The following is a 72,089-nucleotide window of genomic DNA, read 5'->3' on the forward strand; positions in this document are numbered from 1 at the left end:
AAGTCTGGATAGGTGCTAAGAGATTTAGTCAAAAAATTCTGTATTTAACTCTAAATTTTTTTGGGGGTACTGTCTTTTGCGAGAAGGGCTGACTTTCACAATTAACGGCTGACTTGGACATTTAACCCTGTCTATGGTATGGAAGCATAATATCGTTAAATATATGTAATATCGACTTGTTAGCATTTATACAGGGGACCTCTACTGCCTCGCTTTTGAGCTAGCCTTTTATTTTTTTGGTGATTTCTCTTGATCACGCAAAAGCAAAGGCGAGCGTGTTCAAACCACTACACATTACAAAATTGTGGCAGGGTAGTGACTGATGTTTGGTGGGAGACATTATCACCTGCATATGATGTTTATATATCTCAACTGATTCGAAATGCAAGACCTTGTTCTGCGTATAGTCAGTTTTTAAATCGAGGTAAGCTACTGACAAACAAGTTGATGACACAGGGATTTCAACAGTCTCGATTGAAGTCAGCATTTCGCAAATTCTATAGTCGTTATAACGATCTACTTCGTCAGTACAACCTCGCATTGGGTCAAATGCTGTCTGACGTGTTTCATACCGATTGTTAAGCCGTTCTTGGCACACTGATTTCGACTGCGAATAACTCCGTTTACCTGATCAGGATATAGGGCTCACGGCGGGTGTGACCGGTCAACAGAGGATGCTTACTCTTCCTAGGCACCTGATCCCACCTCTGGTGTGTCCAGGGGTCCGTGTTTGCCCAACTATCTATTTTGTATTGCTTATAGGAGTTATGCGATCGATCACTGTTCGTTATCTTCACGTTGCATGCTTCAGATAGAGTATCACTGGGATTTTCTGTCCATGTACGGACGAGGTTTCGTCCGGGGACGACGGTGGTTGTTGTCGTGAAGGGCGGATGCCTTTGCCGAAGAGGTGACAAACAATCAGAGAAGATCCATGCTAAGCTTCGGAACGAAGCTTTCCTGAGCGTAGGGAGTATAGCGAACAGTTTGTAAGGAATTTCTACTGCTTCGCTAGAGAGCTACATGTAGCGTTTCTAGTGATATGGTAGTATTTCTCTAAGCAACGGTGAGCGTGTTCAGATCACTGTACGTTACAATATTATTATTAATCATTAAAGCCTGTTAGGTTTTAAACCATCTGAACTTCTTTCATTTATCTGACAATTGTCAAACAATAAAAACATTTCATTTCATTTTTGCATGCATGCATACATTGTAGATGTAAAATCCTAACTCGCCAAGATAAATTGATTCATGTTCAAACTTTACAAAAAGTCATCGCAACATGATCAATTGAATGTAATTTTATTATGCAAGAGGTTTGCGTTTTCTTTTATCATAAAAATGTATGAAGTCGTTATACAGGATTATATAACACACACAGATATAAGACAGTGCATGCTAAGCGTACCGACAATTCGGAATTACATGTACATCTGCACTAATGCAGACCTGTAGCTCTCTTGGAAAATATTTCGTCATACAAGAGAGCTACAGATTCACTCCTTATAAGAATCTTCGATTTAAGGTACAGGCCGCTGTATTCTTGCATCATAATATCAAAACATTCCTAGCATATTTCCCCAGTATATTTTTGTTCAAACATTTATCAAATTCCCATGTGAACCGAAAACTCGCAACTTCAGATGATTTCGTTTTTAAAGATAGCCATGCTACGTATCAGTCAATTCGAACCCCGTCGATTTTTATATCCATTTATTCTATCCAATATAAAGTACGTATTCGGTTTCATTGATAATAAACACGAATATTGGACGTTGATATTGAAAAGTAATCCTAGTACGTTATGAAAGTCATCACTCTGGTCCACGTCCCCGATTAATATTTTCAATACTGACATATACAAACAGAACTTAGCGGGGATGGAACTGGAATTATTTCATCTAAAAAATATCTATCTAATAAGGGGCCCACAGTAAAGCATTATAGAAGATCTATGTTATCAATAACATTCAAAAATGGTTTACACATAAACATTATATATACTAAGTTTGGCCCCGCCTTGGAATCAGTACGCCTACCCCCGAGATCATAAAATTTACAATTTCGGTAGAGGCCTAGATATATGCATTTTTTTCTTACAGATGAAAGGTGAAGATAAAGAACAGTGATCAATCTCATAACTCCTATAAGCAATACAAAATAGATAGTTGGGCAAACCCGGACCCCTGGAAACACCAGAGGTGGGATCAGGTGTCTAGGAGGAGTAAGTATCCCTGTCGAACGGTGACACCCGCCGTGAGCCCTGTGAGATTATAGGGAAGATGCTTTAACTTTGATAAATTTTTACTGCATCCTTAAGACTCCGGGGGTCCAGGATTGATTGAATAGTGTTTAACGTTCCTCTCGAGAATGTTTCACTCATATAGAGATGTCAGCTCTGCCGGTGAAGGGCTGCAAAATTTAGGCCTACCCTCAGCGCTTATGACCTTTCAGCAGGAGGGATCTTTATGATATCACATCTGCTGTGACACGGAACCTCGGTTTTTGCGGTCTCATCTGAAGGACCGCCCAATTTAATCGCCTTCTACGGCAAGCAAGGGGTACTGAGGACCTATTCTAACCCGGATCCGCACGGGAGTGGAGGAGGAAGATATGGCGATATTAGGTCGCATAGTCGTTACTGTTCCAGAAACAGTACGAGTATGGAAATGAACCAGGACAACGCGGTACTCTTTGGACAACTAACATTTCTATACAATGCATAGGTTCATCACTTGTCCGTGTATGTAAACATGTCACGAAAAGGTTTCCGTAATTTATGTTTGTGTCAAAGTCAGCCGTTGACTATAAAAGTTAGCCCTTCTCGCAAAAGTCAACTAGTTGATTTACTTTACTCTGAATTCCCTTCGATATTGACTTGCAAACGATTCCAAAAATAAATCATGAAACAAAGTTGTTGCAGATGAAAACAATTATCAGCCAGTGGAGCAAAATATATCTTACACCAATAGGAAGGATAACTGTACTTAAAACTGCAGTGCTACCTCTTCTAAATCATATTCTGATGTTTATTCCTAATCCGTCTGAAGCGTTTTGTAAAGAATTAGAAAAACTCTTTTACTCCTTTGCATGAAATGGTACTAGACACCGCATTAAGAAAGATGGCATTACAACAACATATGAAAATGGTGGTTTACAAATGATTAAGATTGCATCTTTAAATTTTTTTTGGATGAGACAATTAATCTGTAACGTGTCAAGGGGGTTCGTACCCGGTTGATTCCAGGATCTGGGGTTTTGAATTAATTCAACAAGTAAATAATTTTCCTCTGTAAAAAGGATTGAACAAAATGATACAGTTTTCCTCTCTAAAGTGATTTAAATATATAACTACTGGTCTGCAAATATATACAAATAAGACCCTTCCCTTACTTAGGGGAAAATCACACTTGGTCGGCCTATATTACTACTTTATGAGTTTATACACCTCTAGATAGAGATATGCCTTATTCAGGCAGTAACAACTATCTAAGAGGTAAGCCCTAGCCGAATAAAGGTGGTCCAACTCCAGAAGCAGCAGTTACTGTGTTAATGCCTTATTCAGGACGGACAGTGAACTGCTAACCTCTGAAGCCTTACACCTTCCCTAACCGAGGAAGAATGACAAATAAATAGGCGAACCTCCAGGAGGTCAACCTCTAAAATGCTAGCCACTACTGTGGTCAGACTCCAAACAAATGGTCCTATATAACAAAGAAGTGTGGCAAGCCTCCAATATTTATATAAGGCAATCCACCTGTGGCAAGCCTCCAATATTAGGCAATCCACCTGACCAAACTAACCGTTATAATGCTTCTTCTTCCTCCGCTTGACTTAAAAAGAACCTTACTGACTGGCTGCAGCTGTATATATATCCTCTGGGGGTCACATGATCAGCAACAGTTTCTAGATCACCTGCTGCTAGCTAATTGTGTATCAACCATAGTTAAGTTTCTAGATCACCGTTTCTGTAGGCCTCTTGCAACATTGAAAAACATGAAATCATTACATAATCATTACAGATAAAGGCTTTGAACTCTTCATTCCCAAGCTTGATTTGACAAAATTAACTACATGTGGAATATATTATATACATGAGATTAAAAAACTCTCAAAAAATGTCTTTTGGATGCAAGGTGAAGATAACGAACAGATGTCTTTAATGCTTGGATAGATTTAGTTCAGAAAGACAGCATTCTTATAGACCAGGGAAAAGGTGATGAACCACTTTTTTAAAAATCCAAACATTATGGTAGGTGAAAAGAAATATTTCAATAAAAATCTGTTTGAATATAACATAATTTGCAAATGATATTATACATGAAGATGGTACTTTTTATACATTTGAAAAATTTCAGCCGTTCATCCTCATGTACATACTAATTTTTTTTAAAAGAATTTATGGGTATGATAAAGGCAGTAAAAGCATGGATAAAAACAAAAAAATAATGAAAGGGCTATATTTAAGGTACAAAATCCCTTGATTTTACCTAATATCTACAAATTGCCATGTTTAAAGAAATCGAAACATATTTATGATATTTTGAATTATAACGACACTGAACCAATCTGTAAAACAAAATGGAACACTCTACTTGGACTTCAAAAAAGTGAATGGAAAACAATTTATAAGTTACCATTTAAGTTAACAAAATATTCAAAATTTGAATGGTTCCAACATAGACTTGTTAATAGAATTTTTGCAACAAACACTTTCCTACATAGAATTAAGAGGAAGGATGCGAAAAGCTGTACATTTTGTTAATTGGAAGAAGAAACATCACAAAAGCTCTTCTGGGAATGTGTAAATGCTCAATCCTTTTTAGATACTTTGGAAAGATATGTTCAAGAAAATACAAATCTACAATTATCTATTACAAAAAGAAATTTTTATTAGGATTTCTTGATTCAAACATATATTCAAAACACACTTTTTCTATGGTTAAAATATTACATACATACAATTAGGTGTACAGAAAAGAAATTAGACATAGTAGTAGCGATATCTCATTTGAAAAAGAACTATGATATCTTGATATGCAAATTCTATAAAGTTTGTGAAAAAAATTGACAAAACCTGCAATGCGTGGAACCTTTTATTCAATTGAAACATCCCTTTGATATATAATCTCTCTCTCTCTCTCTCTCTCTCTCTCTCTCTCTCTCTCTCTCTCTCTCTCTCTCTCTCTCTCTCTCATAATCCACTATCATAATGTACAAGTGTCCGTGTGATATGAGACATCTAACAAGCAAGTTAATCCACGTAGATTTCGTTAGAAAAAAAAACCCACAGAAAATTACATCATATAGAAACATGAATATCATTCTTGGTGCATTTTCTAATTGAAAATTCATTTCTGTATATTAGTATTTTACAGAACCGTCACAACCGGTAGCAGGTTTTTTAAATCGTGCGTCCTCTGCAGAGTTTGCGTAGATACGAATTGTTGAGGAAGTAGAGAAGGAAAAAGGAAACAATCCATTTGTAAGGTAGGAGTCATAACGACAAAAGACAACAATACCTGTACGTCCACATTGTGTCCACTTGAGCATTTAGAGAAAGGTGGATGTAAGGATAGCGTTCGGTTGACGCACTTTCACTGACCGTTCCTTACTACTCGTGGGTCGCAAGACTGCCACATTTCTCTTTTTCTATCTTTAGGATACACTCACGTATCAAATCTCAAACTTGTTGCTACGAAACTCTTTGGGTTTCACAGTTTAGTCTCTTTTTCTCTGTCCTTCCTCCTGCTATTTTTTTTTCCTTTTTCTTTTGGTTACCTTTTCGTTCTGCGAGATCTAATTTCAAATGGCGTGCTGTACATGCAGGGGTTGTTTACGACTTTTAAACATGAAGACGTTTCAATATGAAGACTTACTTCGTAATGTCGATTTCATCCGTACGATCCCAATGCATCCGTCGTGCTCCACACTCTAAAACAAACTTATAGCTAATTAGTGGACGCTCTGATTTCTTCCCAAGTACTGGCTGTACGCATGCTTAAATTTTGTTCGAGAAGACCACGCGAGACCCGTAAATTCCTTGACATATTTTACCGTTAACACCCAATATAGTGGAAGTACATCAACTGTCACTGGAGCTTAATGCAATTAATCCTGTACCTCTTAGATATGTCGAAGAATGCATTCCACTATCCCCGTACTGTCATTTTGCTGAAGATGTTCGCTGATGAGACAACTAACGCACGGTATTTGGAGGACATTGGAAGGAAATAAATCGTACAACCTTTACACAGGAGACAAGCAGGTCCCAAACAATTTCCGTGGGAGACTTGCGCACGGAGATGGTGCACAATAGCACAAGACTCAAATAATCTCCACACAGCTACCGTAGATCTCCCCGAAAGCGCGTGCGAGAAACAGCACGATGACCATATAGTATCTTATGCAATACTTGTACTTGATTGACGCATATGACCTAGATTTTTATACACTTTCAATGTTTGTCGATGTTTATCATTTCAATAGAAATATGACGTAACACTGATTATATGACTGTGTTTTTTGACTTTGTCTTTCATGAATGTTTCGGATACTTCATTTTTAGCAGAAATACACTGTGAATATAATGATACGATAATTGTCCTCTAGGAGACAATCACTTTAACCTCCTCTCAACCGTATCGGTCAATTTGACCTGTGCGAGTAAACACAGGGCAAGTCTTTGAAACTATGGTCATAAGATATATGATCTATAAATCATATTTTTGTCTCTATGCTTTAACTATGTAAAAATCAGTCAAGTAAATACAGCCGTTAAGTTAATAAAGGCATTTGAGTGAAAGATGGCTTTGTCTAAATATGACGCAACGCTTTGTTGCAAGGCCATTTCCCCCCATCGATACGACTTTTTTAATTACCCGTATGAATGTACTATTTTTTTTATATATATTTTTGAAAAGCATATATCCCCTGCTTTTTCAGAACATATAAAAATTATTTTAATGCCTGGCAAAGTTATAAGAAAATAGCTATCATCTGCACATGTACTGTTTCTTACGATATTATTTATCAATGTTTAAACAGATCGGCGTTTTACCAATATTCATTAATGGAAATAGGGAAAAGTTAATACAGTCTGGAAAAGTACAGGATTTTTTTTTTCTTTTTGATGGGCCCTTATTCAAGTTATAATTCTTGGTAGTTTTTATATTACGATAACATGAAATTAAGACATGCTGCGCGGTTTTCCTTAAAATCGACGACAAAACGTCGTCGCTGAAAGCGATCGACGCGCGTCGCACAATAAAGTAGTGAAAACTATTTGTATTGTCCTCTATTGGTAATTGAATACTTCTTGATACACTAAAACAATATACACATACACTGTATGCATGAAATAATCAGTCAGGTATTCTCTACTTTTTAAGTATAAAACCATTATTGGTAAATAACAGTTACACCACCTACTAGTAACTTCATAAAACACTTCATGAGAATGTTACATCGGTAGAGTGAATTAAGAAAAAAAATTAAATACTTCAGATTCAGATATAAACGTAATGTGATATTTGTTCGGAAAAGAAATAATTCTTTCTGCCAAGCAAAGAAAACAAAATGACCAGTCTGCATATTGTTAAGATAATCAACAGTTTTGAATTATACCTTCTTTATGTCACAGGAAAAAGAACCCTTAGCATGTTTTTTTCTACAAATTTGTTTCTCCCCAATATCAATTATATACAGGATTTCTCTGGGGAAAGGGTTCTGTAGAAAACTTTTGTTCCGTATTTATTTGGAAAATTATTGAAAACAGTGCGGAGTTCTGCAAACTAGACATGTGTAAAGGGTTTAGAAGAGAAACATATGATAATGGATAATGTCATGGTGCTTTTCGGAACATCAAACTTCTAACCAATATTTGACAATAAAGTGTGAAGAAACTACAACCGAACTGCTTAATATATATATATATATATATATATATATATATATATATATATATATATATATACGTAAAAAAGCTTCACTAAACGTCTTCGTGTATCTTTTTTATTTTTTACCTATACTCTTACCGATCATTGCGAAAAGTAATTATTATCTCTCTCTCTATATATATATATAGAGAGAGAGAGAGAGAGAGAGAGAGAGAGAGAGAGAGAGAGAGAGAGAGATTATATATCATAAGGCTGTTTCAGTTGAATAAAATGTTCCACGCATTGCAGGTTTTGTCAATTTTTTCCAGCAATTTTATAGAATTTGCATATCAAGATCTCATAGTTCTTTTTCAAATGAGATATCGCTACTACTATGTCTAATGTCTTCTTCAGTCCTGTTTATCTCTCATAGTATAGTCATATTTTAGGATGTGTCCACGAGGTTGGGTGAGTATTGTTCATTTTATTATTAGACTCTTACCTTTCTCAAAAGTTTTTGGCGCAATATCAACTTTGACGTTGATAATACTTACTGTGACGTCATAGTACTTTCGTGTATGTAGTCGTGCGTTACGTTGCTATGAGAGATAAGCACGACTGAAGAAGACCGGTAACACGGTCGAAATATTTCTACAAAGTGTTTAGAGTTTTTTCTAGATTTTACTTCCAAAACAGATACTTTACAGATAGATAGATAGATATACATGTGTGTTTACATTTTGAGTTCCCATTACATTCTTTTTTTCATTTCTCTGTTTTCATTCGGTTTATTATCTATTTGAATAATTACTCTTTATTCACTTGAACTTCCTACATTATCACTGTACTTATCGCGTTATGATCTTTTATATTATAAGTTTCTATGACTTTCAAAGGAAATTGGGAGAGTTCTTGCTTTTGCTCTCTTCTCCGAAAATCCGCAATCTTATTATCCCTTTAATAAAAACTCCAATCTCGATATCCCTATGAAAAAAATCCCCAGTCTCGTTATCCTTCTAATAAAATTCCAATTTTTTATCCCTCTAATAAAATTCCGAATCTTGATATCCCTGTGACAAAATCCCGAATCTTGATATCCCTGTGATAAAATCCCCAATTTCGTTATCCCTCTTATAAAATTCCAAATCTCTTTATCCCTCTCATAATATCCCAAATTTTGTTATCCTTCCAATAAAATCCCAAATCTCGTTATCCTTCTAATAAAATCCCAAATCTCGTTATCCTTCTAATAAAATCCCAAATCTTATTATCATTTTAATAAAATCCCAAATCTCGTTATCCTTCTAATAAAATACCAAATCTCGTTATCCTTCTAATAAAATCCCAAATCTCGTTATCCTTCTAATAAAATCCCAAATCTTGTTATCCTTCTAATAAAATCCCAAATCTCGTTATCTCCCTAGTTAGACCCACTCCTTGATCAGATCGATCATTAAGTTCCTGTGTAAGAAGGTGTTGAGCGGTACTGACAAAATCCGGTTGAGTTCGTGAATTATGATTGCTGAAATTTTACATTTTTTTAATTGAATTCTCGAAATTATCATCTTATTCTCACATTCCAAATCATAATCTTGAAATTGATATCCATGTTTGATCATTTATACCTTACTAGAATTAATGATCTTGATTGCCCAATTAATACCTATCGTGATCTGGTGTATAAACACCCAATTAATAGTGCGGACAGCCCGTGTAGTTTTTTCAGATATAGTCCACAAGGAATTAATCACCCCGTTTGATTGAAAGCTTGTATACACAAAGGACACTGCGAATTTCAAAGAGTAAAACGTGCTGAACAAGGTATAAAGGGACCAAGAGATCGATAGTTTGTGCGATAAAGAGTAAATGCTCAGTTATATGGAAAAAACCCCAGTTCAAACGTTGAGCCATAGAGAGTTACTTGTTATACAATTGAATGCGTTAATGTTTTAGAAGCGTTATTTTACTTGTTACATGATTAAATGCGTTAATGTTTTACAAGATAATGATGCACTCGCCCTACTAGTAGGACGGGAAAAAAACTAATGTACTATAACCTGGTAGATCAAAAGTATCATCAGCTTTTACCAAGTATTCATATAGACAAATTAAATCATATTTATTTACAAGTGCGACAAATTCAGTGTCATTTATTTTCTAACGCAGACCGCGACATACGTTCCAAGAGATAATGGAAACACAACTCTCCGTCCTGTCATTTGCTATCGGCTCGTTATCTGGATCCGCTCCTGGAGGATACACCCTGGGACCATCAACAAACAACTTCTTGGTTATGAGTACTGCTTTTTTATGTTCTGATCGTGCGCGTTTCCAAAGAGGAATTAAAGCATTTCGTCTTTCTTTGATTCCCTTTGGGAACTGTTCTTGTACCGTATTTGGTATCCTTCAGGTGTTTACCGGTTTCTACACACAACACTATACCTTGAAGTACATGTATAAGTGGGATTTACACTTACGATAGTCGATATTCAAAACGACTAGTTATCAATTTGGTGCAATTTACAAAATCATGTACCTATGAAAGAAAGCTATAAAGCAACATTTATGAAAAATGCTTAGTTAGTTGCAATGTTTTGTTGCAATGTTTAAGAAATATTTTGTGTTATATCCGTCTTTTCTTGTTCATTTGTCGAACCACATTCCCTTGTTTTCTTCTGTACTGTTTTTTTTTTAAGTTTCTTATTCGCATTTTGTGTGGATGATTTATTATAGCTCAGCTATATTTAACCTTCCAAAGAAAACACATTTATTGCCATTGTCTCCCAAAGCAAATACAAATATTGTCACATTCTCCCGAAGGAAATAAGTATCGATTAGCGTACAGAACTTTACACTTGTGACTGAACCGTGGCTTATCATTTATATTTGTTAATATGGGACCTGTCTATGGAATATTTTCCTAATATACCACTTAGTTTCGCATTAAAGTTATTGAAAATTTGTCGACAATCAATTCCTTCTTCAACACAGGACTTCGATACGGCGAAATTATTTACAAGATCCAGTCTTTGACTTGTAATTGTTCTTTCCATCTGACAGTAGGAATCGTAAATACATGTAAATGATCACCAAGAGAGCTTAAGAGAGACAAGACCCTGGCTATATGGATTGATGAATTCGTTAAACCTATGTGAACCACGGATCGACCATTTGGACGTCATTGAATGTAATATTTGGTAATCCTACGTACACTCCAAGTTCCTTTTCGAGAGATGAAATTCTTTAAAATCATGCTTCAGTTCTAAACACATTTACTAAATGAATATGAATTCCTATACCTATATTGAATTTCCAAACTCAACACAAACTTTACCGCCTTATTATGCGATACCCAGGGCCACTACATATGCGGTACAGGGAATATTAGATAATTCTGTAATCCAGCGCTTAAAGGGAAGGCCTCCCCCAAAAATTCAGGATAAATGATAGGATTAATTATATGACAGGGGATGCTTACTCCTCCTAGGAACCTGATCCCACCTCTGGTGTGTCCAGGGGTCCCTGTTTGCCCAACTATTTATTTTGTATTGCTTGTACGAGTTATGACATTGATCACTGTTCGTTATCTTCACCTTTCACGATAAAAAAAATTGTCATTCTATTCTGTTGCTAAACAGCCTAGATAAGTCAATTAAAATCTGCATTTCGCAAATTCTATGGTCGTTAAAACGATCTAGTTCGTCAATACAACCTATAATGGGGTGTAATACCAAGTTTGAGGTGTTTCACAACGATTATTAGGTCGTTATTGCATGGCACATTGATTTTGACTACGGGTAACTCCGTTTACCTGATCAGGATATAGGGCTCACGGCGAGTGTGACCGATCGACAGGGGACGCTTACTCCCCCTAGGCACATGATCCCACCTCTGGTGTGTCCAGGAGTCCGTGTTTGCCCAACTGCCTATTTTGTAATGTGTATAGGAGTTATGATATTGATCCCTGTTCGTTATCTTCACCTTTCATCAACTTCAGTACTAATTTGAAAACGCTAGAAATTGAAATTCCTGCCATCTATAGAAGCTGCCATGATCTGGTACTCTTTTGTATTCAAGACCACAGAAATCAACAATTTTGACGTCACACCGTCTGTTCCGGTTTTGATAAGTTTCTAAGATCAACAAAGATGTGCATGGGGTAGATTTTACGAATTAATAGGTTGATGCCTTCCTTTCAAGATGTTAACTGCACTAATGCGAAGGGAAGACGTTAATTTTTTTTCGCAGTTCCTGACCCAACCAAGTCATTTGAAAAGAAAAGACTATGTAAACTGTGGATCCATCATTGGGTAACGACAAGTCGAGGTTCGAGATAGTTGCCTGGTCTGCGACCCGAGTGAATGTCTTTTCTCAATTTCTTCTTGTGAAATAACGGGCTCAAATCTATACGGCTCCAAACTTAACTGTTCGTGACTTGTCATGTTTACAAAGCTGCTGATGAAATAAACCGGAACCGACTGTGTGGCATACTTCAATGGCCGCTCTCTTAGCTGCGGCTAATTTGAAATATATGGTAGATCAATATTGATCTAATCGTTAAGCAAGGATTGTTGTATAATAATAAATTCTTTTATTTAGACAGGATAGCACAATTAGTACAAATGACTAGTTTACATTGTAGTCCTGTATAAAACATATTCACAGACAGATAAATGAGAGAATAGAAAAAAAGATAACACAATATAAAATATATACCTAAAATAAACACACGATTTCACTGGGGGGAAAATAAACATACACACACACACACACACACACACACACACACACACATCAAATCCTACATATATATATATTTATATATACACATGCATACATATATACATACACACACATACACACACATATGCACACACATACATACACATCATATCTATATATCATTTATTTGAGAAATAAAGCTGCAAATATGCTGATTTAAAAGATGTAATAGAACAAAAGCTTCTGCCAGACTTGGGCAACTGATTCCATAAAATTGTGGAGGATACCTTAAAAGACCGTTTATAATATTCAGTGTTCGAACTTTTGGTAAATGTAAAATGCCACTATCGCTACTTCTTGTTGTTCTGGAATTAACTTGGCTGACAAAATTGAAAACGTTTATATATTCTGGTGTCATGTTATTAAGAACCTTAAAAGCAAGCACTAGTTTGCTTTTAAACTTGTTGTTAAAGACTGTCATTTACGATATCAGTAAGTACTATCTTATTAAAGGAACAGTGTGGTTAGGGTTGCCTTTCCCTTTAAGAAAACATATCGTAATTAAACTAATCACACATAGTATCTATAGTTAACATTAATGATGCATCTTCTACTAATCATATATAATTGCATTGGTGGTCAAATTGCTGAATTTTCAAAATTAACCATAATTAACGAACTACCCTATCGTCCATTAATGATACAATTTCAAGAGAAGCTTATCGTCATAATTGCCACCCGATGAAGAAATATTATGTTCAGTAATATAAGATGCAGTACCGATATCCGCATTTCATATACAAACAATTCATTATCAGCCGCTTGAAGGCGACCGTGATTAACTGCGGGCATACAAGAGAGAATTATAAACGTAATCAAAGATATCCAAAGTTGTCATTATTATCTAATTAAATCAAATGAAGGTAGTTGCACATAATTATTCAATCACAATTTTGATAGATAATTGAGATGTCTCTTAGTGTGCTGGACTTAAGACAGATAAAGGGAATTTATTACCATTTACTATTTATTTTTGTAACGAAATAGATGATTAACTTTATGGGTTTTTTTTTCAGGTACTCCGCTGTAGATTCTAGTTTTTATTTTCTCTTTATTATAGATTTTTAACTTGATGGTTTTTCTTCAGGTACTCCGCTGTAGATTCTAGTTTTTATTTTCTCTTTATTATATGCTTTATTTGATTTATGTTTTCAATTTTCATTTGGTACGTTGTTCAACCGCGTCATGTAAATATGATGTCCATATACATGTAAGTGTCGTAGGGCACGTCCTCAACATATTCCAATCAATTTAACTGTTTTTTGTTATATAACCAAAGCCAAAATGATTATTATTTTGATTGTGGATTAACAATTTCTCTTTTGCCTAAGGCTGGATTTGATGTGATCAATTAAAATGGCAATTTCGATTAAATTTAATTAATTCGTAGAAAGACACACTCACGATTGCCACTGGTAATCAGCGTCTCGGTATTTGAGGGCTACACTGTCACTCTATTTTTGGCCTAAAAGACATAAAATGTGTTTTAAATTAACTATTTGGCATAGTTTTTAAGCTTAAAAGCGACAAAATTCAAAAAATCTTGTGATTTTTGCATATTCAATATCTGTATTGTACGCACCGTTATGTATGACGTCATATGGGTCCCTGAGCCACTCATCACGTCAACGGCTTATACACAAGGTTTTTTGAGCCGCTTACGTGTGTATTACTTGTCAAAAGAAGGGTGGTAGACCGAAAAAAAGTCGGGTAATTTTGTGTCGGCGCAAGGACCCCCCTCCAAAAAAAAACAAAAAAAAACAACAACAAAAACAATCGTTTTTGTTTTATGCACTTTTCCAAATAGCAATTGAACAAATACAGAGCTTAACTGCGAAGGAATGACTATGTAGAAGCTAAACAAAGCTCCAATATTTGTATTTTGTTCTTGTCATTTCATAAAATACACACTCGCAAATTGTTGATAGAAATATGACCTTGTAACGGCATTGCCATCTACTTGTGCTGCCAATTCCTTTACAAAACTTTAAAAGATCGAAAATAGTTGAACTTGCATTTATATATAATAGAATATTGTAATTCTTCTTATGAATTGAATTATTATAATGAATTCAAAATACCAATTGCAGTACAACATCGTGCTTGCTAAAGATGTGTATACCACTTTTCTAAAAAGGAAAAAAATACTGCTTGCATTAAATCAAAATATGGCGATTTCTACTTTAAATTTTATTTTATTTTTCGAAACGCATCCATGACAGTAGGCCTGGTTGTCAGTGATAATACATGTGTCATGATTGATAAATATTGATTGCACAATTTATCATAAACACAACACAAAATACAGATGCTGAAAGGAACAACCTTATCAAATAGTGTTTAGATAGCGATCCTCTAAAACATTTACTAGTAGTTGCCGAGTCACACGGAGGTTTCTGCACCATATTCTTGGGTATTTTCATCATTATTTGTATGCACTAGTGACTAAACACATACAGTTTGAACGTTAAGACTTGTGGAATTTGTCAACATGGAAATAAATGCGATCACTGTTTATTATCTTCACTTTTGATGGTAAAGAAAAGTTGTTTAAAAGATATCTTACATTATTTTCACAATAAACAAATCAAAGAGGGTAGCGTGTAACGTCACGTGACTATCTAGTGACTAATAAACGAGATATCTTTTTACAATCAAGACGTACATTTAAATTCTTAATGTGACTAATTATCGCAATATTTCGGCGAACCAATTATTAGAATTAATTTCTATAAGCATAAGAAAGATAAATCGCATGCAGTTTGTGTAATATGAAAGTATGCGATATGTCCTTTAAAGCAGGAACAATAACACCGTTATACCATTGTTCTGACTATAGATTATTGATGTCGAACATACAACTCTCGGATTCATAGTTAACGATGTATAATTTGGATTCACATTCAATAATTTGTTTTAGAGAATCTACGTAGTGAGAACCCGAGTCCTATATAAAGGATCTCCAAATGATCGTTTCTCAACAGAGGGTGCATTGCCATCGGATGATGAGCAACAAATCATCGATAATTTCCTGTTTTTATTTTCATTTTCAAAAAAAGATGATACAGAAAGATTACGAAAATGAGGTGCTGAAAAAAATGTAAGTAGCATTTCAATCCTCTATGCAAATATTTTTTGCATTTATATTTGCTTTCGGATTGTACGTTATTAATGGTTTGAAATATGATATTAATACATCTAGTCTAGAAGAAGAAAATAATTTACAAAATGCATTGTTTTATGAAATGATTTTATATATCACAGTAAAATATTAATTTACAACATTTGGAATTGGATGTTGATTTCATTTCGTTAGAAAGCAGCATATCAAATCCTACATATCAAATAATTGTCATAAATTGTGGTCTTTTTAGAATAAATCACTCTTTTGCATAATTATGTTTCTTCTTTCTATACTTCTGCTTACTAGATTTCTTTTCTATTTCGAACATAAGCACAGAATGTACTGTGCATACATGTAGCACTATATATTAACCATCTACCAACATATAATAACGAATTTAGATTTATTTGTTCTTTTAACCTTGCATGAGGAAGATAATTACAATAGTGTATTTTCTAGTTCCAAGTTCATTTAAGACTAAAATCTTTAATATTACTTATATGCCATTATTCTAATATTGACCATTATAATGAAATTCTCTTCATTTGACATATTTCTGATGTTTTGAATTGACACTCTTATTTTGTTTAGTGCCCTTTAATGTTTTCTATCCTGCTATATTCAGTGTGTCTTCATTTATGTCGCGTTTCTTGTTCAAAAAGAAAATAAAAACATCATGAGCCATATATTCAATACACTCTCTTACTTTTGTTGAAGTTATCTTGTTTGAAAAGTGACCGTTTTCGGTCTGTACCTCATCATATGAAACATTAAGAAAGGTGAAGATAACTAACAGGGTTAACCTAACCCTCCCATAAGCAATACAAAATAGATAATTGGGCAAACACAGACCCCTGGACACACCAATGAAAAGATCAGGTGCCTAGGAGGAGTAAGCATCCCCTGTCGACCGGTCACACCCCCAAAACAGCGAACCTTTGAGGGTCAAAACTGTACGGATTGAGTTTTCTTTTTCATGTTTAATAGAAGAATTAATTAACAATCATTTTCGAAAGTGTTCTCTTTAAGGTTGATCGATCCTCATGTGATGTCATAAGTTTTTGCAAACATCTTAATAATTTCAACTTTGCGCATGATAGATATATATAATTTTCTTAGGAAGTTTATTTACTGGATATAATAAAAATATCTGGTAAACTATTAATACTGAAAAAGTTTATATGTTTCATAGATAATCAATTATTTATGATTTAAAAAATGTTGTCAAGGGCAATAACTCCTATGCTGGAATTTCCTCTACTGGATGTCTATTATACATTATTTACATTGGTTTCCCTAATATCCACAATTAATCTAAACATATTTATGAATTAGCAGTTTTTTAAACTGTTGATAGTTAAATTTTGTCATTTCAACAAGTTTTTATCTATTTTTATTATTCTGTTTAACGCAAATGTGTGATTTTCCGATGATGATGTATACTTCTGTTTTTGTATGTCTGACATCTTTGAAAAGGTGGCAATGTATACATTTTCTTTGGTTATTAATTAAACTATATTGAGTGGAAATTAATAAAGTTTTTCCACTTTTAACCATTAATATCGATAAGTGACATGAGGATGAAGCTACCTTAACATATCAAGAAGAGTTCCCAACTTAATTAAAATGTGCTCATATGTTCTTGGTCAGGGGAAATAGTTATTTAACAACAGTAATTCGTTTTATTTCCATTCGAGATCGATTGTGTGACTTGAGTGGTTTGCTGACTCTTCCGTCTACATGTTCCCCATGTTTGAAGAGAAAACGTGTTGCTATGAAATCCATCCTATGACTCTCAATGGTCATGAAGTTATCAATACCAATAAAGTTAAATCCCGATTTTGAAATAAAAAACGAACAGTGATCAATCTCATACATTTCACAAAAGATACAAAATTAATCAACCGACGTGTTTTATATCAATTGTTAGACCATTCTTTCCATGATTAATTTGACTAAGGACTACTCTGTTTACCTGAACAAGATGTGGGCTCACGGCGTGTGTGATCGGTCTACAGGGAAGTTTCACACCATCTGGACACCTGATCCGACCTCTGGTATTTCCATATGTGCCCTACTCATATGTTTAGGATCTAAGAGATTGATCACTGTTCGTTATCTTCACCTTTTCATTAAAGAGCTCAGGAAAATAAAGAGAGCTAAATGAGAACAAACTAAAAATATCACTGAATAGACAAAAAGAAGTGACTGCATACAAAGCAAGGACGCTCTGTTTGATAATTTATAGCAACAATCGTTTGTATGTTCCCAGTGTATGAAACCTGTATAAGAATAACCATGTGCGTAACACAAGATGAAAACAGGTCTAAATAATAGTTACAAAGTACCATTAGCCCCAATGGCTATAGAATCTAGAAAAATTCCTTTCTTTCTATCTAAGCAAAATTCTACGATTCAAACAAGGTATGAACAAAAAGTATTATTCAACTTAAATGACCCCGAAAGTACCTATACTGATGAAAGACTTTGCATAATATATTATATGTAACATTATCAAGATATGACTAAATTGGACCCGTCTTAGAGTCAATTTTACAAGTTTGGTATGTCATCTTCTGCTTTTTCTAAATATGCATTAGTTTTATACCATATCAGTAGAGTTGAAGAAGTCTTGGAGATGTTCTATTTTTGGTCCCACGCTGGAACCAACTACCTTACACCTGGGATCATGAAATTTACGATTTTGTTAAAGGACTACTGACTACTTCCGTAGATATATTTAATTGCACTCTTAATTTTGTACTCCTTATAGGAGTTATGAGATTGATAACTGGGCCCGGTTTTTCGAAAGCTGGTTAACTTTAACACAGTGGTTAAGTTTAACGCAGATTAGTTAACACTGTGTTAACCGAGTTAACCACTTGCTAATCATTTGATTACCCATAATGCACATGTACTTCCTATGTAAACAATAAGAATGCAGGAGTAAATAAAAGTCTTGTTTGTGGGAGATAGCTGATGAAATGTTCATGTATTGTTTTGTTTCAAAATACATGACAGTGACTGTGAGTCATGCACTTATACTTGTATAAATGCATTTATTAGTCTATTCAATTTGAATAATCATAGAGGTATTGGATATAATGATATATACTAGGCCTTTAGAAGCCTAGTTGAGAAAAACGGTGCTTATGTTGTAGAAAGCAGGCTCAAATGCATAGTTTATCAAAGTGGGGGTTTATAGGGAGTCGAACAAGTTGACTTCACAATTGTCTGAAAGTACTTGACAAGCCAAAACAAAATAATTTATACCCCCCCCTAAAATGAGTTGTTCTGTACAATCCGAACCTAAAATCCTAAGTTGCGTGATGGGGGGGAGGGGGTCGGTTTCATCCTTTATCAGTAAAATATACGGGTTCAGTTCAAGCTTACATTTCAACTACCAATCACTGGTGCTATGATATGAAAAAGTGGGGAAGTGGGGTGTCAAACTTTGCATGTAAAAATAACAGTAAACGTATGTTGTCAGAAATAAGGGGGTGAGGTGCTACATGTTTTGGACTAGGAAATAAAACATATGGTTTTCTATATTGTTTGATTCATAATTGGACAAAATTTATGGGAGGGGTTTAACGACGATGCTAGCCTATAAAAAATTCTAAATTTCTAAGAATATCTAACTTTCTTTTTTTTTTAAATACTCTTTAAAAGTCTTATTTTCCCCAAAACAGTTAAAGATATTCATGAAGAAAATGATAAATAAATTTACCTTATGATAGTCTGTTCACATACATATCTAAAGCATTTTATATCTATGTTCTTTTTATGCATTTATTTATTTTAATATTCTTTTTATTTTAAACATAACACTTGATCCACCACTCCATTTCTACTAAGGGAGATTAATCTGGAATATCAACAATGAAAAACTCTTCTTCCCAAGTTTGTGTTAACAACTATTCTGTATTAGCCTGAATTGAATACTGTTCATATTAGATAGCCTTCAAAAAGAAAATACATGTATGTACGTTTCATGCTTGCAAATCTTCATTTGAATCAGTTGTAAATGATACAAGGGATTTTCAAAAGGTCAAGGCCAGTGCAGACGATAGTGTTTTTAAAGTTGGTGTTTCAATGGAGATTATCATCATGAACTAAGGGCCTGCATACACTTTGACATTTGGAAGCCAAAATTAGGTAAAAGTCTATCTTAAGCATGGGTCCTGTTGCAGGATTTCATGTAAGTGAATATAATGCGAGTTTTATTGACACCCCCTCCCCCCTTATTGAAAGTTTCTGCCAAAAGCATCTATAGATGCGTGCAAGATATTGCCACTGACAGAAAAGTGTAACGCCATCATCCAACTGTACTAGTTTTTTCCATTAGCTGTTCCCCTTATGTAGATTTTATGAGATTTGACGAATATATCAATTTATGACAACATAAACAACACACCGTCATAGTTCAGCATCAATACACACCTCAGAATGTCTAAGCCTTTGAAATTTTCATGATTTTTGGTCTGAGGCGGACAGAAAATGAAGTAGGCGGCCATTTTTAACCACTGTGTTAAGACTCAACACAGGTACTGGAGGTGGATTAAAGTTAACACAACGTTAACTCAGTGTTAACGCAAACTCGCATTTTGAAAAACAGTTAATCACATGGTTAACTTTAACACAGAAGTTAACACCGAGTTAACACTGTGTTAAAGTTAATCAGCTTTCGAAAAACCGGGCCCTGTTCGTTATTTTCACCTTTGAAATTCAGTGTCAATAGTATCAAGAAGATATTACGTAAATGTTCTAAACATATACACTATATATACTAAGTTTGACGAGGGCCTGAAGTCAGAATAAATTTCTACCCAAGGGGATCATGACAACCTTGGTAGAAACCTTCCTGATTTAAATTACTATGCATTTAGTATCCCTTATATATTGTGGTTGTAGGAAGGATGTTTTTTGAAAAACCAATCTTTTTTGGCATTTCGCGTCCCATTACTAAAGTCAAGGCAGTACAGGGGTCATGACATTTACCAATTGTGTCACCCATGTCCTAAGGATCCTTCATACTATATCTAACAAGAATTGGAATGTTAGACATCAATAATTTAGAAATATTCAATTGTTAAAGCATTTAATCACATATCCCACCATCATACCAAAACCCTTCACCGGGGACTTTGGTATTTTTACAATTTTGATAAAGGACTATCTGTTCTTTCTGAATATCTATATAGCTTCAATTTAGTATCAATAACACTAGGGAAAATGTTATTTGATTTTTTACACATAAACACTATATATCTTCATATGGTGGGTATATATCTCAACTGATTCGAGCTTGTTCTGCGTATGATCAATTTTTAAATCGAAGCAGATTATTGACAAACAAGTTCCTGGTGCAGGAGTTTCAATTTTCTCGTTTAAAAGCAGCATTTCCGAGATTATATGGTCGTTATAACGATATAGTTTGCCAATTCAGTCTATCATTGGGTCAAATGCTGTCTGACATGTTTCATACAGATTGTTAGGCCGTTCTTAAAACACTGATTTCAGCTACGGATAACTCCGTTTACCTGACCAAGATATGGGTCTATCAGCGGGTGTGACCGGTCGATAGCGGATTCTTAGTCCATCTAGGCACCTGATCCCACATCTGGTATATCAAGGGTTCGTGTTTCCACAACTCTCTATTTTGTATTATTTATGTGATTGATCACTGTTTTTAATCATCACTTTTCATACCACATTTGGTTCCGCCCCGGAGTCAGAACCTTTATCCCGAGGATTATAGAATTTACAATTTTGATAGAGGCCTTTCTGCTCCATATGATTTTGCATGAAAATATTTGGAATGATAGTTATGAAACAGATCTTATAATGTTAAATTGTTAACACGTGCACTGAACGGGCGACGCTGACCTATTACAAAAGGTCTCATTAGATTACTGAAGTGACCTAATAAAATGAACAAGAAGTTGTAAAAGGATCATACTGACCACCATAGTTACCATCGTCTGATGAAGCACGTCAGCTCTGTTCATCCCTATGTTTATATCGATCGCTCTCACCATCATGTACCCCAAATTAACAACCCCAGTTACATATATGTAACGATTCCATTTCGGAATTCTAAATCTAATAAAGCATAATGAACAACTCACTGATTAGTATATATGTCTGAAGACAATTTTTCATGATCTGACCAAAGCTGATATTTCTAGTCTCAAGATAAAGGGCTCACGGTGGGTGTGGTCGGTTGACAGGTGATATTTACTCCCTCCTAGGTACCTGATCCCCCCTCTGGTATGTGAAAGGCTCCGTGTTGGCCCTTCTCTTAATTTTAGATATTTTATAACATTTATTTGATCGATTAATGTTCATTATCTTCACTTGTTCATTCTTACGTACCTAAACTAATTTTGGCGCATATATTAATTTCCCCACTAATCGTAACAAAATTCAATACGGATCATAGCCCAGCAGATTATGTCTATATATGGAAAAATCTTTCAGTTGGTGATGCAAGCATCAAACTTGGTACATATATTAACCAAACATAGTTGAATAAATAAAGCACGTTAGCCACCCGAAAAATACAATATGGCGGCCATTTTTCAAGATGGCGGCGGCCTACATTAAGATATTGCATATTCCTTCCTCTATTGTTCGTTAAAAGTGATCTGTGTTTTATATTTTCGGAATTCGTGCTTTTTTGTCTTCCAAACATGATGAGAGACATTTGTGAATCGTTACGTAATGAAATGCCGGCCATTTTTTTCAAAATGGCGCCAAAGCATTATGTAAGTGTTCAGTACCCAATAATTTGTTTTGTGCTTTTGTTTTTAATTGAGTAAAACACCGCTTATTCATTATTGAAGGAGTATTTTATACGGTTTTAATCTTCAAGAGATATTTATTTAAAAGAGTGACAGTCGAAGCACAACCAGGGCACTCTGGTGACGTCACTACTGTGGAACTCAGCATGGGGTCCAACATTAGCTTTACTAATTTTGTGATGTAAAGTGTCCCAAATGCTACCTTATGAGCCCCTACTATTACGTATCCTTTTATAAAGGTAGTCAATAGTATTAGTAAGGTAGCCGCACCTGAATAGACAGGATGTGCCAGAGTGGGAGAGCCGAGCCAAGGGTAATGGGGCAATTGTTACCTGGATGGTGTAAAGATCGCACGGGACTTAAATAATGTTGGATGAACGATCGGGCTAGATGTAGGGGTAAATTTACCATGAACCTAGTTGAATCCCATATTTCAATGTGCTTTGGATAATTTAAGGTGGTAAAAGGATATACCCTCGGCCTTAAACATTGTCAGTTTCTAGATTATAAAACATCAATTGCAATATATACGCTGATACATCTATGACCTTTAGTTTGAAAAATGGCAAATGTGAGACCATTGTCATCAAACTTGGAGACAGACTGGAGTAAATGTTGTCTCTGTCAGATTGATAAAGATGAAGATCTTAAATCTCCTCCAACCCGTTACGAAACGGACAGATAATGATGGGTACGTTATGATTGCAAGAAATATTCCTCTCTTCCATGCGATTCATCAGATGCCAATTAAACAAAACCCGAATCGATTAGATCAAGGTGGTGGCATAGAGGAAACACTAAGGGAAAACAATGCTAAATATCATCAAAGCTGTAGACTTTCATTTAGCAATAGTAAGCTTGAAAGGGCACGCAAGCGATCTGCTACAAATATGTCTGATGATGCCCATAGTGTACCTACAAAAAGTAGACGGAGCTCTCTTGAAGATCAAGTATGTTTCTTGTGTGAAAAAGATGCTCCAAAATCTTAACTTCGTCATGCTATGACGATGGATTTAGACAAGCGATTAAATGAATGTGCCAGAAATTTGAACAACGTTATATTGATGACCAGATTAAGTGGTGGGGATATAATTGCACAGGAACTAAAATATCATCGCTCTTGTCTCACAGCCTTTTACAACAGGGAGAGGGCTCATTTTACAAGTCAAAGTAGTGCGGAAAAAATGGCAACAAGAGAGAAGGAGGCCCATCCCATCGTCTTTTCAGAGCTTCTTGTCTACATTGTTGAGTCGAAAATAGGTACTGACGGTCCGATGGTTTTTCGCTTGGCTGACCTTGTGAGCCTCTATAATCAACGTTTGATACAATTGGGAATAGAAGCGCCAAGTATAAATTCCACGAGACTTAAAGACAAGTTGTTGGAAGAGATCCCTGGACTAGAAACTCACAAGAAAGGTAGGGATATGTTATTAGCCTACAAGGAAGACGTCGGCGAAGCATTATCACATGCGATGGACTATTCGGAGGCACTGATAGTAGCGAACGCAGCAAAGATATTGCGTAAACGTATGCTGGAACATAAAATGCCCTTTCAAGGATCTTTCCATGACAGTTGTATTGAAGATTCAATGCCATCTCTTCTTGTACAGTTTGTTTGCATGATTGAGCATGGTGCTGATATAAAATCTCAGCTAAGATTTGGTGCTTCGAAAACGGACTTAACAATGGCACAGCTGCTTCAGTACAACTGTTACGCAAAATACAGAGAAGAGTCAAAAACTGTCAGGCAATCTAAAGACCGTGAGACGCCATTTCCTGTATTTATCGGTATGTCAACTTATTCAAAAACCAGGAAAAAGATATTAGTTGAAATGCTTCATGATCACGGTCTTAGCGTCTCTTATGATAGGGTGCTTGAAATATCTGCTCAACTAGGGGATGCAGCGGTCTCCCAATTCTATACGGAAGGTGTTGTTTGTCCATCAAATCTTAGATAGAATATTTTCACCACTGCTGCTATGGATAATTTTGACCAGAATCCATCTTTAACGTCTGCATCAACATCATTTCATGGAACTAGTATATCCATCTTTCAGCATCCAACATCGGATAACAAAGGTGAGGTGCGGGAGAAATTACCAGTAAATTCGAAAGCTAAAAAGGTTCCAGAACTACCGGACTCATTTACCAACATACAACCAGCTTTGATAGTCCTGTTTCAGTTCCAAGTTTACAGCTTCAGCCAGAATATGAATGGTTACAAAAGGTCAGTCTCATTGAATCCGTAAACGAGCATGAAATCAATGTAACATGGTCATCACATTATGCATCTAAAGGTAGAAGCCCACCTTTTGAAGTTAGTATAACATCTTTGTTACCATTACTCCGGAACCAAGCACACTCAGTTGCCACAATCAGACATGTAATGGATAAAATTAGTGATATTGTTGCTGTTTTGAACCCTGGTCAGATCCCCGTGATTGCTGCTGATCAGCCTATCTATGCAACAGCCAAACAAATTCAATGGCACTGACCAGAACATTATGGTGAAGACAAGTTTATCATGATGTCTGGAGGGTTGCATATTGAGATGGCAGCTTTTAAATCAATCGGTTCACTATTACAGGATAGTGGTTGGACTGGTGCTCTTGTAGAGTCTGGGGTTACCTAACCCTAACCCTAACCCTAACCCTAACAGCTGAATCATTTTTATCTGCTTCCAGTGTTACTCGAACACGCCAAATACACCAGGCAACATCATGCTGTTTATATAAACTTCTAAACGAGGCCCATGAAAATTATGCCACAGAGGGAATATGAGAGCAGTCTTTCCAAAGAAGACTGGGTGAAGAAACGTGAAGCGGAAAGTCCACAGTTTCAGTTTTGGAATTTGATCCTTTGTATGGAGTTGGCTATATTTTTGCTGATTCGTTCTTTTCGAGAGGCAGACTGTTTGCTTTACCTACAATCTCTGCAAGGAGAGTAGGATGTAATTGTACATAGGGTAATTAGTACTGCCTTTTTGTAGTTTTAACTCGTTTTGGTGTCCAATTGTACGCATTTTTATACATCAAATGTGCGATTTTCAGTTGCACCTTCAGTCTTTCCAATTCACGAATACGGTATGGCCGCCATCTTGAAAATATATGGCCGCCATTTCTAGATATTTGGTGGCTAACGTGCTTTTTTGATAAAATAGTGTCTAAGGATGTTTCATACCAAATTTCATGCTTGCATCACCTACTGAAAGATGGTTAGGGTTATCTGCTTAGCTATCAGTGAACCAGATGAAAATGTGATACAGCAAGGAAATTCTTAGTTAAGATGAACCCCTAAAATATAGTTTAGCCCTTTCCATAGCTAACCAGAAATCAGATTACAATATCATTCCATTGAATGCATCTCTGCTCTAGCTATTGGTTCCTTTATAACATGATATCTTAAAATGATAAAACCAAATGATTGTATATTCGTAAATCTTAGATGGTTATTTGTCGAAATGCGCATCTGGTGCATCAAAAGTGGTACCGTATAAGTTTTACATTATTACCCCTGGGTCAAGGCCTCTGCTGGTGGACTGTTAGTCCCCGAGGGTATTTACAGCCCAGTAGCTAAGTACTTCGTTACTAGCTTGAAAATACGGATGTATGTTTAATTGCTGTTACAAATTTTAGAAATTCATTTCAAAATTAAGGATTATCTCCCTCATGCATAGTTCTTATCCTTAGACGAATTTGACTCCACCTTTTTGGCACACTGTTTATCCCTATAATAGCTCTAAAACTTCATTGTTATTTCGGATTTCAAACAGTTAGGTTGAGCATCACCAAAGAGACATTATTGTCGAAATCGCATCTGGTGCATCAAAATAGGTACCGTATAAGTTTTACATGAGTAATATTTAGACAAATATATGCTATTTTCTATATTTCTTTTTCTAAAATGTTTAAAACTAAACGCAATTACATGTGATAAGAAGTTTTCACGAATTGACAATACTGATGCAATTAAAGCTTTCGCGTTCATAAAGTAAAAATAAATTAGCAGAAATCAATAGTGCAATGATTTCATATTCATCGACAAAGTATTATAGGTTTCTGAAAATTACATTGGATATTAGGAAACTATTAATTACAACTATAAATATCAAGTCATTTAGAAGCATGGAGCTTAGATGGAGAGGAATTGGTTTGTTGTCAACGTGCTTCCAATCATTTTGATGTATATGAATAAGAATATCTTCAAAACATTTGATCCTTTTGTACTCAGACATCATCGGATACAGGAAACTGTAAAGTAATATTTTGTCACACCGCCAGGCAGTACATTTATACAAATATTTCATATTCGACTGACTATGGTACCACATACGTAGAATAGCACGCGCTCTTTTGGTCGTTTGTATGTAGTTTATGTCTTTGCATCACTTTGGCATATCGTGTTACATCTTTAGAGTTAAATGACACACGCCTTCTTAACAATTTTTGCCATGAGTTATGATGCAGTGATTGTTAAGGGGTTCTTTACATGGTGGTTTTGGCTACGGATTACTCCTTTGCCTAATCAAAGTATAGGGCTCTCGGCGGATATGACCGATCAAATCCTCGTAGGCACCTGATCTCGCTTTTGGTGTTTATAGGGTTCCGTGTTTGTCCTTCTCCTGATTTTGTGTTATCTATAAGAATCACGAGATGGATAGCACATGACTTTTTTCTTAATTGTTAATCGTCCAAAGATATTTTTAATATTTCAAAATCAAATCAAATCCATTATCAATGAATTATTACTTTATGAGTCTCGGGTACTTAGCAATAATAATGATAATGATAATATCCTTAATCTATCCAAGATGACACAAATCAGCATATAGCTAGTTTCCATTGTGGAAGGATATACTTGTTCATCCCCCCAATGAAAACATGTCAATGCAAGGTGAAGATAACGAACAGTGATCAATCTCATAACTCCTACAAGCAATACAAAATAGATAGTTGGGCAAACACGGACCCCTGGACACACCAGAGGTGGGATCAGGTGCCTAGGAGGAGTAAGCATCCCCTGTTGACCGGTCACACCCACCGTGAGCACCATATCCTGATCAGGTAAACGGAGTTATCCGCAGTCAAAATCAGTGTGCCACGAACGGCTTAACAATCGGTATGAAACACGTCAGACATCATTTGACCCAATGCGAGGTTGTATTGACGAATTAGATCGTTATAACGACCATATAATTTGCGAAATGCTGACTTCAATCGAGACTGTTGAAATCCCTGTACCATCAACTTGTTTGTAACTAGCTTACCTCGATTTAAAAACTGACTATATCCAGAACAAGCTCTTGCATATCGAATCAGTTGAGATATATAAACACCATATGCATGTGATAATGGAATATTGCTACACAAATATGTCATGATTTTCTGCATTTATGAGGGGATGACTGGATATGACCAGTTTAGAAAAAACATAGCAAACTAGGATATCAATAGCAACAACATTTATCAGCACTTCTCATTACTGATAGTGCTTTCCTCAGCACTTATCAATATTTATAAGAACCCACAGTACAAACCACAGCATTTCTTATTACCAAGAGTGATCATCAGTACCAACAGTACAAATATAGGTAGTTAGAGGAACTTATCAGTACCAACAGTACAAATATAGGTAGTTAGAGGAACTTATCAGCACCAACAGTACAAATATAGGTAGTTATGGGAACTTATCAGCACCAACAGTACAAATATAGGTAGTTATAGGAACTTATCAGCACCAACAGTACAAATATAGGTAGTTATAGAAACTTATCAGCACCAACAGTACAAATATAGGTAGTTAGAGGAACTTATCAGCACCAACAATACAAATATAGGTAGTTATAGGAACTTATCAGCACCAACAGTACAAATATAGGTAGTTATAGAAACTTATCAGCACCAACAGTACAAATATAGGTAGTTAGAGGAACTTATCAGCACCAACAATACAAATATAGGTAGTTATAGGAACTTATCAGCACCAACAGTACAAATATAGGTAGTTATGGGAACATATCAGCACCAACAGTACAAATATAGGTAGTTATAGGAACTTATCAGCACCAACAGTACAAATATAGGTAGTTAGAGGAACTTATCAGCACCAACAGTACAAATATAGGTAGTTATGGGAACTTATCAGCACCAACAGTACAAATATAGGTAGTTATGGGAACTTATCAGCACCAACAGTACAAATATAGGTAGTTATGGGAACTTATCAGTACCAACAGTACAAATATAGGTAGTTAGAGGAACTTATCAGCACCAACAGTACAAATATAGGTAATTATGGGAATTTATCAGCACCAACAGTACAAATATAGGTAGTTATGGGAACTTATCAGCACCAACAGTACAAATATAGGTAGTTAGAGGAACTTATCAGTACTAACAGTACAAATATAGGTAGTTATGGGAACTTATCAGCACCAACAGTACAAATATAGGTAGTTAGAGGAACTTATCAGTACCAACAGTACAAATTTAGGTAGTTATGGGAACTTATCAGTCCCAACAGTACAAATATAGGTAGTTATAGGAACTTATCAGCCCCAACAGTACAAATATAGGTAGTTATAGGAACTTATCAGCACCAACAGTACAAATATAGGTAGTTATAGGAACTTATCAGCACCAACAGTACAAATATAGGTAATTATAGGAACTTATCAGCACCAACAGTACAAATATAGGTAGTTAGAGGAACTTATCAGCACCAACAGTACAAATATAGGTAGTTAGAGGAACTTATCAGCACCAACAGTACAAATATAGGTAGTTAGAGGAACTTATCAGCACCAACAGTACAAATATAGGTAGTTATGGAAACTTATCAGCTCCAACAGTACAAATATAGGTAATTATGGGAACTTATCAGCACCAACAGTACAAATATAGGTAGTTATGGGAACTTATCAGCACCAACAGTACAAATATAGGTAGTTAGAGGAACTTATCAGCACCAACAGTACAAATATAGGTAGTTAGAGGAACTTATCAGCACCAACAGTACAAATAATTTCACCAAATAGTAACCATGGGAACGTATCAACAAAACAATGCTACTCTCGGTACATTGTTTCCCCAAGTTGTGAATGTTAAGAGTAATTATGAATTGTGAATGTTAAGGGTATTCATGACTTTTAAATGTTAAGAGTATTCATGACTTGTAAATGTTATGGGTATTCATGACATGTGAATGTTATGGGTATTCATGGCTTGTAAATGTTAAGTGTTTTCATGACTTGTGAATGTTAAGGGTATTCATGACACTTAGGGGTGTAGCAGTGAAGATTCCTTACCATAACAAGGTCTTTTGTGATATTATGCGGAGCACCACGACTTTCATTTCTAAATGCCAACTGTTTGGCGAAAGAACAATCATTAGCTATGTTTACGTTTTATGTTTGAGGCAAAATACAAGAGAGACTCGAACCCAATGCCTCCCTGTCATGAAGCGAAAATTCTCACCACTGTTTTATGGTCATATGTACTGCTTTTAACTACTACTACAACTGGACGTTTGCGAGTAGGCTGAGTTTTACAATCAACGGCTGACTTTAACACGACTAAAATGTACGGAAACCTTTTGATGATATATACGTATACTTCAATTTAACAGTTGTTTGATGATAAACTGATACAATATACAGAAATGTTGAAGTTTTCTAAACACGATAGAGTCATGACTGCACAACTGATACATAGTGTACAGGGTTAGGGTTATGGTTAGGGTTATGAATAAATATTACTTAAAAGATATCGTAATTGACGGTCTTTAACAACAAAAATCCTTGATTAACAATTACATCAATATTAATCTATCATGTATTTTAAATTACCCGCCGCTAAGAGAGTGGCCATTGAAGTTTAATCTGTGACCGTACCGTACCGTACTCCGTCTATTCCGGTTTATTTCATCCGCAGCACTGTAAACACGACAAGTCACGAACAGTTAAATTTGGAGCCGTATAGATTTGAGCCCGTTCTTTCGCAAGAATGAATTGAGAAAAGAAGACGTTCGGTCAAGTCGTAAACAAGGCAGACGGTAAACGTTCTTCATACAAATGTCTTGAACCTCAACTTGTCATTACGTAAATGATTGATCCACGGTTTACGTAGTCTTTTCTTTTCTTTGTCAGAGATTTCGAGGAAAAAAAAACCTTTATTCACATCTCCCCTTCGCATTAGTATAATTAACTGCTTGACAGGAAGGCATCAACCTATTTATTCGTAAAATCTACCACATGCACAACTTTGATGATATCACAGATGCTTGGGTTCAGGACCCCCCCCCCCCTCCGAATAAGCTACATGAGTTGATTTAATGATTTTTTTTGTTGAAAATATTTCTAATGCTTGTCAACGTCTTGCATACCCATAAAGTCCAATATTCATGTAATTCAGAATAAGCCCTTTAAAAAATACCCTCACTGGTTATTATAAGTTCTGTTATTTTTTCAAAGGACTTATTTTGAATTATTTTGGACTTTATGGATATGCAAGACGTTGCTGGCATTCAATAGAAATATTTTCAAGAAAAAAAATAATTAAATCAACTCGTGTAGCTTATTCGGGGGGGGGGGGGGGGGTCCTTAACCCAAGCACCTGTGGATGATCTTAGAATCTCATCAAAACCGGAATAGACGGTGTGACGTCAAACTTAATGATTTTTGTGGTCTTGAATACAAAAGAGTTGCACATCGTGGCAACCTCTATAGATAGTGGGAATTTCAATTTTTAACATGTTCAAATTAGTACTGAAGCTTGTCTAGGCCGTATATCAACAGAATAGTATGGCAAATTTTTATCATAGAATTATCATATCATTTATCCTGTAAAACATTTTTGGGTTGCCTTTCTCTTTAACATTTATTCATATAATCAAATTGATTGTTTTAGAATTTGTGATATTTTCACAAGACACGTTATATATATAACGGACAAACGACTAAAATGAACTCAAAATAATCTTTATTACATGAGATAGTTAGATAAACTGTTAGAGAATATAAAGAGTATCCACTCACTCTAAATACGCAGATGTTCTTCATTTATACGATTATTCTCTGGTTGTATCTGCGCGATCGAAGCATATATCTTCAAATATATTTGTATTTACATTTCATACTGATTTGTTTCTGTGATAACCCTTTGAAGTTTCAGTGTAATGAAAGCTCCATAGACAAAATCTCGTAAATCAGTGCGTGTCGTGAGGTTAATACCTAAAGGTGTGAACATCGCAATTTATAGATAATGTCGTGTGTATTTCAAATCTTAAATAGTGTATACCATATTTTGTTTTATTTCAAATGTGTCAAATATAAGTATTCGGTATCAAACTTGTGGGTTATGTCAGTCATTAACTACTTTGGAAAAGATAATAATTAATGCATAGCGACGAGTATTTCATATTGTTAGAGGTCCCATGTCTTACAAAAAATGGAAAGTGAGGCATATCATGAGACTGTATGATTCATCTTTCAAGTTTAGTTAAATTTTCAAAATATTTTTTTTCCATTTGGTGGAAGGCATGCACATGTACCTTTTGTGTTACACCTTTGATATTTGTTTTCTATCAAGTGTACTAATACAAAGTTTTGATTTTTCGTAATAAATTGAATATAATTCACTATTTTAGAATATACAGATGTAACTGGGGACGTACAGCCCGGTTAGACCAGAGAGCTACATATCCACTCAGGTGACCTATTGTAATTAGTCAGCGTCCGTCATCGTGAGTCGTGCGTGAACATTTGGACATTTTAAACCTTTTTCTTGATAACTACCATTTTAATTCTTTTCTGATGTGGCATGAAGCATCTTTGGGACAAGGGGTTGTTATATTATAAATTTCGGGTAGGGGGATATAATAAATTCCAGGACTCCTAAGTCCCAGGAAGGCCTTTATGGTCGAGCAAACCAACCAAATGTTGCCCAATTTTCAAAAATATTCCTCTCTACAACCTTACATCTTTAAGAAAATGTTAAGGGTATCCATGTAAATACATAGACATCTAGAGCAGAAAGGCCTTTACCCAAATTGTATATTTTGTTATCTCTGTGATAGAGGTTCTGACTCCAGGACGGGGTCAAAATTGGTATATGATATAGTGTTTATGCGTAAAGCATTCTCTAATGCTATGCTATGTTGTTGGCCTCTTGGTAGTTAAATATTTTGATGAAATAATTCCAGTTCGATTAAAAAAAAATTGTTTAAATAAAAAGAATCTTTTAGATAGATGTAAATATTGAATTAAATTCAGGGGTTTCGTTACTCATCCCCTCTTAATTTTTTTTAAATGTCTTTATTAAAAACGGATTGATCGGGGGCAGGGACCAGACGATAGGCTTTGATCGGGGGCAGAGACCAGACTATAGGCTTTCACTCCAGAGCGAATTTTACGTCCAGTAGTCATGTTTATTATAAATGAGGACCGAATACAAACTTTATATTGGATACAATGAATAAATGTAAAAATCAACGGGCTTCGAAATGACTGCTACCCAACATGGCTATAACAACAACAGAAATCATTTGAAGCTATGGGTTTTCGGTTAAAATGGAGATTTAATGAATGTTTGGACAGTCGTAATAGTGGGGAAATGTGTTAGGAAGCTTTTGATATTTTGAGGCGGTATTGCAAGAATACAACGACATGAGGACTCAATCGTGCGCAGAGTTTTCAGCGCCGTAAATCGAAGGTCTTCATACGGGCGGATCTGTAGCTCTCTGGTATATCCCCATATCATTCCGGAGAGCTACAGAAGATGAACATGCAATTCTGAAATGTCGGCACGATAACCTTGCTTTGTGTTGTACCTGTGTGTGTTTGATTGAATAAAGCCGTGTAACAATTTGATAGTTTTATATAAAAAAAAAATAGAAACATAAAGCTCCTGCATAATGAAATTACATTCGATTTATTATAATGCAATGCATTTTTGTAAAGTTTAAATCTGCGCGAGCTAAAATTGTACACCTAGGTTTACATACAAAGACTTTAAACTAGCGTTGTTTTTATTTTTTGACAATTGTCGGATAAATGAAAGAAGTTCAGATGGTTTGAAATGTGACATGCCTACCGTAACACTATACATATATAAAACAAGCATTCGACATTTCATACATTTAACGATATTGTGCTTCCATACAATACGCAGGTTTAAATCGTTGACAGTAAAAGTCAGCCCTTCTCGCAAATATTCACTACTACCACAACAAATTTCAATGGTTGAACTGCAAATCGAATATATCACAATCGTGGCATTATCTTATTATAAATGATGAATGTTCAAGTTTGACATGTATTCTAAAACAGATACTGATCACTTTATACCTGAACTTTCTTCTAAAGTAAAATCAATAAGGTGAATATCGAATATAATCTCTCACATAATTACGAATTGATGTTCTTATCATAAGGGGATAATAACAAATCAACTCTCTTGTTATTCATTAGTGGCTTTAACATGTATGTCATCACGAGACAATTATTGCACTATTGATTTTGCTCATAGTTTCTTTTCGTTTGAAAATTCACGTTTTCAATTTGCAATCACCACACGAACTCCATACAGGAGATAACGTCAGTCGTGAGTGATGTGAAGAAAACGAGATTCGTTTTAAAATTCAAACATCTATAACATCCAGTCTTATTTGCGAACTATAGAATTCCAAATCAACCAAATTGATCGTTTTGTTCCTCGCTTGATACTATTTCCACGAAAATACTTTTTTGAAATGACAATCCCTATTTGTATTCATCGACATCAAATACATTTTCCGTCATCATTGATACACTCTGAAATAGTTAAGGAGGTAGATTGACCGATTTTAGAAAAATCAGTTTAAAAATTAATGCATAATCAATAATTTCCAATTTGTTGTCGTTGAAATGAGGTAGGACTTAAGTCAATGTGATTGCTAATACAACGTCAATAAATCATTATAATATGTATATGTATTAGTTTGATATCTTACATAATGCTTAATTGCAATAAAAAAAAAATTCAGAATTCTCAAGATTTTTATGAAATGATACAAGACTGTCCAGTAAGGTAAGCATCTTATTGTATCGTGACATGATTTAAACTGGAGCATAAATTTCGTTGATTTCTTCATTCTGAAATATCCACAAATTTCCCTTTTTCAGACTTAATAATGACGCTACATTTAAACTTAGAAGTCAAAGTCCTATTCATAAATCTTGTTGAAGTATGCCCGTTTAAGTGGGACATTAATTTCACAGTCATCATTTCACCCAAACTTAATCCCGTAAAATACAATACTAGAAATTGAGTTTAAAAAACGAAAGTAAATTATTTCACTTCAAATTTCTCAAGTGTCAATGTCAAATTAAATATGTTCTAACCGTTTATGCTGATATAATAACCTGTCGTAAATAGATCTTAATATGATAATCTGTCATGATATGTATTATGTAATGTCTTTTACATCGGTTTATTTGAGCAGTGTATGGCAAAAATGAAGAAAGGAAAAGTGAACCCCGAACTTCCAGACATCGACGTCAAATCTGTGATGTCCGATAGGTCCCAGTTCTCCACCGGTAGTGCCCAAGATCTGGTACAGAAGAATATTCAGGACGGGGGGAGCTGTCGGCGTATCCTCGAACATTGGAGAATGATCCTTGTCATCATTGTCCCCATCATTGCCATGATGGTCTTTTCATCCTTCAACCTTAGCGAGGCAATACAGCTGAAGATGGCCACTGATTCCGCCATTACGCAGATTAACTCCGCTCAACTGGTTACCAATCTCATTCAGATGCTTCAGCGAGAGAGAGGACGATCCATCACTTATCTCAGCATTAATGGAAACATGTCAGAAGCGTGGAATTTACTCCAGATAGCACGACAGAACACGGACAAGAGTTTTCAAAATATACCCTTAGGAAGTAAAGTATTCTCTGTGAATAATATAGATTGCATAACAATTGATATACATTCAAATATAAATGAAGTGAGAGACGAAATTTGGAAATTGAATGCCACAGTCTCAGAAGTCTTAGATTTTTATGCATGTATAGATAACGTATTGATGGATGACGTCTTATCCGATCTAGAAGTCCCTGAAGGAAACCGTCTTTACTCCAAACTAGTTGTGCTTATGGCTCTTCTCCATCACGTGGACCTTATTGGTATTCAGAGGGCTAAAATAGCTTATCTTTTCACAACTTGTGAATTTACAGAAATTGAATACCTAGTATACAAATACATTGAAGGGAAAGCAAAGTCATATCTAGAAGTGGTATTTGCCTATGACTCGAGTATAAAGAAATCCTATAAAGAGAGTGGCTTAAACCCGGATGAATATCTCCAGGATGTTAGTCAAAGAGTCTGGTCAAATAGCTATTCTTCAATATGCACAAGCCAGACTGAAGATGAAAGATTTGCGGCGAGCACTGAATGGTTTCAAAACATTACCCAAATTATGGACTTCGATTTTCTTGTACATCATAATTCTTCAACATTGTTAAAGGAGAATCTCTCAGAAATCCGAAGTGAGGCTGAATTTCGTTTCGCACTATATATATCCATACAGGTGTTTGTGACTTTATTGAGTTTCATATTGTTAGCTTGGTACATAACATGCGTTAACAAAATGACATTACGATTGGCTAAGTATGCCAGTAACATCAATTCCAAAACCAAGGAACTGGCCGTGGAAAAGCGTCTCACCGATAAACTTCTATATCGCATGTTACCTATGAAAATTGCAATGCAGCTGAAATCGAATGGATGCGCTCCTGCTGAGGAATTTTCCCAAGCTTCTGTCTATTTCAGTGACATCGTTGGTTTCACTTCCTTGTGTAGCAGATGTTCCCCTCTGCAAGTTATTGACCTGCTGAACGAAATGTATTCGTAAGTTGGATGATATGTTGACGGTGCTACCGTTTGAGCGAGCGCAGCTTCATGTATGCACATATGTTGTAATGTTCATGCTTTGATCAGGTTCAATTTAAACAATATCTATTTGCCAAATACTTATTAAATTAATGAAATTAGGTAGCTGAAACAGATATCCCGTTTTAGTTTTCTCCCAGTTTTTACATTATAAATCATGTGATTGAAATATTTTATGCTATATATACATTTTATTTATGCTACCTTCACTGTGACTTGCTTAACCTTTGATGCACGACTTCTGAAATGCATGATCTCAGCAGTCGACTGTCTCTATTTTCCTTTTTTTACTCTCAATTTTTTCAAATTACTAATTGTATGATAAAAATGTCCAAAACTTTAAAGTTTGTAAAACTGTTTAAATAGCACTGCCTGTGAACATAAAACGCATTTCAATATAATGAAAATTTAAAAATAAATCGATAAATTCAACTATTGAGCATGTATATGCGCGGACCCCCCCCCCCCCCCCCCCCTACTTCCTTTACAAGATCAACAGCATTTCCGCGGCCATGGTAGCTAATGTCGCTTGACTTGATCGTCTCCATGCTATTTTTCAAGGTATTTAAGCCTATGTGTCGCACATGTTGTGATTTTGCACCTTTTTCTTTTTCACATGTCTGCTTCTCGCATACATTTCGACGTGTATCATATCCTTTTTACATTAGTTACAATTTCCGCAGCAGTTTTTCGTAAAGTTAGTAAAAATAATTTGGAATATGAAATAGTTTGAGAGATATTTTTCTTTATTGCTGAAGACATATGTCTTATGGCATACATGTTTACAAAAATAATAAACAAGTTAACAATTGTATTGTATGGCATGACATGACATTATATGGTATGCTACACAATACTGATGTGAATTTATAGACAGAGAATGCTATATAAGTAAATAATTATGTAGATTAAAGGCACAGTAAATATATTTCCGCAAATTACACAACTCTTTGAATTTTTTTACACTTAATAATTGTATAAGTTTAAAAACAGATGGGTTTTTCCAATAACACCTCTTGATATATTTCCTGCGCAATTCAATAAAGTAAGGACATTTTAAAATAAAATGAAATTCATCCTCAATATCTAAATTACAAAGTTTACAATAGCGGTTATATCTTGCTGCATTAAGACGTCCACTCTCAATGGCAAGATTATGCGAAGACATTCTAATTCTACTAATGTGTTTTTATAAGCATGTGGTATGGCCTTCATCAAGTAAAATTGCAATGAAAAATAGTCATAAATGTACATATAAATTTTACATCTTGGTGAGGAGTTGATTTGTTCAACAATACACTGCACAAAAATATCAGAAATTCTTTGCTTAATTATTGGGAAATAAGTATTACAACATACGCCACTATATTCTTGATTACACCAAATATGACCCAAACCTATATCAAATAGTTAGTTTTTTATATGGATAGCCCAATTAATAACACGATTTCCATCCTTGTCAGCTTCTTCACGTAAACCTTTGTAACATGTTTTCAAAATACAATTTTCACTTTGTAATAATTTAAACCAAAATTAAAAAATTCTAAACCAGCGCACAATGTTCATGGGCAGTCTGCCTGTTTCTACATATACCATAGCATTATTTGTATTTTTCCTGACACTCAGTACATACTTCAAATATTCCAAGTGCACTTTTTCAACATCTTTTATACTATGGCTACCCCAAACTTCACAACTGTAATCAAATATCCTTGCAACATATGTATCAAATAAGGATAACATTGTTTCTGTGTTTAAATACATTTGGCTGACTTTAGATTTCAAGGAAAACATTGCTTTTCTGGGCTGACTGGCCAATTGCTTTTGTGTGGTGCTAAACTTTCCATTGTAATTCATTAAAACACGCATGTATGTGAATTTATCAACAATTTCTATAGGCTCCCCATTCAGATACTACCTTTCATCACTGCTAATTTTACTCCCATTTCTGAAAATAACTATTTTTGTTCTTTCTACATTCACTGAAAGATCCCACTTTGGAGTATAAGTAAAAATGTATCCAGCATGCTCTGCAAATCCTTAGCACTTTCGGAAAAAATAACCATGTCGTCTGTATACATCAAGACAAACAGATTTACTTCTTGTATTTGTACAGGGGTCATCCCTTTTGTTAAGAATTCGATCATATAATGAAAAAAGTATGGGTGACAATACTTCCCCCTGTAATAAATCGATATCATTTTTGAACAACTCAGACAACATTCCTGCTGATCTGACACAAGACTTAATATTTTCATACATCACACGAATAATACCGAGTATTTTCCCCTTTATGCCAACAGTGCTACGTTTTTTCCATAATTTTATTCTTTCAATACGCCGGTTTCGAGATACACCCGAGTTATTTCCCTTTGGAGAACTCTCGTATATAGTGAGACGCGAAACAATTTGTTTACACGCGGGAGTGGGACTAATATTCATCACTGCGTAAGTGAATGTACTCAGTAAGTTTCCCATACACTGTTAGATCACCCGAATTCGACTGATACACAAACTAAGTAAGTTCTATTTAGGGAGTAATTAAATATATAGAATTCTTATCATATCACGTTATTTCGTTGGTCATAAGTACCATATCTAAGACATTACTTGCAAACATGACATTGTTTTTATGTTTCCACTTTAGTAAAACATTTCTTTCGATAGTATATTGTATTTCCCACATTTACATATTAAAAGAAAAGCCGCTTTTAATACATTTCATCATCTTACTCACTGACTGTAGGTCCACTTTGTCCCACTTAGTCATTCAAAGTTCCACTAAATGCACATCCTACACAGAAGAGTTCGTATCTCGAAACTGGCGTATTGAATCGAACGCCTTTTTAAAATCTATAAAACAGCAGTACAACTTTTTTTTCTTATGTAATGTCATATCAATAATTGAACTCAGGCTAAATATAACCTCCGCTGTGACCCGCTTTGGCTGAAAACCAAACTGCGCATCGGTAATAACATCATTGGAATTTGACCATAACAATAATCAGAGATAAAGTGTACTTATATTTACATGGAAATGCTTGCGAAAATTAAATATTCCTAGTATGGACGTTAACATTTGACCAAAAGTTACGATTGTCGTCATAAGAGGGGGGGGGGGGTGTTTACGGCCATTGAGCAGTGAGGGTCCTTTAGCGTGCCACACCTACTGTGACACGGGTCATCCGTTTTTAAGGTCATCTCTGAGGACCCGTGACATTCACACCTGATGCTGAGCGTTTAGCGATGGAACTGTCACTACCTGTTTTAACGACTTGCGTGTGTCACGGTCGGGATTCGAACCCCGGGCCTTCTACGTGCGGGGCGAACGCTCTAGCCTCTTGGGCACCTGAATAGTTCGTACGTTTCCCAAGCAAGATTCGGAAAAATGTGTGTCCACTTCTAGTTATACCCCCCGAGCGAAGTTCTGGGGGTAGATAGGAATAACTCTGTCTGTCTGTCTGTCTGTCTGTCTGTCTGTCTGTCTGTCTGTCTGTCTGTCTGTCCGTCCGTCCGTCCGTCCGTCCGTCTGTCCGTCCGTCGGTCTCCATATTCGTGTCCGGGCCATAACTTCTTTGTTCTTTGACAAAGGCATACCATATTTGGCACACAGGTGGGTCACCACGAGACGATGTGTCGGGTACCTTCATGACCTCTATTTGACCTTGACCCTTGACCTTAAGGTCAAAATTAAAGGTTTTTTTACAATGGATTCGTGTCCGGACCATAACTTCTATGTTCTTTAAGATTGGCATACCATGTTTGACACATGAGTGTATCACCATGAGACGATGGGTCATGTACTTTCATGACCTCCATATGACCTTGACCTCAAGGTCAAAATTAAAGGTTTTTACAATGAATTCGTATCAGGGCCATAACTTCTTTGTTCTTTGACATAGGCATACCAAATTTGACACATGAGTGTATCACCATGAAACAATGTGTCAGGTACCTTCATTACCTCTATATGACTTTGAACTTTGACCTCAAGGTCAAAATTTATTATAGGGTTTTGACATAGTCATACCATAAGACATGGGTGTATCACCATGATACTATGTGTCATGTACATTTATGACCTCTTTATGACCTTGACCTTTGTTCTCAAGGTCAAAATTATAGGTTTATACCATGGATTTGTGTTAGGACTATATCTTCCATTTTCCTCTACAAAGGCATACTATATTTTTACACTCAGGAAAGAGGTAATTTATGCCTATTAATAATACCCTTTGGGAGATTGGGGTAACGGGGGTCTTCTTAGTGAGCATTGCTCACAGTACCTCTTGTTTCACACTACTATAGTAAATATCAACAAATAAGCATCATCTTACACTTGTAATGAGTCATTGTTTATAGACGATTGACTTTCTTTTTGTAAATGCCTAACAGATGCATGTGCATGTAGCAGCGATTTCGGTGTCTTATAGGCTATACTATCAAAATCAGTGTGGCACATACTGTATATATGATATATACAATGTATATGAAAAGGAGATAATCACTATGAAATAAAATCAAAATTATCATTTAAAAAGAATTCAATCAACAGCTTTACACATGACACTTGACAGCGGTAGCAAATTACGACAAAATATAATGACATTTTCCCTGCGATACAACGTCGTGACGTGCTTTTTTATTATGACGTCATATATTATGTCTGTACAGCATTGTGATTTTTCTCGGGAAGCTTTAACTACGCTGCGTCCGGTTCTAAATTTATAATAAATTCGCAACCATCACGTGATCATCGTCCCGCATATCCTTAAGCCCCTCTCCACTGTTGTTGTGAGGATACATTCACAAAACTAGAATTATTAATGATTTTTCAGTAGTTAATAGCAAGTGGCATGGTTGGTTATCATGAGGGGGGGGGGGGGGGTCATCGTGGTTTGCATTACCGAACATGTTAAAAGGAAAAGGATTCAAGCACTCATTATTTTTTGTCGCCAAAAAGTTAATTAATTAATAAATAAAACTCAAAACAATAACAAAAAACCCCACATAGAATGATAAATTCCTATTGAAAATTTAGTATTTTAATCAGATTTGTGGTTTGCAGTCGATTATACTCAATTTGTATTCGATGCCATATTACGTATGTCTACTGTTTACGAATATTCAATATTGTCCCGGTAGTATGACTTTTACAAATGGAAATAACAAGTACGTATTTAGATCCGCCACTGTCAGTCTTATGACGTACGTCAAAACGTAAACATGACGTCACACATCATTTTAGCCTGCCTTTCATAAACATTGCACTTCGTTAAACATTTCGCCTAATGGTGCACTGAACGTTGGAGCTAGGAGGCCACAAGATTAGGATGGTAATCCACGTAAGTTCAAATTAATATTCCAAGGTGTGACTTTGCGAGATCTCAACCATTTTTGACAAGGGACTTCTGGGATTGGCGTCAAAAATGTTCCTTGTTAGAGGTTAGAATTAGCTCGGAATATTTCCCGCGCTCTAGTCATTAGAGCTCGAAGTACGAGCCAGCGATCGCTATCACCATTGAAAATGTTTGTCTTCTAGGGGTATGCTATGCTATCTGATACTATAAATTTTAATATGAATTTTTCGTATACATTTATTCGAAACGGTAAGTTTACGAGCCATTTAATGTTTTCCATAGCAACAGGACGACGAAGTGTGCGCCTATTTCTGCTGAATATTTCAATTTAGCTATATAGAATATTCCAGTGTATGTTAATGACATGTCCCAAAATTCAGGCTTGCAAAAATTCCTCGAGGTAATATCATATCATGAGAAATCAAACGTCATTAATGAGACACATACAATTACATGCACATAATAAAAATGTAAATATGGATTGATGTAATATGGAATTTGGACTTCAGGATTAAGGTTAAACATCAAGTGTTCATTGGAAATCGATAGAGATCAAGATGACAAAATAGTGCTAATATTTACAAAATAGGGTTGAATATTGAGAATGATAAGAAATGTATGTTGATATATACTGTAATGTGATGCTCGGTGGGCATTTTCTCTGTCATTTACAATAGTAGTGCAATCGTAGTTACATTGCTCTTTTCTCAAAAGTGAGGTTCCGGGTTGGATTCTCAATCACGCCCACCCTTTCAAATCTTAGGACATTAATGTCTGTAGTCACTATTTCTTCTTAAAGCGCCTAACAGGGGATGCTTACTCCTCCAAGGCACCTGATCCCACCTCTGGTGTGTCCAGGGGTCCGTGTTTCCCCAACTATCTATTTTGTATTGCTTGTAGGAGTTATGAGATTGATCACTGTTCGTTATCTTCACCTTGCATTAGAAGAAAGTCACAGTTCTTTGGGGCATTCTTTAAAACGGAGATATCGTGTTGTGGTAGTCGTTGGCACGTTAAAAACCATAATAACTATGGGGCCACAATCCGCATTCAAAGGTCACAATTTGTCACTTTTTACAGACATCTGATGAAGCCTAAGAACAATTTTGAAAAAGCATATACACAATTTAGAAATCAGCACTGCATAACGTGTAAAAAAGAAATCTTTGAAATAGCAATGTACAGTGCAAAACGTTGAGAATTTTTTTTATGTTTAGTAGACAAATTACATTCGTATCTGTGGAAGAAGTTTGTATAAACCGATAGGGACATTTCAAACCATGGATAGTGTTGTCCTTTGTGACTTTTCATTATGTGATTTTAATGATCTATTTAAAGAACAGCCTCGTGATGGCGTTGCATTGTATCTTTTATCAGAACAAAAAAAAAAACTTTTTTGAGCAAATACTAAAAATAGCCTTAACTCATCCTGTTTCGTTGGCTCTCATTACTCACCAGGGCCGGTTTTTCGAAATCTGGTTAACTTTAACACAGTGGTTAAGTTTAATGCAGTGTTATCTCCTAACCAAGTGATCAGTTAACACAATGGTTAAATTCTGTTTTTCGAAAGCAATTTAACACATTGATTAGTTAACACTGTGTTAACCGAGTTAACCACTTGCTAATCATTTGATTACCCATAATGCACATGCACTTCCTATATAAACAAAATAAGAATTCAGGAGTAAATAAAAGTCTTTTGTGTGGGAAATAGCTGGTGAAATGTTCATGTATGGATTAGTTTCGAAATACATGACAGTGACTGTGGGCCATGCACTTATACGTGTATACATGTATTCATTAGTTTATTCAATTTGAATATTCATAGAGGTATTAAAGCATTATGTAATGATATATACTAGGCCTAAGCCTAGTTGAGAAAAACAGTGCTTATGTTGTAGAAAACAGAAGCATTGCATAGTTTATCAAAGTGGGGGTTTATAGGGAGTCGGACAAGTTGACTTCACGTTGTCTGAAAATACTTGACAAGCCAAAACAAACTGCTTTATACAATCCCCCACCCTAAAATGATTTTTTTGCACCGGCCGAACCTCAAATCCTATATGTTGCGTGATGGGGGGGTGGGTAAGGTTTCATCCTTTATCAGTAAAATATACGGGTTCAGTTCAAGCATAAATTTCAACTACCAATCACTGTTATGATATGAAAGAGCGGGGAAGGGGGCGTTAGACTTTGTATATAAAACTAACAGTAAAAGTATGTTGTCAGAAATAAGGGGTGGGGTGCTACATGTTTTGATCTAGGAAATAAAACATAGGGTTTTCTATATTGTTTAATTCATAATTGGCCATAATTTATGAAAGGGGTTTAACGACGATGCTAGCCTATAAAAATGTCTAAAATTCTAAGAATATCTAACTTTATTTTATTTATATACCCTTAGTCTTATTTTCCCAAAACAGTTAAAAATATTCATGAAGAAAATTTATCTTATCATTGTCTGTTTACAGACATATCTAGAGCATTCTATATTTATATTATTTTTATGCATTTATTTATTTTAAATTCTTTTTGTTTTAAACACAATACTTGATCCACCACTTTACTTCTACTAAGGGAGATTAATCTTAATCTGGAATATCAACAATAAAAAACTCTTCTTCCAAAGTTTGTGTTAACAACTATTCTGTATTAGCCTGAATTGAATAATGTTCATATTAGATAACCTTTTAAAAAATAAATGTATGTACGTTTCATGCATGCAAATCTTCATTCGACGCAGTTTTAAACGATACAAGGGATTTTCAAAAGGTTGAGGCCAGTGCAGACGATAGTGTTTTTAAAGTTGTTGTTTCAATGGACATTATCATCATGACCTAAGGGTCTGCATGCACTTTGACACTTGGAAGCAAAAACAAAGAAGGTAGAATTACATATTAAGCATGGGTCCTGTTGCAGGATTTCATATAAGTGAATATACTACAAGTTTTATTGACCCCCTATTGAAAGTTTATGCCGAAAGTATCTAAAGATACATGCAAGATGCTGCCCAGACTGACAAGGTTAACAACATCATCCAACTGTACTAGTTTTTCCATTACCTGTTCACCTTAGGTAAATTTCATGAGATTTGACGAATATATCAATTTATGACAACATAATCAACACACCGTCATGGGTCAGCATCAGTACCCACCTTAACATATCTGATTTTCATGATTTTTGGTCTGAGGCGGACAGAAAATGAAGTCTTCGGCCATTTTAAACCACTGTGTTAAGACTTAACACAGGTACTGGAGGTGGATTAAAGTTAACACAACGTTAACTCAGTGTTAACGCAAACTCGCATTTTCAAAAACAGTTAATCACATGGTTAACTTTAACTCAGAAGTTAACACCGAGTCAACAGTGTTAAAGTTAACCAGCTTTCGAAAAACCGGGCCCAGAACTAGAAATCCTACAAGCAAGGATGGGTCTTGTGATGAGTCTGAAATCTGGTGCCAAAGTAAAGATTAGAGAAATCTTTTTTTTAAGGAAATGGAAATCATCGTGTTCTCTAGAAAGTACTGACAGTGATTACTATAGCATTCCGAGAATTACCTTTAAATTCTAGGCAAAAATCACAAGTAATCAAAAAACATAGTGCGTGCCATAGAAGCGCTAGTTCTTATCAATAATAAGAAATTCGAAGTGCCATAATTCTGTTAAGACAAAGCTGATAAATCTGAAAATCAATAGGTGTCTTTCCGTTGTCTAATCCAAGTATAGTGTGTGAAATTCATGAAAAATCTCCACAAGAATCACTATAAAAAACGGCGGGCTGGTAATGGTGACGATTCCTGTGCACTTGGTTTCTTTTTACTAATTCATTTTGATTTATCCATGTACGAAAGCCTCTCTAATACGCAAATTCTAACAAATATTCTACACAATGCGAAAACCTTTTTCATTCTATGGACGATTGGATATTTTTTCTCCGTATATCTTCTCTTGGGAATTTGTGATCATTCGATTCATTCAGTTTTACCAGTCTATCTTTGCTATTTAGAAATTATGTTTTAAAATAGTTATTTTATACTATCTGACATCTATATTAGACGATTGGAGTTAAGGATATTTTTATTGTCTGTATATCATATTGAAAGAGCATCAGATATTGTGAAAAAGCAGATGGCATGATATTATTATGACATTACTGGAGCAATGCATCATAATTATAACTGAAAGACACATTAATATGTCGTATTCCGTTACATATTTTCTACTTTTAACTTTAATGTAAATATATTCTTAATATATTTTCCTCCAGTCTGTTTGATGACTGCATTGACAAGTATGACGTCTACAAGGTTGAGACAATCGGAGATGCCTACATGGTCACCAGTGGAATCCCTGTTCCAAATGGCCACTCCCATGCGCTGCATATCTGTAATATGTCACTGGACATTCGAGACAGCATGGCTCACTTCCGGTCTCCTATACACACGAATGATGTTATTAGGATACGTATTGGTATACATTCAGGTGAGTTAACACCAATGGCACTTGTGTTCTTTAGACGTTTTCGTATAGAGGCACGGTCTATTTTAGGTAGCAGCAGTGACCCATCATGCAAAGGGCATTGCGTATTTGACCAAAAGGTCTCTTGGTATTTGTATAATGTTGCATCGTCTTCCAGGGTATAACATATATAAAAAAAATATAGATATTATATTAAGTTTACAAAGAGACAATAATTCACCACCACGTGAAAATATTACTCTTAGTCATGATTAAAAAGGGAATAGGATGGTGACTTTACTAATAATCATTCATTTGTTAATTGAATAATTTTTACACGTCTCGGTAGTTGCGACTCTTCGATTCTCGATCTCAATGTCGCTTTAAAACTAATGAATATTACTTCGCAGAGCTGCCTCTATAAAAAGATGTCCCACGTCACAAGACATTGATACGATAATCAAAACTCACCACCCTGGGTAGCTACAGAAATGTAGCTTTCTGAAAAAATATTGTGACGGAACAGAGAGCTACAGATCCACCCCTTTTAAAAACCTTCGATTTATGGCGCACAAAAAGCTGTGCACGGTTGAGGCCTAATATTGTTGTATTCTTGTGTTGCCGTCTCATAAATTTAATTTTAAAAAATTCTGAACATATTTTCTTTCTATACTTGTGTCCAAACATACCTTCAAATAGTTTTTGAAGCCTCATACGACCCGAAAATTCACAGCTTCAATTGATTTCGTTTGTTGACGTAGCCATGTTAGGTAGCTGGCCAATTCGAACCCTATTGCTATTTATATCTATTCATAAAATTCGTTGTAAGTTATGGATTCGCCTAACCCTAACCCTGAATAATTAATAAAACTTAAACAATATAATTTATCTAAAGGTAACATAAGCTCTTGATAAATGAACATGCTACAAAAGCCCATCATGGTCCTTAACACCCGTGTGGCAGGGTTGGAGACCGGACCAGACTAATGAAAGCGGCATTGCCATGAGTTTAGCTATTTGGATAATTACCATCTAATGGAACTGGGATGTTATATCATTTAAAACATTTATAGCTTAAATATTTGTGGGATATTAGTTCACAAAATACGGATGTATATTTAATTGCTGTTATAAAATTTTGAAATTCATTTCAAAATTAAGGATTATCTCCCCCATGCATAGCTCTTATCCTTGGACGAATTTTGCTCCACTTTTTTGGCATGCTGTTTTTTGGCTATATTTAGCTCTAAAACTTCATAGTTATTTCGGATTTCAAACATTTCGGTTGAGCATCACTGAAGAGACATTATTTGTCGAAATGCGCATCTGGTGCATCAAAATTGGTACCGTATAAGTTTTACATCTAGACGTTATTGTGCAAGTATGGAAATTAGTTCGAATTGACTGGTCACCTAACATGGATAGGTCAACTAACGAAATCATTTGAAGATGTGAGTTTTCGGGTAGTATGGGGCTTTAAAGAATATTTGAGGGTATGTTTTGACACAATTATGCAAGGTGAAGATAACGAACAGTGATCAATCTCATAACTCCTACAAGCAATACAAAATAGATAGTTGGGCAAACACGGACCCCTGGACACACCAGAGGTGGGATCAGGTGCCTAGGAGGAGTAAGCATCCCTTGCTGACCGGTCACACCCGTCGTGAGCCCCATATCCTGATCAGGTAAACGGAGTTATCCGCAGTCAAAATCAGTGTGTCAAGAACGGCTTAACAATCGGTATGAAACACGTCAGACAGCATTTGACCCAATGCGAGGTTGTATTGACGAATTAGATCGTTATAACGACCATAGAATTTGCGAAATGCTGACTTCAATCGAGACTGTTGAAATCCCTGTACCATCAACTTGTTTGTCAGTAGCTTACCTCGATTTAAAAACTGACTATACCCAGAACAAGCTCTTGCATATCGAATCAGTTGAGATATATAAACACCATGTGCATGTGATAATGGAATATTGCTACATAAATGTGGGAAGTTGACGATGGAGAAGCTGAAATCATCCCGTTTGTCATACAGTTGAGTTGTTTGTTTGCCGTTAATGTCTACTTTCAATAAACTATCTAAGTATGAAGCAGAAGTGGACGACTCTGTGGTGTCCTTTATTTCGAGCTCACAGGGATATATCACATCGACATATGAATGAAAGCTATCATTGTTAATAGACAAAACGTCATCGATATATCTAAAAGTCGAATTGAAGGTCACAGCGAGAGATTTTTTCTTCTCACGTAGAATTATAGTAGGAAAATATGTTAGAAATTTTTTAATATTAAATTCATGAGATAACAATTGAGGAATACAACGATATCAGGCTTCATCCGCGCGCAGCTTTTTGTGCGCCGTAAATCGAATGATTTTATAGGGGTGTATCTGTAGCTCTCTGTTTCGTCACAATATTTATTCAGAGAGCTACGGTTCTTCGGCTACACCCTGGGCGTCATGCATAGGACAAAGTTTGTGACACTTCACTAAGAACTGATGTCATCTCTACAAGAATGAACATTTTTTTCAAATGGGACTTAGGATGACATACTAAAGAAAACAAAGATTTTCTTTATAAATCAGCATACTGGAAAGTGAAGATTACCAACTGTGAACAATCTCATAACTTCTATAAAGAATATAAAGTCAAAAGTGGTACCTTAATTGCACCTGCCCTGAACCCTTTATCGCGATCTGGTAAACGAAATATTTCGGGGAAGTTCGTGTCATGATAGGGCTTTTTTCATATCATTTTTATTTCTGAAAGGTGAAGATAACAAACAATAATCAGTTCCATAATTCCTATAAGCATTACAAAATAGAGAGTTGGGCAAACAGGGATCCCTGGATATACCAGATCTATAACAGATCCACTCATATTACGATAATTCAAATGACTACTGTAAGTTGATAAACAAATCTTACTCAATCCCATTTTTTTGCAATCCTGGTGAAGAATATCATTAAAACTATTCACACATACTCTAAATCTATTTTGGTTAAAAACGCAACAAAGCTTGAAAAACTATTGTCCAGTCTTCAATCTATCTTTTATTTCCAAGATTTTTAAGAAAGTTGTTACTAGTAGATTGGACAGTCACATTAACTTATATTATTTACGGGATTCACTACAATCAACATACCGTGCTCGACAGTCTACAGAGACGGCCCTCGTTCAACATCTTACAATGGAAAAACAACGACAATATGTCGCCCCACGATCAACAACCAACGGTAATCCTTGTTCTTCTTGACTTGTCAACAGTCTTCGATATTAGGGACCTTCATACTACTTCAACGCTTTTCCGTATCCTATTGAGTTAATGTCAATGTCCTAGAAAGGATCAAATCCATTCTTGGCACACTGATTTTGAGTACGGATAACTCCGTTTACTTGATCAGGATATAAGGCTCACGGCGGGTGTGACCTGTCGACAGGAGATGCTTATTCTTCCTAGGCACATTATCCCACCACTGTTGTGTCCAGGGGTCCGTGTTTGCCCAACTTTCTATTTTGTATTGTTATGAGATTGATCACTGTTCGTTATCTCCACCTTTCATTTACAAGATAGACATCAGTGTGTTACCATTGAGCCCATGAGGTAAAATACCCGTGAAGTACTATTTGGTATTCCACAGGAATCTGTTTGAGACCCAAATTATACTGTCTTTCCGCAAGACACATAGGAACAATATGTCATCGCCATGGTATGCACTATCATTGCTATGCGGCTATACACAAGTCTGCAGAGCAATCAGACCATAGGAAAACTGCGAAAACTACGTATCCCGCATGGAATCCTGTATCGCAGACATAGCATCTTGGATGACATCTAGCTTTCTTAAATTCAATCTAGACAAGACTGAACTAATTATATTTCAACTAAATAAAACTTAGATTGCGCCCCTACGCTACATCTCAAGTAGGGGACCATACTTTCAAGAGTAGAACATGTGTGAAATATTTAGGCGTATTTTACGATCAACATCTTACAATAGAAAAACAACTGTCATCAGTCGATAAATCATGTCACTATCAAATTTTTAACAGAGGGCAGATAAGACGCTACTTAAGAAATTAAGCTTGAAAACCCTGGTAAACGCATTTGTAACATTTAAACATGATAATGGAAACTGTCTATATTTTGGAGTTGGGGAAAACATTGGACAGCTGCAACAGGTGCAAATTACTGCTGCTCATCTAGTCACGAGCTCGCAGAAACGGGAACAAATATTTCCGATTCGGGCGGAACTCCACAGGCTTTCCATCCATTACCGACCCTAATCCAAGAGTTCGACCTATATATACGGTTTCTTCCACGTATCTGCACGGTGATACATCGCAAGTCTTTTAAATGAATACAAGCCAAAGTGATCATTTAACCCTAACCCTTATGGTCAGAATCAAAGTCGCAACTTGTGCTGCCAAGAATAAAAAAGAAATACGGACAACGTCAAATCAGCTGGGCTGCAATACATCTTTTGGAATGACCTTCCATATAAAGAAGTCAACAGCTCCTGAAATATGCAAAACGTCTTAAAACTAATATTGATTTTTTTTTATAAATCAGTTTTGTAGATTATGGCTGTGGCCCTCAATGTGACATTTGAATATATCGACGTTGTTTTCTCAATCAACAATGTTAATTTTCAGTCATATGTCAAATCGATATATCACTGTGAAGTAGAAATAAAAGACACCGCAGAGTCGTCCACTTCTGCTTCCTACTAAGATATTTTATTCAAAATAGATATTAACGGCAAACTAAAAATTCATCTTTATGATAAACGGGATGATTTCATCTTCTCCCTCGTCAACTTCCCATATCTATGTAGTAATCTTCCATTATCACCTGCACATGATGTGTATAGCTCTAAACTGATTCGATACACAAGAGCTTGTTCTGCATATGATCAGTTTTTAAATCGAGGCAGGTTACTGCAAAACATGTTGATGGTGCAGGGGTTTCGACAGTCTCGTTTAAAGTCAGCATTTCGCAAATTATATGGTCGTTATAACAACGTAATTTGCCAATGCAGCCTATCACTGAGTCAAATACTGTCTGGCGTGGTTCATATCGATTGTTAGAGCGTTCTTGGCACACTGATTTTGACTACGATAACTCCATTGACCACATCAGGATAGAAGGCTCACGGCGGATGTGACTGGTTGAAAGGGACTGTATACTTCTCCTAGGCACATGACCATACCTTTGGTATATCTAGTGATCCATGTTTGCCCAATTCTCTTTTTGTATCGCTTATTGGATTTATGAGATAGATCACTGTTCGTTATATTCATCTTTCATATATGATACCGTGATAGTGCATATATAACTTAATTTGTCTTGTGGAAAACGATATTTATTACTTAATGTAACGCTAATTTGTATCGTTTAGGTCCCTGTGTGGCCGGAGTAGTAGGGAGGAAGATGCCTCGATACTGTCTGTTTGGTGACACTGTTAATACGGCTTCCAGAATGGAGTCAACAGGCGCAGGTTTGACATTCATTAACAGTGATGTGTACGGATAAAATAACTCGTACTTCCATGTTGTCCTTGTTTAGATACTTTCTAAAAGCCTCAGTCGGATTTTTCCTGATTTTGCGAAAGTGTAAGAATACTACCAGAGCGGAGATTCGTTTTTTTTTTTTTCGGAAGTGACTTTAAATTTGTCGTTACATCAGACTCTGGGATGATAAAGTTCACCCACTGCTACGTCCCCGAGCTTCATGTATAGGTTTAAATTTGACGCTCTTTATTTTTATGTGGTGACTTTTTAAAAAAAACAAAACAAGTAATATAATACGAGCAAACAATATTAATCTGTTTTATCAAACTTTCATAAAAAAAAAAATACATAGAATAATCGTGATCGCAAGTAGAGAACTAAAAAATGTGTAGTAAATGTAGATGGCATATGAAATGGTGCACCAATTGGGCTTGAAATGTTCAAACTGTTTGCTATTTTCAAAATAGTCGCCCAAATTGCGTCACATTTTCAACGGTGTTTATTTTATGTAAATGCCATTTAATATATATAGGGGCTTTTAAGATGGCGAATGATATAGTAAATTTCAAATACTGCCGAAAATTTTCAAAGTAGTCGCCGAAAATGAGTCGATGTTGGAAATATTTTCCGATGTCGAATAAAATGGTGAACTGGACATTTTCAAAACGGTTGTAATACTAAATGGGTGGCCACCAAAATTCGTCTCAGTTTTTCAATGTTTTTCGGTCTCAACAAACTTTGGTTTATAGGGATAGCTGATGATGACGAATAAAATGAACTTGCTATTTTGAAAATGTCCACTAAAAGCGAATAAGATATCTGTATAAGGGAAGTACAGTTAATTTTTTCCAGTATTCTAAAAATGCTTTTTAAAGGAATTTTCAGCAATTCACTGAATTTTGAAAATGTCCACTAAAAGCGACTAAAATGTTGAGGATGTAATGAAACTTTGCATTTTAGGGGAGCTCCTGTCCAATGCATCAATGTTTAAAGGACACATCGCATGTTTCTAAACTTTTTAATTTCTTCAACAAAATTAATTCATTTCATGCATAAATCTGCTTTACATGTAAAACTTATACGGTACCAATTTTGATGCACCAGATGCGCATTTCAACAAATAATGTCTCTTCAGTGATGCTCAACCGAAATGTTTGAAATCCGAAATAACTATGAAGTTTTGGAGCTAAATATACATGTGTTTTAAATGAAACAGTTTGCGTAGTTTTCGAGTTTGAAAGCGATGAAATTCAAACTTTGCGATATGCATATTTTCTTCGATATTTTACGCGCAAGGCAGAACTTGTGGTTGCAGGTTCTACCAAATGCTAGTCATAAAAAAAGATTTTAAAGATAAAAAGATAATAGAACGTCCAATTATAAATAATAAAATACGATATTTTCCATTTTTGAATTGAATTATAATGCTTTCATTTTGCTTATGGAACACGTATACGTAACAATAGCACGCCGCGCTCTCACTTCCGAAGAAACAACTTGTAGATTAAAAAAATAATGATTAATAAAATTATTGAATAGAAAAATTAAAACGTATTGTGATTTTCACTATAAATTTGATCTTTTTTTTCGAAATGCATCCTAATTGTCAATGATACGTAATCGTATCATAATTTAGGCCTATCTATCTTATGCAAAAATAAATTTAATAATAATTGCACTGTTTATTTTAGAAAAGCATCAACGCTAATTACAGTTGTTTAAAGAAATGGCATTATTAAAGTGTTTAGACAGCGATCCGATGTGAACATTGTTTACTCGCAAATACAGATTTCATACTCGCTTTCGTCGCTACATTTGGGTTGCTATTTATATGCACTGGTGGCTAAAAGATATAAGACTCGGGGAAATTGGTCAACATCAAAATAAACGTTATCCATGGTAAATAAATTAGGCTCCTAAAACCCGAGTTTTTAAAAACATCTAACACTACTTTTACAACAAGTTGATCGACGAAGGTCGCATGTGACGTCACTGTACCACGTGAATACCTATCTAATTAACTAGGCTTTTTGAAATCGGGGCTTAGATTTAAGTCCGTATTGTGGCTAATTATCGCAATACTTCAGCGAACGAACTATTACACTTAATTTCTATAAGCATAAGGAAGACAAAATGCATATAAATTTGTATACTTTGAAAACACGAGGTGTTTCCTTTAAGCATGGGTTAAAAACAGAATTTGCTATGTTGCTATTGTTGTGGAAGGGAGCAATGGGGATGTCGAAATTCCGAAAATGGCCGTAACATAAGCATCAAACGGTAAACAGTCAAATCAAAAGTATCAAAACTACTGCAATTTTCAAAAATTGACGCTGAAACGCGTCATTTTTTTCCCAATGTTGTCTGATCTCAATTTAATTTGGTACCTGTTGGTAGTTAAGAATGGTGAACTGCAAACACTGAAACCCCGCCGTCATTTTCAAAGGGCCGACAAAATTGCTTCACATTTCTTAAAACTTTAATGTATCATAAAACCCCATCCCATTTTTTTCATTCCATGGGTGTTTTGAAAATATATTAAATATAGTTCCAGATTTTACATACTGTAGAGGAGAAAATAGTGAACTTGAAATTCTGACAATGGCCGTCATTTTGAAATTGACCCCCAAATATGCGTCATATTTGTAACGTTTACTGATTTCAAAGATTTTCTTTTTCAGAGTAGGTTGTTGGCCATAGTGCATTGAATAGTTAACACGAAATTATGAAGTATGGCTATAATTTTGAATAGGGCGCCAGATAAGTGTCAAATTTTCATTTTCCTATGTCATAGAAATATGGTAAACAGAGGTTGTTGAGGATAACAGATACTCAGGTAGGAATTATCAACAATGGCAAAGCATTTTCAGAATGTCCCCTGAAAACGCGTCAGTTTTTCACTGTTGTCTGATCTCCATAACATTTCGTATACACTGGTACATGTAGTTGAGGATGATTAAGATTTGGAAATATATGGACGATATTAGGTACAGTTAGATAATTTAGGCTATGGTTGCATATTATCATCAACTTTTCAATTTCGTATGACGAACAACGTAGCCCATATTGCCGATATTTTGTAAAAAGATCAGCAAAATTTTCATTAGAAGCTACTCCATTGTCGAAACCTGTTTCAACTCAATGACCTACCCGAACTAGCTCGTTCTACACAAAAGACGATGTCACGTGATTTGGTTGTATTATCCGCTATTTAAGGAACTTAAATCGTGTGTTCGATACATACGGTATACATGTATATGTAATTTATTTACTAAATTTTGATAAATTGTATTAAGTTATATATACGTGTAGTTATTATCATCAGAGATAAGTTGACGTTTCTGAATCTAATTTTCTAAACAAATATTTATATTTTTTTTTGGTTTACATTATATACACGTGTAGATATTATCATCAGAGATAAGTTGACGTTTCTGAATCTAATTTTCTGAACAAATAATTATATATTTTCTTTCTTTACATTATTTACAAATATTTATATATTTTCTTTCTTTACATTATATACACGTGTCGATATTATCATCAGAAATAAGTTGACGTTTCTGAATCTAATTTTCTAAGCAAATGATATATATATTTTCTTTCTTTACATTATATACACGTGTAGATATTCTTATCAGAAATAAGTTGACGTTTCTGAATGCAAGATGAAGATAACGAACGGTGAATCTAATTTTCTGAACAAATAATTTTATATTTTCTTTCTTTACATTATATACAAAGTGCAATGTACTAGTATGATTTTGCATTCTTTATTAAAATTTTACACATTACAGGTAGATCTTTTGGTTTATTACTCTACCTGTAATATAATTAACCGAACCATAAAGACTTACGCGTGTACTACATATACATGTACTTTCACAACACGTGCTTTTTTAATATAACAAAAGATAATCAATGCATTTTCATAAATAACCACACGGGCCAAGATATTTATAATATAGTTTGCTTCAGGGCAAATTCGATCAAGAGCCCCAATCCTAACCCTAACCCTAACTCTAACCCTAACCCTAACCCAGAAAAGGAGAGTAGGTGTCTTTATTTCTTTATTTACTCGTCTAGTTTTTAGTAATTGTGACATATATTTAGTACATTACAATATAATATAGGGTTTGACCGAAACGTATGTTTACGATTAACAGTTCTAATATAATTTCCTTATTTACTATAGAATCATTTGAATTCATGGGTGTCAATTTTCGTGGATTGTTGAATTTTTACGGGTTCGTGGGGACATAATTTCGGATTTATATATTTCTAAGAAAGATAACTCTGGAATGTATAGTTGTCTTTATTCGTTGAGGATGTAAATTTGTGGGTGAGGGGTACCCACGAATTTCACGAAAATTGAGCCACCACGAATTGTAATGATTCCACAGTAGTTGAAGATTTGAATTACAATAAGATTTGTACTGATTTCTTATTCCGTTGTAATTACAATAAGATTTGTACTGATTTCTTATTCCGTTGTAATTACAATAAGATTTGTACTGATTTCTTATTCCGTTGTAATTACAATAAGATTTGTACCGATTTCTTATTTCGTTGTTTTTTACAATAAGATTTGTACTGATTCCTTATTTCGTTGTTTTTTACAATAAGATTTGTACTGATTCCTTATTTCGTTGTTTTTTACAATAAGATTTGTACTGATTTCTTATTCCGTTGTTTTTTACAATAAGATTTCTACTGATTTCTTATTCCGTTGTAATTACAATAAGATTTGTACTGATTTCTTATTCCGTTGTATTTACAATAAGATTTGTATTGATTTCTTATTCCGTTGTAATTACAATAAGATTTGTACTGATTTCTTATTCCGTTGTAATTACAATAAGATTTGTACTGATTTCTTATTCCGTTGTATTTACAATAAGATTTGTATTGATTTCTTATTCCGTTGTAATTACAATAAGATTTGTACTGATTTCTTATTCCGTTGTAATTACAATAAGATTTGTACTGATTTCTTATTCCGTTGTAATTACAAGAAGATTTATGCTGATTTCTTATTCCGTTGTTTTTTACAATAAGATTTGTACTGATTTTTTATTCCGTTGTTTTTTACAATAAGATTTGTACTGATTTCTTATTCCGTTGTATTTACAATAAGATTTGTACTGATTTTTTATTCCGTTGTATTTACAATAAGATTTGTACTGATTTCTTATTCCGTTGTTTTTTACAATAAGATTTGTACTGATTTCTTATTCCGTTGTTTTTTACAATAAGATTTGTACTGATTTCTTATTTCGTTGTTTTTTATAATAAGATTTGTACTGATTTCTTATTTCGTTGGGTTGTTTTTCAGCGGCGGTATCTATGGCCGAATGTGTGCTTTTGATGTGTTTAGGTACACAGTATTACCAATATCATCACCACGAATAAATAACATGTATTACAAATACCGATCACATATGTAGCATATATGTATTCAGTGAAAACCATGCATAGTTTCTCTTTAAGAAAAAAGAATATCAAAAGATTCTAACACATTTCAATGATGTCACGTGATTTGTAAACGGGGACAGCACGAAATATATTCATATGCCTTAAGTGAATGTTTTCATTTGTGTTAGGACCCGCCCACTTTGTGTATCATTATTCATGACGAAGGACTATGACGAACACTGTTTGTTATATAAAAATCAATTGATATTTCGACAATCCTCGTGACAAAAAACATTGGGAACTATTAAAACCATTTAGAAACCATCGTCTGTGGCCTCAATGTATCTAATCTTAACTTTTCTGTGGTAGAACTGTTTCTATTAACCACAGAAAAGGGGATCAACTCTAATTGCTGTTTCGTCTCATCCTTTCTGAAATAAAAGTTTTATGCAAATGAAAATCTCTGCCTATTTCTCCAGTGGTCTAGGAAAAGTAGGCATCCCTTATTGACCGGTCACACATGCCGTGAGCCCTATATCTCGATCATCCATCAATCCATGCTTATAATTCTATTTCAAAGACATACTTCCGGTACCCAATATAATCTTTTCTAAGCCCCTTTTTAAACACTTGTACCTAACTTATTTCACTAGGAACGATCAAAAGCAGTTCGATTTCTTTTTTAATCTATTTAACAGTGAATTATTTTATATTTGTTTCTAGTAACCTCTCCTCGAAAATTGGTCACTCCTACTGTACACCAGCTGTAGATAAACTACAAATTTAGACTTATGTGTGGTGTTCCGTGCCATAGCAGTGATGTGTTTTTTTAATTGCCAGTGCTCACCCTGTCGAGACACGAAATTTCCGTTTGTAAGGTCATATCCGAAAGACTTTGTCAAAGGAGCAATCACTGTCAATGTTTACGTCTTAAGTTTGAGCACTAGCGGAACTCGGACCCACGACCTTCCGGTTATGAAGCGAATGCTCTACCACTGCTCTACCGCGCTTGGTGATGGTGAAGTCGGATTTAAATACATTGAGATGAAAACTAAAACAAGACATAATCATTACTAATTATTAATTATCTTTTCTCTTTCATTCAGGTGGAAAAATACAAATAAGTTCTACAACTTTTGAAATCATCAGTCAGTACGGTTCTTTCCAATGCACACCGAGGGGGAAAATGGAAATCAAGGTGATAGAATCAGCTAAACTATGAAAGTTTGACTGCGATATACCTTCTATATTTCAGCTTAATGTAGGTGTGACAGATACCTGAATATTTCTGATAATAGGGTTAACCTGGTGGGTTAACCCTGCGAACATGCAATATGCTTTTTAAAGTGTTGTTGATATGTTGTTAGACCGTTTACGACGGGTGTGACAGGTTGACAGCGGATGCTTATTCCTCCTTGGCACCTGATCCCACCTCTGGTATGTCCAGGGGTTCGTGTATGCCCAATTCTCACTTTCGCATTGCTTTTAAGGGTTATAAGTTTGATCATTGTCCGTTATTTTCACAAGAGTTATCTAATATTAGATCCTATATCTAAAAACCTTAGTCACAATAGTGACGATTTCACTTTTCAAAATGATTTTAATTTTATTATGTTGCATTACAGGGTAAAGGAGAAATGATGACTTACTGGTTGGATTCGTCGAATCAGAAGCCTGTTGTTACACTCGTTTGTTGAAAACATCCGTCACATGTGTAAAATATGTGATATACGAGAGCGAAACCCCGAAACCCTCACCAAGGCTTAGCTCTATACTCACTGTCTTACAGCGACCCTCAAACATTACCCACTGTCGACATCGAATCGGTTGAACACTCTTTGGATATCACTCGTTGGTTGATACTTTGGTTTATATCAGATTACACTTTTATTAAATATTTCAGATTCAGCTTTTAATTTTATATTTTGGAAAAGATCAATCCAAATACGGTACAAGAGCCAAATAAACACTAGGTGCGCAATTGTGGAATAAACTGACATTAGAACTTCGAGATCTTGAAACACATGGAGGATTCCCCAAGAGAACCTCAAACACTCTTATTCAAGCGTGACCATGCCCTGTGAGTGTAAAATTCCGTGCAATATCAAGCGTGAATATGCCCTGTGAGTGTAAAATTCCGTGCAATATGAAGGATTCCATGTGCAAGCTCTTACAAACTGAATTTTGATCCAGTATACGAATAACTGTGTGCCAACTATATCTTGTCTAGTCAAAGTCAACCACTTTGTAATTTTACTACCATGTTTTATTTCAATTCTTTCTATTGTTTTATCATTTTCTTTATAACTCTTGCGGGTCTTTTATTGGTATATTATCATTGATTATTAGTAAACATTGTACAGCGTATAGAAACTATATGTAATTTTGTGCTTTATAAATGAATCAAATAATAATAATAAGACGTGTGAACTGAACCTAATTAGACATGTACTCATGCTGTTGTTGAAGCATGTGTATCTTAGTAACTCCAGTTCTTTAATTTTAGTTCCTACTTGCCTGTGACAGTATAAAGTACTTTGGAAATCCAGAGCAAAATTCGCTCTGATTAAGGGTTTGCATCGAGGAATATCATTTCTAACTTTCCATTGCTTTTAATGATATTATACGGTAAGATCTTGATTGTTTACTTGGATTACGCATTACAATCTTAATATACAATTGTATATTTTGGTGGTTTGATAATTTCACCTTTCAGTATAGCTGGGTTATCGTTAGATAGTATTGGTTTGCACAGGTACTTGACGTTTGTACCTACACTCCCTTTCATCCCCCTTTAAACATGAAAAATGTATTCTTTTTGAAAATTGATATTGGTTGTTTAAGTCTAATGAATAACACACCAATCACGCCAAATCCCCTTCATTTACTGTTGACCGGAAGGCTCATTTATATAGTGTTTTAACGATTCTACGTAAACATCAACATTATTCTATGTAAGTTTGAAAGCGATGAAATTCAAATATTGCGATATGTATATCTACCAAGGTCAACGTTTAAATGAGATTTTACACACTTTCAAGGTGTTTGGGCTCTTCTCAAATACAGTAGATGCTTTGTGACTTTATATACAACTCTGAATTTTTGTCCACTCCAGTTAACATCCCTTATAATTAATTTTATAATGTTTTGACATAAATATCCTTGATTATCCTTGATATTATGAAAGTTACTCAGTTAAGGTTTCTTAATTCTATTTCTAACTCTTTCGACCTTGAATTTAGAGTCAAAAGTCAAGGTCATACATACATTTTCTAATGTTTGCATTTTTATCAGATAGAAATCAATCTAATGGCACAAAACCTAAATATATGTAGTAATAACAGAATTATTGAAGTTTGAAAGCAACAACTTTATAAAGTTACTTTTAAAAGGCATGGGTATTTAAGGAATGACTTTAATTCTGGGGCAAGTTATACGAGTATAACCTGGTTTGGGTCAGTTTTCGCTTTACAATCCGCGAAGTGTATTATAAAAAAGCGTAAACTAACCCAAACCAGGTTATACTCGTATAACTTGCCCCAGAGTTAAAGTCATTCATTATAATTTAATGCAGGAGACAAAGACACTAACCTTTGTTTATCAAAATGTACATAAACTCGGAAAATACAAGTCAATTGAACCGCGCAATGATTCACTTAGCAACAACGACGAAGCGTCTGCATGTAGCTGTAGAAGGTCGCCATCTTAACTCGTTGTCAATTTGTCTTAGTTCAACAGAGCCCAGCCTATTTAATAAATTATTGTATCGAAGGTGAAATTTGTCATGACAGAAAATATGTGTAGACTATGCATGCAATGCGTATTTCGCTGCCCTTTAGAGATCGACTTTGAAGTCGCTCATCTCTGACAGATTGAGAAAATACGGGAAATTGCATTGTTGAGGCCTAGATCGAGATCTACTCGAAGTAAGTCTTCGAATATCAGAAAATGCAATAATTTGCTGCTTTTAACTCTGTGAAAATTTCTACTACATGAAAACTTACCCTTGCATGCAAAGTTGTCACTAATAGTAAATCCAACACATGAAAATATGTAAGCAAGTGACAAATCGGGATCCATATGTCAATGTGACTGACGTCATGTGTTAAAATATGAAGTATGATTTTTGTTTTTGCTTTGTTGAAAGGCGGATCAGCAATGAAACACCCCCCCCCCTTTCCCCAATGAGAAATGTATTTGAAAATTAACATGACAATTCTTACTTGGTAAATCATTAATTCGGTTACAATATCTTTGTTTTAATCTATTTTAAAATTATTCAATCATCATACAGAGAAAAATGATTGACAACAGTGATTAGCGTACAAGTAGATGCTAATTGACAACGAGAAAACAGTATGTGTATCAAACCGAAGTATCGTATTGTACACGTTGACTTTCTATTCCATGGAAGGATGAAAACTGCTGCGATGTAAATATATATAGAGAGAAAATAGTTCCAGCTTCTGGTTGTCAAGGGGATGTGTCCCCATGCCAAACCAGGTTATACAAAAATAACCTGCGTTCCTCAATAGGAATTTGACCAATCAGACACTAGGATACAATAAGACTTAAATTTTAGATTCAATTGTGACGTCATGAATTTTTCAAAACATGTTCTGTTACTTAGTTTTATCAATAATTCATAATGATGTAAATCAAAAATACAAATAATTCAGATTTGTCTTATGAAATACATATACATTAATTCCTCCTCAGAGCTGGACACGTGACATCTTTAAAAGGCGCTTTTACATGAGGTCTTATCTCACGGAAGAGGTATCGCGATATAAAAAGTCCACCTGGCAAAATAACGGAAATTCGGCGCGCAAGCCATCAAATTCGACATGTTCTTTGAAGAGATTAATTTGTACTGCTGGGGCATCAAGCGTTTACTTCGCATATACTATGCCTGATTCATCTACTGCGAACTGAAAATGATAGAATTTTACGATCCCTGTCACCGATTTACAATATTTATTGAAGAAGGCATTATACTTGAACCATTGAAAATCTTTACATCTTGCTACCGTATTACTCTTTGCAGATTCCTCTATGACTTGTTCCAACTGCTCAATGCTGTCAACTTTTGATCGCCGATATTTCTTCTTTAGCATACCAAAGCAAGGATCACAAAGACATTTGCTATATGACTAGCTATCCTAAAAGGCAAATTTGTTTTATTGTGGAGCTCGCTTAAAGCAATACAAGCTGTAACTGACGGCAAATAACCTCGAAGGTCACCAGTTCGGAAAAAAGCGAAAGATAGGCACTGAGCACGTGTCTGATTTGTAAACAATTAAACATGCCAGTTTTATAGAAAATTCACTATCAAAATTTTATTTGAATAGCACATTTGCGTTGTCATTACTTTCTTACATTTCTTGTCATTCAATGAAGGTTGTAATATTTTAAAACAAATGACACGTGTAATTACTCACATCAGCTTCCGTCTTTGTATATAACCTCGACCTCAGCAACACGATTATGTTCGGCAATCCTCGTTCCCATGTCCTTGTATACGACGCAATGACGGTTTATACGAAACGCTCATTGTAGGTATGCTCTCAAACTATGTTCCCTTTTTTATTTTGCTGATTTTTTCTTCAGATCTTCGGGATTATATTAGATATATCGATAGGTATAATTAGTACATAATTGGATAGTTGAAAAAATACCGCCAGTTACAGCTTGTATTGCTTTAAACAACGCAATGTAAAATAATGTAGAGTTGTTTTGGCCAACGCATTCATCGGCGTGAGAATGCCTGTTTCGCCGTAGCTGTTGGCGTCGAAGTAATGATGCAATATACTCAATACAGCATTTGGACCGTGCGTTTTACTTCCATTTTCACCTAAAGTTTTAATTTCATCTGTTAGGTAATTGGATTGAAAAGGAAAGTTATCATTACATACTCCGAATATCTGCGCCTTTCAGGATTGTAGAAAAATTAGTGTTTCGACTTGTTGTGAAGAATGGGGAATAGTCACGTATAGAGGAAAGTCAAACGTATAATGTATATTCTCATAGGGTACAAAACATGAATGCAAATATCTATTATGAGGTTTTTCCAGCAATCTGAAGTTCATCACGTGCTTTAGTGGGACACTCACACAAGGGGGGAGGTTCCTATATATAATAATATTGATCTAGTGCCTTATGTATGATGACTCCAAAGCGCTCTACGCAAAAAACAAAAAACAAAATATATGGTATGTTATAAAAGTAATGAAAGTAAATTTTGATGGTTATATGACAGATAGTATTAGCAAAACACAAATAAATAGATGTAAATTAAAATGATTAAAATTGATTTAGGCTAAGCTTGTAGGAAAGTTCCACACCCTGATAATAACCGTTTTGAAAGACTATAGTTGAAATAAATATTCTATGATATTTACACTGCGGATGAGACCGGTCGACAGGGGGAGCTTACGCCTCCTAGGCACCTGATCTCACCACCTCTGGTGTGTCCAGAGGTTCGTGTTTGCCCAATAATTTATTTTGTATTGCTTGTAGGAATTATGAAATTGATCGCAATTCGTTATCTTCACCTTTCGTGCATTAGAAGTCCTATAAAATTCTTCATGAAATCATAAAACTGTAACCACCGACAGATCATATGAATCTCCCATGTTTTAAATGCTTTGTCATATTTTCAGTGAAATATACCACCGCGGTGGCCGAGAGGTTAGAGCGTTCCCCCACATGCGGAAGGCCGCGACAGACCTAAGTCGTTAAAACAGGTAGTGACAGATCCATCGCCAAACGCTCAGCATCAGGTGTGAATGTCAAGGGTCCTACGAGATGACCTTAAAAACGGATGCCATGTGTCATAGTAGGTGTGGCACGCTAAAAAAACCCTCACTGCTCAGTGGCTGCAAGCGCCGAGCATAGGCCTAAATTTGAATGCCTTCACTTGTCTTAGTGACGTCTCCATATGAGTGAAAAATTCTCGAGAGAGACGTTAAGCAAGATACAATCAATCAATCAATTTCAGTGGAATAACGAACATATTCTTAATGCAATATATTCGCAGCATATCTCCGCGTTGCAGTACTTATTCAAATGTGATGTGAAATACTTCTGACTCGTGAATACATGGTGATTACTGAAAATAAGAATTTAATAGTTTCACTTTCAGTTCCAAATACAAGTCTGAACCATTGTATTTATTTGAGATTTGTTATATAACTGTTAGAGAAGTAGGCCTAATATATAGCAATCAATACATACATGTATCTCTAAATTTGAAACTCATATTCAAATATAGAACGCTCGTCTTTTTCTCTCTTTTTGAGTAAAGGCTAAAGAGCATACAACGCTTGCAAATCCAAGAGAAATGTGTCAATACTAGACAAAGATCACAGCACCAAGGGGATATATACACTTGTTTACACTAGTACTGTTGTACTTGTACTAAATTGTTCAACCAAGCTTTAGATTATAAATGTTATAATTCAATAATCTTTACATAAGTCTTTGAATCTTTAATAAAATCATTGTACCTAAAATGCTTGTGTTGTGTTTTGTTTTAATGTGTGGTTTGTAATATTTCAGCTATTAAACATTTTATTCAATGAATAGAGAATTGGTTTGCATAAAGCATTAATGAACAATTTGTAAATTTCGGAAGGACAATATTTATCACTAATATCAAAGTGTGACTATTTATACTTAAAACATTTTTGTTACGCAATCCTTTGTCTTTTTAGGCTTTTACATAGAAGAAAGTATACTTGTAGTGACAATTGCTGTCCATTATTTTTTAAGAATAGACAGATACTGCCCGTTCTCAAAAATAATGGACAGTAATTGTCAACTTATTGGACACCTACAGGTAAACCCAATAACTTATTAGACATCTAATAATAGGCTAAAAATAAGAGAAAGACAATACATTTGTCAAAGAGATACAAATTTAATTTTAAATTCCCTACAAGATATTAAATCAACACAGATATCGGAAAAATCACTGAAACACTTAAAAATGATATTTCCCCTTAGTAGAATTCTCTGCTTCAACTCGTAAGATTCACAATATTTTATTTCCATTGGCCATTACTATATCGCATCAAAACTTAAATTTGAAAGACATATTTCCATACTATATTTGAATTTCGCTGGATTCAGAGGAACATTTCGAAACTTTTTCACAACGCTTTTTTATGTTTTCTTTGTTAGCATATCCTAATTCTGAATTATTATTTTCGCTTTCATCAATAATTTCACTTCACGAGATAGGTGTCTTGGGTTATTTGGCTTGCGTTAATTATTTCCTCATCCAAATATTCGAAATCACAATACTTTTCAGATCAAAATTTGGCTTCATAACTTTTTCACCCTTCATATCCAGAATATTTGCAATACTTTCACTAAAATCCTTAAATTTTGACTGTACAATGAAAATACTCTCACCATCAGAGGAAGACATGTTGATACGGCTCAGAACTATACAGTAAGTGAATGGTTAGGGTTAGGGTTGGGGTTTGGGGTTAGGGTTAGGGTTTAGGGTTTAGGGTTTAGGGTTAGGGTTTAGGGATACGGTTAGGGTTAGGGTTAGGGTTTAGGGTTAGGGTTAGGGTTTAGGGTTTACGGTTTAGGGTTAGGGTTAGAGTTATAGGAAGACCAAGCGCTTTGATTTTTTACTTTGATTTTTTTTCTAAAAATAGAAGAGAAATTACGAATCTAAAATTAGAAGATATGAATAGGAGCAATTGCATTATAGGATAATCACATGAATTTTGAAGTCCTTGCATGGCGTTTGCAATATATAGATTGCTGTTTCAATTCGTTCTAATACAGGTTGTTTTGAATAAAAAATATATTTTAGATATGTGACAAACAACACAGAGTGGCAGTAATTTGTAGACATTTAAAATGTACATAATAATTGAAGAGGTTTTTATAAATCATGGCCCGAGTAGTACATATAGAATAGGTAACTCCACAAACATTTTAGAAATTATCCTCTATTTGACTGGCTTTGTCCAAATATCTAAAGATTTCTTAGTATAATTAGATAGATTCACAGTATGAAAATGCACAAGGAATAGGGTACAGGGTGTAAGGTACAGGGTATAGGGTACAGGGTGTAAGGTACAGGGTATAAGGTACAAGGTGTAAGGTACAGGGTATAAGGTACAGGGTGTTAGGTACAGGGTATAGGGTATAAGGTACCCTGCACCCTGTACCCTGCACCCTATACCCTATACCCTGCACCCTATACTCTATACCCTATACCCTTCACGCTATACCCTATACCCTGCACCCTATACCCTACACCCTATACCCTATACTTTGCACCCTATACCCTGCACCCTATACCCTACACCCTGCACCCTATACCCTATACCCTGCACCCTACACCCTATACCCTATACCCTCCACCCTACACCCTATACCCTATACCCTATACCCTACACCCTATACCTTATACCCTGTACCCTATACCCTGCACCCTATACCCTATACCCTGGACCCTGGACCCTATACCCTATACCCTACACCCTATACCCTGCACCCTATACCTTATACCCTATACCCTGCACCCTATACCCTACACCCTATACCCTACACCCTGCACCCTATATCCTATACCCTGCACCCTATACCCTATACCCTACACCCTATACCTTATACCCTGTACCCTGCACCCTATACCCTGCAGCCTATACCCTACACCCTGCACCCTATACCCTGCAGCCTATACCCTATATCCTATGCCCTGCACCCTATACCCTACACCCTATACCCTGCACTCTATACCCTGCACCCTATACCCTATACCCTGCACCCTATACCCTATACCCTGCACCCTATACCCTATACCCTGCACCCTATACCCTATACCCTTCACCCTATACCCTATACACTATACCCTGCACCCTATACTCTATACCCTATACCCTGTACCCTACACCCTGTACCCTGTACCCTGTACCCTACACCCTGTACCCTATACCCTGTATTTTACACCTACACCCAACACCCCGCACCCTGTACCCTGTACGTTATACCCTACACCCTGTAACCTGTCATCCTACAATTTTTTAAGGAACATAATTATATCCCTCATTAAAGTATGAATCACAGCTGTCATCATATTTAGAGATGGATTACTCAAAGCCTAACTAAACTGTACAACGTAATTTTCACTTGATCACTCAATTGTTAAATATTAAATGTAGGTATTACTTCTGAAAACAAATAGATCATTTATGGAATATGCAACATTTAATAACACTTACAATTCATGGGTTTGGTACTATTTATTTGTGTAACAAAATACTACTATTTATTGATACTTACCTCTTTTGCTTCTCTGCTCTTATTTTGGCAAAAGCTGTTGAAGTTAAACACCTATTAGAAATAATAAATACTATCTTAAAACAAACATAGATACATCTTGCTTTTATCCTCTCTAAAAACACGTCCTTACTCTTCAGTGTCTACCGTAAGGGTTAGGGTTAGGGTTAGGGTTAAGGTTAAGGTTAAGGTTAGGGTTTAGGGTGAGGGTTAGGATTAGGGTTAAGGGTTAGGGTTAGGGTTAGGGCAAGCGTTGTAGGTTACATCATAGTGCTAGAAATTTGGTCCTCGGTTTTCTAAGAACTACTTTGTAACTTGTGTTAAGTTAGGGTTAGGGTTAGGGTTAGGGTTAAGGGTTAGGGTTAAGGTTAGGGTTAGGGTTAGGGTTTAGGGTTTAGGGTTAGGGTTTAGGGTTTAAGGGTTAGGGTTAGGGTTTAGGGTTTAGGGTTAGGGTTAGGGTTTAGGGTTTAGGGTTAAGGTTAGGGTTAGGGTTAGGGTTAAGGGTTAGGGTTAGGGTTATAACATAATTACGAGTTCATTTGGAGGTTCATCTCGTCACTGTCAAGTGAAAATCACGTGTAGTATGTGGGCGGAGTTAAGCATTAGTATATATATAAAGCTCTGGCGTTGAAATCGTCCATTTTGTTTCTTCGGATATATGAATAGGCAAAAAATAATCAGGTGTTGTTTTTATCTTAATTCTTGTGAGACTTTGAAATGTAACTGACCACGTGATTACTAATTGAAATATTTGAATTTGATAAACCGGAACTTATCTGGTTATAATGTTTAGTTGTACAAATTATTCTTTTTCAGTTTTCTGTAGTTAACATGTGTGAAACAGAAGTTTTGATAACAACTGCAGAAGAAAATACGCAATGCCTTGTTGACGAGTTTGAAAGTAATAATTTTGAAGCTTAATCTTTCTTGAAAAGCGATTCAATCCTGCGTATAAGAGACTGTAGAATAGGCAATATCGCCCAAGATCTGTGGCTGCGTTTCACTGGGGACATTGATGGTATAGTAGGAATTCTCAACAATTTTCCAGATATTACTGCTCCGTTTTCGTATATCAGTATATTACCGAGAGGAGAGAAAAATTAAATTAATGTATACCCAATTTAGAGAAAACATTTACCGTTACAGTTGTACAATTCTGACGGTATGCAGTATTTGAAATGGACAAAAGGTTTCAAATGCTTAGAAGGGGATGGCTTTGATTTTCACTTTACTCTCTTACCAAGAGAACGAAATTTGCATTATCCTAAGTACAACAGACGTGAATTTCAGAAGTTGCAGTATGCTTATTATGAAGATTTCAGAAAGCAACTTTCAAATACTAGAATGAATTTGGATGAAAAAAGTTTGTCCAGAAGTACAATGAAGAAAAACGTAATTTCCGATATAAGAAAATTGCATGTTTTACCAGATGACCGAGAATTTATTTTGAACACCCTCGACAAAAGTCTTCAAAAGATGCACAGAATTGAAAATTTTAATATATGTATCATTGCATTCAAATTTGGTGGTAGAGATCATTCAAGTCCAATAGAAATAGATGCTTTTAATGTGTACGCAGCTGATGTGAGCATTCATGCTGTCCTTACCATTTCATCGCCTATTGTGTCACAAAGTTTGTTTTGGTCGCGCTATGGTTTACAGGACATCGTTGGTGATAGGGGAAATGTTGTTCCAACATTTACCCTGCGATCCAACACTTGCACGATAACTGATTCATTATCTTCCTCTAAAGAAAGCAATCAATGAAATCAATGAAACGAGTTTGAATTTTGTTAAAACTACTTTCTGTGAATTGTTTATCCTAGTTATCAAAAAAACTCTATTATTTTTTCTTGATGAGTAGTGTATTTTCAATGCCAAGAAATTTGTTATTCATAAACCATTTCAGAAAAAGAGTGAAAAAGAATTTATCTCTTTAAATACAAGAAGTGGAAGTTTAACGTTATCTTAGATAATTTAGATAAATACGGTGAGGCGAATGACATTCAAGAAAATCAATTACTTACCCATTACTTTAGATAATTAAACAAATTTGATGCAAATCTGAAAGAAAAATTAAGCACCAACTATAATATCTAATAAGAAATGTGTATAGCACCACTATAAAGAAAACCTACTTCTACACCAGCTCCTCTACAGCTAACCTCTAACTGATTGAAATGTGATGCTTCCGCGCTAATATACCCCAGCCCCAGTGAGAGTTAAGGATAAGGGTAAGGATTAATTTTTAAGCGTTGAGGATAAGTTTGTGAAGGTGAAGGAAAACCAATTAAGAGCTGAGGATAAAATTCTGAGGGTTGAAGTTTAATTTTTAAGCAATGTGGATAAGTGCATGAGGGTTAAGGATAAGGGAATGACGGTTGATGATAAATTTCTGATGGTTGAGGATTAATTTGTAAACGTTGAGGATAAGTGTATGAGAGTTGAGGATAAGCAATTGAATGCTAAGGATAAATTTCTGAGGGTTGAGGATTAGTTTTTAAGCGTTTAGGAATAGTGTCCAAGGTTTGAGGATAAGCTTTTGAGGGCTGAGGATAAAATTGTGAGGTTTAAGGATTATTTTTTCAGGGATGAGAAAGTTTATGAGGGTTTAGGATAAGCAAGCGAGTGTTGAGGATAAATTTCTGAGGGTTGAGGATTAATTTTTAAGCGTTGAGGATAAGTCTTTGAGAGATGAGGATAAGCAATTGAAGGCTGAAGATAAATGTATAAGAGTTGAGGATTACTTTTTAATCTTTTAGGATCAGTGTCTGAGGGTTGAGAATACGCTTTTGAGGGTTGAGGATAAAATTCTGAGGGCTGGGGATTAATTTTTAAGGGATGGAAATAAGTGTATGAAGGTTAAGGATAAGAAAGTGAGGGTTGATGGTAAATTTCTGAGGGTTGGGGATAATTTTCAAGCGCTGAGGATAAGTGTTTGAGGGTTGAGGATAAGCAATTGAAAAGAGTTGAGGATTAATTTTTAAGTGATGAGGATCAGTATATGAGGGTTGGTGATAGGCAAGTGAGGGTTTAGGATAAAATTATGAGGGCTGAGGATTAATTTTTAAGCGATGAGGATAAGTGTGTAAGGGTTGAGGATAAGCTTTCGAGGTCTGAGGATAAAATTTTGAGGGCAGAGGATTAATTTGTAAGCGACGAGGATAAGTGTCAAAAGGTTGAGGATAATCTTTTGAGGGATGAGGATAAAAATATGAGGGCTGAGGATTAATTTTTAAGCGATGAGGATAAGTGTGTAAGGGTTGAGGATAAGCTTTCAAGGGCTGAGGATAAAATTCTGAGGGCTGAGGATTAATTTGTAAGCGATGAGGATAATTGTCTAAGGGTTGGGGATATTTTTTAGGGCTGGGGATAAAACTTCTGAGGGCTGAGGATTATTTTTTAAACGATTAGGATAAGTGTATGAGGGTTAAGGATAAGAGAGTGAAGGTTGAGGATAAAATTCTGAGGGTTGACGATTAATTTTTAACCATTGAGGATAAGTGTATGAGGGTTGAGGATAAGCATTTGAAGGCTGAGGATAAATTTCTGAGCGTTGAGGATTAGTTTTTAAACGTTAAGGATAAGTGTCTGAGGGTTGAGGATAAGCTTTTGAGGGCTTTTGATGGAAGAACATCCAATACAAACGTATTACTTTAAGGGCTAGGCTTGTTACTTTTAGGGCTAGGGCTGTTACTTTCAGGGCTAGTCTTGCTACTTTCAGGGCGAATTGGCCACTCTTGGTGAGAGTGAAAATTTTCTAAGTCCTGATACTGAGGGTGAAGTGGCTACATTAAGGGTTCCATTATGTACTTACAATATAAATATCAAGTCATTTCGACGAACAATAAAAAGGTTAGGGTTAGGGTTAGGGTTAGGGGTTAGGGGTTAGGGTTATAACATAATTAGGGTTAGGGTTAGGGTTAGGGTTTAGGGTTAGGATTTAGGGTTAGGGTTATAACATAATTAGGGTTAGGGTTAGGGTTTAGGGTTTAGGGTTTAGGGTTAGGGTTAAGGGTTAGGGTTAGGGTTAGGGTTAAAGGTTAGGGTTAGGGTTAGGGTTAGGGTTAGGGTTAGGGTTAAGGTTAGGGTTAAGGTTAGGGTTAGGGTTAGGGTTAGGGTTAGGGTTAGGGTTAGGGGTTAGGGTTAGGGTTAGGGTTAAGGGTTAGGGTTAGGGTTAGGGTTAGGGTTAGGGTTAGGGTTAGGGTTAAGGGTTAAGGTTAGGGTTAGGGTTTAGGGTTAGGGTTAGGGTTAGGGTTAGGGTTAGGGTTATAGGAAGACCAAGCGCTTTGATTTTTTAGTTTGATTTTTTTCTAAAAATAGAATAGAAATTCCGAATCTAAAATTAGAAGATATGAATAGGAGCTATTGCATTATAGGATAATCACATGAATTTCGAAGTCATTGAATGGCGTTTGCAATATATAGATTGCTGTTTCAATTCGTGCTAATACAGGTTGTTTTGGATGAAAAAGATATTTTAGATATGTGACAAACAA

General features: G+C 35.4%; 1 protein-coding gene and 1 long non-coding RNA gene across 2 annotated transcripts in view; one reads left to right on the forward strand and one right to left on the reverse strand.

The window, feature by feature from the left end:
• The first annotated feature begins 35,084 nt into the window (after positions 1-35,084).
• LOC125672750 (uncharacterized) lies at positions 35,085-59,106 on the forward strand. Its single transcript, XM_056164469.1, has 5 exons — positions 35,085-36,481; positions 46,154-46,368; positions 51,756-51,854; positions 58,389-58,480; positions 58,908-59,106. The coding sequence occupies exons 1-5, from the start codon at positions 35,085-35,087 to the stop codon at positions 58,977-58,979; spliced, it is 1,875 nt and encodes a 624-aa protein (XP_056020444.1). The 3' UTR covers positions 58,980-59,106.
• A 9,697-nt stretch (positions 59,107-68,803) lies between these two features.
• Positions 68,804-72,089, reverse strand: part of LOC130054509 (uncharacterized) — a 4,744-nt gene continuing 1,458 nt past the window's right edge. Inside the window, exons 2-3 of the long non-coding RNA XR_008802806.1 lie at positions 69,618-69,654; positions 68,804-69,337 (exon numbers count right to left, since the gene is read on the reverse strand). This is a non-coding gene — a long non-coding RNA (uncharacterized LOC130054509). The remainder of the gene's footprint in view (positions 69,338-69,617; positions 69,655-72,089) is intronic.

Source organism: Ostrea edulis, chromosome 5 (genome assembly GCF_947568905.1).
Source record: "Ostrea edulis chromosome 5, xbOstEdul1.1, whole genome shotgun sequence".
In the NCBI taxonomy this organism is placed as follows: domain Eukaryota; kingdom Metazoa; phylum Mollusca; class Bivalvia; order Ostreida; family Ostreidae; genus Ostrea; species Ostrea edulis.

Bases quoted from the DNA above. Each gene is read 5' to 3' on its own strand.
- LOC125672750 (XM_056164469.1), top strand. From the start codon at position 35,085: ATGAAGAAAGGAAAAGTGAACCCCGAACTTCCAGACATCGACGTCAAA. The intron at 51,855-58,388 runs GTTTGACATTCA...TCTTTCATTCAG, and splicing joins AATGGAGTCAACAGGCGCAG to GTGGAAAAATACAAATAAGT. The intron at 58,481-58,907 runs GTGATAGAATCA...GTTGCATTACAG, and splicing joins GGGGGAAAATGGAAATCAAG to GGTAAAGGAGAAATGATGAC.